At 44.0% G+C, this 72,089-nt stretch overlaps 1 protein-coding gene and 1 long non-coding RNA gene across 2 annotated transcripts; both read right to left on the bottom strand.

Moving 5' to 3' along the window:
- Positions 1-23,287: 23,287 nt before the first annotated feature.
- LOC131481453 (uncharacterized) lies at positions 23,288-37,437 on the bottom strand. Its single transcript, XR_009246347.1, has 4 exons — positions 37,362-37,437; positions 32,394-32,485; positions 23,828-24,045; positions 23,288-23,435 (listed from the first exon to the last, which is right to left on the bottom strand). It is a non-coding gene; the product is annotated as an uncharacterized LOC131481453 (long non-coding RNA).
- Positions 37,438-40,785: 3,348 nt separating this feature from the next.
- HS3ST1 (heparan sulfate-glucosamine 3-sulfotransferase 1) lies at positions 40,786-71,246 on the bottom strand. Its single transcript, XM_004579211.4, has 2 exons — positions 71,135-71,246; positions 40,786-42,315 (listed from the first exon to the last, which is right to left on the bottom strand). The coding sequence occupies exon 2, from the start codon at positions 42,206-42,208 to the stop codon at positions 41,273-41,275; it is 936 nt and encodes a 311-aa protein (XP_004579268.2). The 5' UTR covers positions 42,209-42,315; positions 71,135-71,246; the 3' UTR covers positions 40,786-41,272.
- Positions 71,247-72,089: the final 843 nt, after the last annotated feature.

Genomic DNA, 72,089 nt, shown 5'->3' with positions numbered 1-72,089 from the left:
AGCCTTTAAGCATGTTATTTTCCTCACTATGTATGGTCCATGCAGTAATTTGCAAAGTAGCTAGATGTTAAAAATGATTCTTTGGGTGGTCATTTGGTCTAGTGGCTAAGGTGCCTCCATCAGCAGGACACTGGAGCCAGCAGTATCAGCGCCCAGAACTGGCACGTGACTCTGCTGGAGCCAGCTTCCTGCTGATGCAGACCCTGGGGAACAGAGATGAAGTCCCACAGCCCATGTGGAAAAACTCGGTTGAGCTTCCTAATCCTGACCTCAGTCCTGACCTAGTCTGGTCATTATTGGCATTTGGGGAGTGCATTGGTCAAGGTGTGTTCTCTCTCTCTGTTTCTCTCTTTCCAGCCCTTTTGTCTAAAGGTTGTTCACATTCCAAAAGAGGAGGCTTCTCTGAGATGAGGCTGGGCTGATATGACCTCCAAGAGGACAGGACTAAGCCTGACACGTGTCCTGCATGTTACTGGGCAAAGAGCATGACCAGCCCCAGAAGAAGAGACGTGCCCTCATGTCTGAGTTTGTTTCTTTTCTATGCTCCTTGTGTTGCCGGCTCAGAAGCCAATGCAACGTGGTTTACAACAAACCAAGGCAGGAAGTACTTTGATGATAATGATGACAATGATGACGATAATGATTTCCATTTCATTTCACAGATGAAGAAGCAAGTCTGAGGGACCTGGAGCTCAAAGAGACTAAAAAAATCTGCCCAAGTTTTCAGTCAGTGACAATCACAGAACCTGGACTGGAGCTCACAAATGTGAATGTGGACTCTTGGTAAAATCTCATGTCCTGTCTTATGAAAGTGAGTCAGACCAATGAAGGAATGACCTACAAAGACATATCCCAGACACAGCAAGGACCTTTCGTTTAGTGTCTGGGCTCCGGCCCCTGTTCAGGGCTGCTTGCCAGCCTGAGAAAAGATGGCAATGCAGCAGGAGAAGAAGGACGAGGCATGTGCACTGCCATTTGTTTCTCTAATAGTCCTGTGACACCCATATTTAATTTTCTCGCTGAGGATATTTCCCATTGTGTCAGCAGAGCCAAGGAAATTGCTCATTGCAGAGCAGGGCCATATTTATGCTTCTATTAGGGAAAGAGCAGAATGATGTTCTGCACTGATAGAGTTAGTGCCCTTCGCCAAGAGCAGACAGCGTTTGATGTTTATTATTCACATCCTTATCCATTCTCCTCCCAGGCCCCATGCACAGCCCGCAGCCTGTGCTGTCCCTGCCCTGACCAAGATGAAGGGGACAGAGGACTGTCCCATAGCCTCTTGTGTGTCATTGAGAAGGACACTGTCCTTCGCTGTGGTCTTGTGCCTTCTCTGGTCAAACAACAATAGCGGCATTACAGGATAAAGGCTTGTGTGGACTAAACAAATGGGTTTCCAGGAAAAAAAAAATTTGTTCTATTACCATAGTATCTTGTAGATTTAGCTGATTTTGTTGTTGGAATTGTTAAACAGTGATGTAATTGAAAAGGCATGGACTTGGAGCCAATTCTTCCCAAGACAAGCCTTGGTCATGCTACCTACCAGGCGTGTGACATTGTTGTCTCTCTGTGGGTTTTCATTTGCTGCATGGAAGTCATCCTGATGCCAGTTCTTGCCTTGGGAGCCCTCTGCTTTCTGCTGAGAGAAACATTGGCCCTTATATCTGCAGGCTCCTTCAGGCGTCAATATACTGGGGTCCAATGGAGAGTCAGTCAGATTCTGGGCCTGTTCTCAGCCACGGGCCATTGAGTACAAGATTCAGTATCACTTATTGTGTTTGAAACACTCTTTCTAGCAACTCCTTCCACAAACACTGCAGACTGGCTTTGTCCCCACTATGCGAGTGACAAAGTGTTTGCTGTTTGAATTGGCCAATGCGTCTCAGTCACAGAGGCAGAACAACCTGTAAAACACTACCTGCCTTCATAAAGATCAGATTTTGAAGGAAATAGGAAGTCTAAAACAAGTCAACCATTATCTACTTCTTACCGGGACCACCACACCATTTACAACTGGCTCCCAAAAAGACTTTCATACAGCAATTTGAGACTAAAGAAATTTCAGGTTTGCTTAGCAGAAATTTGCTCACCATTAACACTAACTAAAGAAGGATGGTCCTACTCATGGGAACTAGTATGTGCAGTTCATGCACAATATCCACATGGAACACCTCGATCCACCTGCTACTCCAGCCCATGGCTTATGTGGAGAGCCACACTCATCCACATGATGTGACAACTCTCAATTTAAATTTATATAACCCTCTGCTCTGGCTTGAGATGATTCCTCAAGTTCAGGTGTTAAAACTTCCATCCCAAATATAATAGACTTGAAAGGTGGGATTTTTTAAAGGTAAATTGTTCATAAAAACTTGTCCTTATGAATGGATTAACTTCAATTACAACAGGGATTGATTCTTTGGGCTCATGTTCTGACTGTTTCTTTGAAGCAGGCTTTCTCACCTGACACCCTCTGCCATTGGATGATGCAGCCAAAAGACACTTGGATTTAGAATTTCCAAAAAGGCTAGGGAATGGTAATAAATAAAGCGCATTCTTTATATAATTTCTAGTCTCCTCTTGTTAGGAATCACAAACAAGATTAGCACAAAACCACTATCAGGAGGGAGTGTTACTGCAGCAGGGCTCTAAAGAAAAGAAGAGGCAAAGGGACTCCCTAAATCCTATGAGAGTCCTACAGTGGCTGGGATCAGAATGTTGACTGAAATACGAATGGCAATAGCCACTGTGATGAAATTTCAGACAGAAAGGAAGAGCAGGATATTGGAAACCATGGTCATGAACACCTTTTTATACAGAAGCAAAGAATTTGTTGGAATCACGTCATCTTCTGAAGATTTTGTAGAAGGCTGAACTTAAGGAGATATATTAGAATTGCACGAAGAAGAAATTTTTTAAAGATGTGTTTATTAGTTTGTTTATTTTTATTGAAAGATTTACAGAAAGAAAGAGAGACACAAGAACATCTTCCATCGGCTGTCTCACTCCCAAAATGGTCAAAATGGCTATAGTGGCTGGAGCTGCAGCTAAGCCGAAGCCAGGAGCCAGGAACTTCCAGTCCTCCCATGCAAGTGCAAGGTCCCAAGAGCTAAGGCCGTCCTCCGCTGCTTTCTAAGGCCACAGACAGGGAGCTGATGGGAAGTAGAGCAGCCAGGACATGAACCACTGTGCGTGTGGGAACCGGTGTTTGATGGTAAGGATTCACCCGTTGAGTCACAATGCCAGCCCTGGAAGAAGAAATCTAAGCTACAGAATGGTACATGTGCCAAATGGCCTATTGGGGTTATGTAGAATAAAATATTACAGGAAAGAAAACATTTAAAGTGTATCTTTCTGTACTTGAATTTCCAGGCTGTTATTTTCCCAGATTTTTCTGTGCTCTGATCCTCATGGAGTTCTCACATTGAGATGCTTCTTACTAGCTGCACAGAACAGATGAAAGCCCCCTGTGGACATTCTACCAACGGGCTTCAAGCTCCAAATTCTTCTCATGAAGGTGGTTCGTATTTATCAGAATATTCTCGTCTTGTTTCTGAGAATGTGCCACTGTTTTTATTGGGTTTCTGTCTTTTTGGTTAACAATGGTCAGGGAATGAAGTCTGTGTGTTGTGCCCCCAACACCACCAGCGAAGCTGTGCAGTTTGAACTACATGCTTGTATGCAACACAGTGATTTTTAGGCATGTATGTTGTGTTTTAACCTAAGTAATGTGTAACATATTTAGTTTTGGTCCATTCAGACAAGCAAGTTTTATGTCAGAATTGACTCTGAGTGTTCTGTCTGCCAATAAGCGTGGAATTCACTGCTTAGTTGATCTAAGCTGCCATCCGCTTAAAGTGATGGTGAAATTAAAACCCAGTTAAGTGTGCTACCTAAGTGCTGTTGCTGAGGGGGTATTTAAGAATTGGAAGAAACCACAACCTTCATGCTGAAAAGATTCACTGGAGCCAGGACCAAACTTTCACAAAGCATTTGAAGAGTTCCAACCAACATTGCCAGAGCTTACAGCTCTTCAGAGGGATTCAACATGCGATACGGTTCACTGCTTCTGTTTGAAAGCTTCTAACATGTCAGAGAAAGGAGACCAGGTTGTCTACATTAATCTTTTCCTTTAAAGAGCCACACTTTGAATCAGATAGTCTAGGTTGCTCAGGCTACATTCTTGAGTGAAGCAGAGTACTATCTGCCTCACTCTACTTCAGATTCAACAGGGAGCACAGAAGAGGAGTCGTTTCCTGGGATGGGAAGCAAGGCCAGTTAAAAGGCAGTGATGCTGAGGTTGGAGGGAGCAGGAGGGCAGAATGAGTTACTGTAAGCCAGGCATGGGGAGACAGACGCAGGAAGTTAAGCAGAAACACGTAATAGGTAGGACATGTGATTTTATTTCCTTAAACTGGAGTAGGGGTACAATGGCACGTAGAATGAGGCTTTGTAAATGCTCAGTAGAAGTCCGTGATAGAGGAAGATGATGTGTGTGAAGCTGGATTCAGGAGGAGGTGGGACTTCTTTCCTGAATTCCCTCTTAGGAAGTGGGGAGGTTGAGACAGTACCTTCCCTCTGCCTGTGCTCACATGCCCCACCCCGAATAGGCAGCATCCTTTGCAACTAAAAGGCTTGTCGCTGCGTGTCAAGTGTAATTTTATTATTCAGACTTCCTGGCTAGCCAAATATGACAGGTGCACACTGAACTGCTGGCCTCAGACCCTCATACCAGCTCCTATCAGTCTTCTTTTTCTTACACCACAGTGGACTTTGAGATGAGGCCACAAGAACTGCAGAGGAGCTGCCTGAGTGCCAACTCCAAGCATGTTCGGTGCCTCAACCTGGGGGACCATTCCCCTTTCTTTTCTTCTGGCATATGCCACTCCTCCATCTGTGAATATTCTGCTGCAGTCAAGCTGGAATGTCATTGAAATCCTTGCTTTAGGTGAAGGCGAGGTAGGACAGAACTTTGGAGCTATGGAAAAGGGTTTGAATCTCAGTTACCCTGCTCTGACGCTGGTGTTCTGTTAACACACACATCAACTATGTGATGCATAAATCATTATTCCTTAACAGAGGTGAAATCTGTGCAAAGCATGCTTGGCCATACTAAAATGAAAAATTCACAATGATTTGGTGTGATCGTACTACACTACAGCTCCCACTATCTTCATTTTTTAGATATTCATTGATTTTTATTTGAAAGGCAGATTTACAGAGAGAGAGAGAGAGAGAGAGAGACAGAGTGATCTTTCATCCACTGGTTCACTCCCTAAATGGCCACAACGGCTGAAGCTGAGCCGAACCAAAGTCAGGAGCCTAGAGATTCTTCTAGGTCTCCCACATGAATTCAGGGACTCAAGGACTTGAGCCACCCTCTGTTTCCATAATAACCCATAAATAGGCAGCTGGATAGGAAGGGGAGCAGCTAGGACACAAACTCACATGCACAGGGGATGCCAGCACTTGCAGGCAGAGGATTAGCCCATCAAGTCATCTTGCCTGACCCAATCAACTACTGTTAGCTTCAAAGTTTTCATTATCCCATTAAATCTCCATAAATCATTGTACATACCTCTCTCCCTGAATGCTAGTAAACTAGAGTGTGCTTCTTTCTATTTCTGTAGATCTGCTTGCCTTACATATTTCATGTAAAAAAATCACATAACTTAAGATCTATTATTTCTGGCTTGTGTTCACATAGCATAACGTCTTAGATCCATCCAAGTGATAACATGTATCAGTACTTCATTACTTTTTATGACCGAATAAGACTGTTCTACAGATTAAGTATATTTGCTTCATCCATTCAGCTGTTGATAGACATTTCAGATGTTTCCATTTTTGATTATTATGAATGCAGCTGCTCTGGATACATAATTTTCTGCACAAAGATATGTATTTAATTTCCTTATGATATATGCCTGTGAGTTGAATGCTAACCGTAGTTCTGATTTTTTAATAAATATTTATATCTATTTGGATTGCATATAAATACTATATAGCATATAGATTAAAATGTCCTTGATGTAATATATATATGGGAGACTATAAGAAAGACAGTTGAAGACATCTTGAAGTATGCTTCATTCACGTAAATAAATGCCAAGCACAAAATAAGTACATGTGGTGGATGTAAGTTACCTGAAATATGACGCTGACAGAGACCTTCTTGGGAAATGGCACTTAGGTAAGTAGCTTCAATAAACACAATCCCTCATGTACAAAGTGGATTATCATACCTGTGTATCAGTCAATTTTTTTTTTACTACGGTGAAATTTCGAAAGCAGATCAGCCCTGTTAAGAAAAGGTTTGTTTGGGCTCAAAAGTCCATAAACTCAAAGTTCAGCAGGATAGGGTGCTTTGGTTTGGCTAATGCTGATGCCTTCCTCACTGGCAGAGTCTCAGCAAAGCTCAGCAAATTACACGGCAAAGGACAGGGAAATGAGCGATTCTTTCTCTTCTTTAAAGACATATTTGAGACGTGAGAAAGGAAGGAAGGGGGGGAGCTTTTTCTTTAAAAAAATAAACAAATAATGTGAGGAGGGAGAGGGCAGGTTCTGACATCTCCTTATTCAGTCCCCTGGGCCAGGGCCAAGCCAAAGACCTTGAGTTCCATCTGCGTCTCGCAGACGGGTGGCAGGGACACAAACATTAGAGCTGTCATCTTCTGCCTTCTCAGGAGCATCAGCAGGGAGCTGGCTCAAAAGCATAGAATAGCCACGCAGCTGTCTCAGATGGTGACAGAATCCACTATGAGTACAGTACCTATACCTCCTTTTACTTAGAAGGTCACCAGGGTTCAGTTATGCGAGAGCCACCTTGATGACACCACTTAAGCTTAGTCAACCCTTAAGCCCCATCACTACACGCTAAACTCAGCGTTAGTTAGTTTTCTGTACAAGAATCTCTAAGGCAAGGCACTTATGAAAAAATAAACAAACAAATAAGGCTTGCTAATTTGGCTCATGGTTTGGAGCCTCACTGTCCAAGATGAGATAGGCTGCACTGTTGGTTGAGTCTGGAGGACAGTAGTGGCAGAGTGTGTACTGCAGAACAATCACCTGGTGAGGACAGTGAGCAACTGGGTATGACTGGGGGTGTGGTAAACAACCTTCTAAGCAGACTCTTCTGCCAGTATGCTACCTGTGGTCTATGGGCCTCCCACAAGACCCATGGTTGGATCAAGAGTCTGTCTTGATAGTACCATCAATCCAAGACATAAGGATTTCATCATCTGCATGAGTTCCATAGCCATATCCTAATCAAACCACCCTCTTAAGTGATGCTTACTGGAGGTTACACTTTTGCATAGCAATCTACCTCTCAGCATGTTCTAAGATTGAAATGAAGCAAGTGTGGAAACTAGATGCTCTCTAATCTCCTCAGCTTGTACATGAGGGTGGAATTCCTAAACAGCATTGACCTAAATTTCCAGTATAATTTTATGACCTCAAAAATCCCGAAGTGCATCTGCCATCTCGATATTATTTCCCAGAGATTTTTCACTCAGCATCCCATCTTCCAAGGAACTTCAAACCTCCCGAACCTCAAATGCCCTGCTCAGCATGTATAACCTTGGGAATCCCAGCATGCTTCCAGAGAAGAGCTCTGAGGCTTCTGCTGTGGACTCTTCCATTCAGAACATCCAGTTTGCAAGTGGTGCTGCTACTGTAACTCCCCTGCAGCGCCCATTCTCATCCACCATGGCCCAGTCCAGAGGAGCAGGACATTCAGTCGAGTAAACAGACCTTTGAAGATCAGCACATTTTTAGTCAGAGTCAGGTAGATTCAGGTAGACTCACCCTGGCACTTGGAAAGTGCTTATGAGAAGTGGTTCTCATTCTGTGTCCTGAATTGGGTTGAAGAAGGCCTGACAGCTATCTAGGCTCCTGCACACATGCTGTGCTGCGCTCAGTGCCATGGCTTTGGTCTAACAACCAGGGAGAGGACTTGGAAGGCCACAATGCCCTTTCTTGTGAATCTGTAGAGATTCTCACAGCAGTGCTGGGAATTATGTCATATTTTCTTCCTCTGACAGACTGGATGAGTGAACCTAGTTCCTTACTGAAAGAACTAGTGACTCACAATTCCAGATGCTACTAGCTAATTTGTACCCCATCTCTCTTCCATACATTGAATTCCTATCCCTAAGGACCTAAGAACATGATTCCTGGAGATAGTGTCCATGCAATACTTAGAATGAGATCACTAGGGCAGGCACTAATGCACTCAGCTTATTTGTAAGAAGAGAATATTTGCAGACTCATAACCCCACAAAAGAAGATGCAGGCTGAAATTGGAATGATGTTCTCATAAGCCTTGGAACACCATTGATTTTCAACAAACAGCTTGATTGAAAAGAGGCGAGCAACAGATTTTTCTCATAAAGCCTTGTAAAGGAGCCAACTCTGAAGATAGGAGTGGACTCCTGAGCTTGATCCTGGACCTGTGACTTCTAGACTTGGGAGTGAATATCTTGATCTTTTTGAAGTCACCCAGCACAGCACTTTGTGTCTTGAATCATCTGCTCATCATCTACCAACAAGCAGACTGAAAGGAAGACCCACATACTAATGCACACCAATATACACACACCAATGCACACACCAATGCACACACCAATACACACACCAACACACACACCAATACACACCACAATACACACCAGTACACCAGTGCACACCCCAATGCACACACTAATACACACACCGATACACACACCAATACACACATAATTGTACACACCAATGCATACACCAACATATACGCCAATGCACACACCAATGCACACACCAATACACACACCAATACACACACCAATACACCAATGCACACACCATTGCACATACCAACATATACACCAATGCACACACCAATGCACACACCGATACACACACCAATACACACACAATTGTACACACCAATGCACACACCAACATATACACCAATGCACACACCAACATATACACCAATGCACACACCAATGCACACACCGATACACACACCAATACACACACCAATGCACACACCAACATATACACCAATGCACACGCTAACACACACACCAATACACCAATGCACACACCAATGCACACACCAATGCACACAACCGCACATATCTAAGCTACTATGAAATTTCAGAAATTCAAGAAAATCATATATAATTCTCAAAGTATTATTTCCAGGACATCACACAGCACTCTTTCAGATTTATTCATAGCTCTAACCATTTTTATAATGCATTGTTCAGTCCAGCTTCTCTACCTCCCTTCCAACTTCCTGCTTTCTGGCCTAGGAATGCAGTAAAGGATGGCTCAAGGGCTTGGAAAGCTGCACTCAGATGAGAGACCTGGAAGAATCTCCTGGCTTCAGATCAGTTCAGCTCTGGCTGTTGCAATAATGTGGGAAATGAGCCAACAGATGGGAAGATCTTTGTCTCTCTCTCTCTCTCTGTAAATCTGCCTTTCCAATAAAAAAAATCTTAAAAAAGAGAGTACAGGAAAGCCAAGTATTGTATTTGTGACTTAAAAATGATACCTTCTTTACAACAAAACCCTATTAATTTAAAAATCATTAATACTACTTGCATGTTTCAGTGGCAAAAATTACCTCCAGAAACAAACTTGAATTTCCAAGAACACTGGTCCATGCAGTCAAAGGCAAGGCCTTCGTTGTCCAGCTTACCCTTAGGTTGTACTGGGGTTCAGGACAGTGCAATGGGGTATGTGATGGTGTCTAAGACATTACAAAAATAAAAATCATTTTTCAAGTGTTCTAGAACACAGGAAAAACATGCTTTAAAATCTACCAGATGTATATTTAATTGCTTAATGAGCCAAATTTGCCAATTCAGGAGAAACCAGACACCTAGAAAATGTAATTTTCTTATTCCTGGGAAGGAAATTATTGTCTCAGTTATTCCTGCTATGTTCTTTTCTATACACTTTCTCAGGAATTGTTACTCAGAGAACAGTGGTAGATGAGTGATTTAAGTGCTGCCCCCTTTAAGTTCTCTTCGCACAAGGCCTTCAAAATATTGGGGAAAAAATCTGCTTCAGGCCTCTCCACTATATGGAAATAAGGCTTATAACCCTAGATTTACCTTTAATGCATTTGTCCTATTTGGTGGATTACCACACATCATAATAGATAGTTGGATAGATAGATAGATAAGGTAATTAAATCAGATAGCAAACACTGTGTTAATCGCCTGCCCTAATGGTTTACTAAGACTGTCTTAGGATGCAGGGTGGCCTTGGTTCATGCCCCTATTTACAAACTTCTCATTTGCTGCATGGCCTAGGTATGACTTACAGACATTCCAACAAGTTTAGTGTGTCTTCCTGCTGTTTGCACTGCTCACAAGCCAAATTCTTTCCACCAGCGAAAAACCTGCTTCAAGGCAAACAATGTCAGGAGTGGTAGGCATTTGGAAGATCACACCGACAATGGGGCAGACTTGGTATTGGGTAGAAGAGGTGCCTGGATTCATGTTGCTAAGAGTCATTAGGACAGGATCCATACATCTTCACAACTGGTTTGTCAGGGCGCCATGAGACAAACTACTTTGAGCTGAATGGCTCAAATAAGAAATGCAGTTGTTCACAGTTCAGGGGAACACAAACCTAATGCTAAGGTGTCAGTAAGATGAGTTCCTGCTAAGATGATGATGTAGGTATCTGTTCCAATCGGCTTCTCAGCTGTGCTGGCTGCCTTCTCTCTGTGTTCCTCCATGTGGACTTCTGTGTATGTTCCTCTGTCTAAATGACCTTTTTTGATATGACATCAGTTATAATAGATTAAGGTCTCAATAACCTCATTCTTTTTTGATTAACTCTCAAGCAACCTTACTTCTGAGTAAGTTCACATGTTGAGGTTAAATGTTAAGACTTTAACACACAAATTTGGGGAGAGGAAGTACAATTCAACCCCTAACAGTTGGTAATTTCAGCTCTAACTGCAAATCTTTTTCCAAGCTGCTCTAGGTGGCTGAGAAAAGTCAGGTGTGAAGATGGGTATGAAGGGCAGAAAACAGACTTCTGGGTCAGATGCCTATTGGATAAACTCTCTGCTCTGAACTGTGTGCTATGAGAACCCTGTTCATGTCAAGGAAATGTCTCTTCAAGCCTTCATCCTGATTTCTGAAATAGATCCATCATTCCCACCCCCAGTATCCCTCAAAACATGAGATGTATTCATTGAAATTCAGTCGATTTTAGAAACAAAACATGCAAAAAGGTGTTTCCTTTTTCTATTGCACTATTTATAAAAATGTTTCACTGTAGACTTAGCATAGCATTAGAGCAGTTAAATAGAAAAGGAAAAAAATATTATCCTTCAGCTTCCTTTCCTGCATGTGCTATGCTCCTGTGCTGATGGTCGGCAATGAGGAAAGATCAGTCAAATAAACCATTCAGTTACAGATTCATTTCCATGTTAGGAAAAGATGATCAATATGTTACTAGATAGGTGTGTTCATTGGTTAATGAATTTCCTAACTTGGTTAAATTCTGTTACCTGTTCAATGAGGTTTTATTTTATTAGTATTCATTTAGCACAGATTTCCATTTAGCAAACTACACTTGAGGAATAGAGTTGTAGTGCCCACTATAAACATTTATTTTCAAAAAAAAATTCACTCTCCAAAGAAAGGTGAATGCTCTACTTCTTAGAGCAGTGTCCAATAAAAAATATCCAACTTAGAACCAGAAACCATGAATAAGCAGTGTCAGCAAACAAATCAAATCACGGTGGTGATTTCCATAGCAATGAAAGAATTAACACCAGATGAGGGCTCCAAGAATGAAATTTGTAAATAAGCAACTCCATTGTACTGTTGGTTCTGAATACTTAAGTACCAGCCATCAGTGTTGTATTTATGTTGATAAATTACTAGAGATTTGATTAATTAAAATGAATTAGCTCATATACTCTTCATAGCATCCCGATGGTGTTGGAGCTCATGTTTGCAAACAAGAAGCACTGATTGCAAATGAAATAGCTTTCTGAAACCACAGAGAAGTTGGGAGAATCCTGAATCCTGAAGCCTTCCACTTAGCAGTAGGAGCTGTGTTAGTCAGTTGTTGTTAAAATGAGATTTACAATTTGTAAAGAAATAAAAAAGGTGTATTAGTTCACAGGTTTGGAGGAAATTTCAAGTCCATTCTACCTAACAGTACCATTGACTCTAGTGAAAACTTTGTGGCAAATGATAGAAGCTGGGCAGGAAAGATTATATGACAAGCCAAGAAGTGTGAATATTGCAGAGATGACCCCCTTTTAAGGAAATACCTGCTAAGGGCACACCTCCAAAAGGCTTAAGGATTTCCCTAGGAATTCATGCTGAAAGTCCAAATACCTCCCAATAGATCACCCAAGTGACAAAACTTTTAACAGAGAAGTCTGTGGTGAGCCAGGAGCTGGGGCTATGGAGACCATGGTGGAAGCCTAGCACAAGAGCCCAGGGCTGAAACTCACTGGATGGAGTGTCACAAGTGATTATAAACGAAGAACTGAGCACCAAATGCAAACAGTAAAATTAATCTGTAAGCCAGTGGGTGACACAGCTTAGAAACCAGCCCTAAAGAGAGGAAACTTCTAGCCAGAATACCAATGACCAAGAGCAAAAGAAGAGATAAAGGTAGAATGAATATTACTGATGATTCCTCTGCAAAGAAACAAAAGAAAGCTTTTGCCAGCCTCAGAGTTAATTGAGAAAGACATTAAGAAAATGGGGTACAAAGAATTTTAAAAACTCGTTGTAAAGCTTCTTAATGACAATGAGAAGCAGATATAGGAGTCCAAGCAAATTAAGGAATATGTTATACAGAAAATAGCAGCAATTGATGAAGTGAAAACTGATACATTAGAGATTAAGAGCACAATGGATTGGATTAAAAATTCATTCAAAAATCTCAATAACAGAGCAAGCAGGGCAGAAGAAAGAATCTCAGAATTGGAAGATATTTCCTTCAACAATGGAAAAACAAACAAAATGTTGGAATAGGAAGTGAATCAAGCAAGAAAAGTATTCAAGAATTGAAGGACACTGATAAATGGCTGCATATAAGCGTTATGGGAGCTCCAGAAAGCACAAAGAGAGAAGGTGGACTTAAAAATGTATGAAATAAAATAATAAAGGAAAACTTCCCTAATTTGGAGAAAGCATTGGGAAGCAAAATATAGAAGGGACACAGAACTCCCAAAAGGGTTGACCAAAAGCAATCTTTACCAGGACACATGGTAATCAAGCTCTCTTCAGTAGAACACAAGGAAAAGATCCTTAAATATGCAAGTGAAAAAAACAATTGACATATAGAAGAACTCCAAAGAGACTCACAGCAGAGCTCTCAGAGGGAACTCTACAGGCCACAAGATAATGGAGTAAAATACTTCAAATTCTAAAAGAAAAAAATTCAGCCCAGAATAACTTATCAAGCAAAGCTTTCCTTTGTCTTTGAAAATAAAATAAAATTGGTATACATTTTTTTAAAAAAGCTCAAAGAATTCACCTCTTGCAGAGCTACCCTACAAATTATATCTAAAGATGGTCTATGGACAGGGAAAAGAAATAGCACCTACCAAAACCAAAGGCAAACATGGAGAACATCCCAATAACACAATAAAAGACGACTAAATCAAATAATGAACAACTTATTGCTAAAATGACAGAACCAAATTACTACCAATCAATATGAACCATGAATGTACATGGCTTAAACTCATCAATTAAGCATCATAGAATAGCAGACTAGATAGATCCTCCCACCCCCAAAAAACCTATTTATCAGTTCTGTATACAAGACATATCTCAACAACAAAGACATGTATAAACTGAAAATGAAAAGATGGAAAAAGATACTCTAGGCTAATGGAAAGGAAAAAAAAGGAAAAACAAGCTTGTGCAGCCATTTTTATACCTTCAAAATATTATAATATCATATTATAATAATATAGACCTTGACATGAGAAAAAAATAAGGAAGGACACTACATAATGGTCACAGGATCCTTTTAGCAAGAAGAGTTCACCTTACTAGTTTCTTATGTTGTTTTCTTTTTCATCTCTAATTTTATTGGTCTTTTTCTCCTGCTTTTCTTTGTTAGTCTGGTAAATTTGCTTTTTTCATCTTTAAAAATGGCTTTTTCTTATCGCAATTTATAGATTTTTTGTTTTAATTCCATTTATTTTTTTCTGTCATTTTTATTATTTTTTGCTTTCTATTCTTTTTTCTTTTTAATAAGCCTTTGAGATGTATGATTAAATCATTTATTTGAAGTATTTCTATTTTTGTAGTACCTGATATTATAAGTCTACCTCTCAATACTGTTTCTTCTATATCTCAGGGGTTTTGATAGTTTTAGTTTTAATTTCATTTCTTTAGAAAGGTATTTTTTCTTATTAATTTTTTCTCTGACACATAGGTATAAAGTAGCATCATTTTCTTCAAAAAAGGTTTTTGATTTTCTCATCTCTTCAACAACACATTGGTCACTCATTAGCCTATTGTTTACTTCATGTTGTTATAAGTTTACTAATATTATTCCTGTGGTTGATTTTGTTTTACGGTTTTTATTTAAGGGTATGTATAGTAACTGTAATAGAGACTATCATATCCAGATGTGAAGATACAATGCAGTATGCATCTCTACTTCCAAACTGAAGATGGACCCCCAGTGATTCTGCTAAACATATCTTGCCGACAGGATGCTGAACTGTGGCATTGTCCATACCTACAATGTCAGGATGCCCTTAAGTAGCCGATTGATAGATTTATGACTGTTTAAAAAGGGTTACACTGCTGCAATAATATATGGGAAATTGAGGGAGGATGGGGAGTGGTTCTAGGGTGGGGGAAAGGAAGATCCCAAAGCCTATGGAAATGGGACATAAAATAATTTTAAGCAGACCAATATTTTATTTTACTTGCCAAAAAAGATGCCCTGGAATCTCTCTGTTAATGTGCCTGGGAAAATAACAGAAGATGTTCTAGTTATGTGGGCCCCTGGACTCCTGCAGGAGGCCCAGGTGAAGCTCCTGGGTGCTGACTTCAGCCTGTCCCACCCTTGCTATTGTAGCTGTCTGGGGCCTAAACTAGTGTAACTTTCTGTCTCTGTAACTCTGCCATTCAAATAAATACATACATTTTAAAAAGACAAATGACCTGGAGACCAAAGTTAAAATAATTTCTTTTAGAAATGAAATATTCACAGAAATGAAATATTCAACAAAAGCCAATTTTAAGAAAGCAATTCAGCAAGAGTCATTTCTCTTAAGAGGACAGAATAATTCTTACAGGATCTGCAGCAACAGAAGCGGTCCTGCTGCATGTATTTCGTAATGCAGGAAATAACTGAACAACAATTTCATGGGACTTTATAGGTGTTCTAACATATTTCTAAAAAAAAAAAAATTAAAGACTAGTTAAGCCAAGAATATAAATACACCTCAAGGAGTATTTTCCATAGCCCCAAAATTTGACTTCTTAAAAATAAGTGCATTCAGTAGAGAAAATTTTAATCTTTTTAGTTGAAACAAGAACAAAACACAAATCACAGCTATCCCAGCACTTACTAATGGTGTCAACGCTAAGTGGGGCTGGCAGTTCCCACTGGCTATCCTGACACTGGCCTGGAACGAAGTGGTGAACATTCTACTAGACTTTGGAAACTCTGAAAGGTTTTAAGGACTTAAAATTTGGAGCAAAACTCGGAGTTCTTAAAGTATCTGATTTATTAGCACACACTATGAATGCCATTTATTTGGGTACTTCAACACGCCAACAAGGTGAGATTTTAAATCATGTTTCATTTAATTCTCATAAGAATGGTAAATAACCTTTTTCTTAGTGGTATCAGTCCAATGACACTCATTGAGGGTAAGGGAAACTACCTAAAGCAACCCAAATCATTAACAGCAAATCCAAATTCTTACCCATTTCACTGTCAAGATTATTATATTCTGAGCATGGCACCCTGCCTCTAACATCCAATTGGCTCTCAAACCCAGATTATAGACGGTTAGAGCCTCAATACATCACACACACACACACACACACACACACACACACACCCCAGATTCACACAATGACTAGAAATAGTTGAGAGCAGAGAATTTTTTCTTAATGAGAAATTACAGAAAAAGAGACTCTCTTGTTATTATTTTTAATTCTGGAAAAAGCCGCTTCTGACCCAGGGAGTGACTGTAACTAAGGCAAGTTGCAACTGGATAATGGAGGTTATGAAAAATTTTTGAGATGAAATAATTAAGCTAGGAAACCAAAATGTCTTCTCCTGAGCCTCAGGAACACGTGGGGGAATGTCAAAGCCAGTTCAAACTTTCCAGGGGAATTTCCCAGGTCTACTCATCAGGAATCCCACAGCAGACAGAGGAAGGGTTCACAAGGCCAGCACAGTAAGTAAAGACGTTTCATTTACTTTTGCGCAACAGATTTATTGCCAACCAATTCAAATAAATCAAAAGATGCATACAAGTCTAGTGAGCTGTATTATTTATGTGCTGTTAGGCGCCAACTGAAGTTTTTGCTCCATAAATGTTAACCCAGTCTTCCAAGTGACTCAGGCTTCAGTAATGGGTGGTCTTAACTTTTTCATAAAATTCAGCAAAGGATCATGACAGACAGTGTGCTTGGGGTGTTACAGCAGATAAATGCTGGAACCCCGTTGCATCCACATTCGTAAACTGTGCCTTTCCAAGAGGGTGAGCCTGAAGAAGCAGGCTGATTCCTGTGACATCACAAAACATAGCTGAAAGGACAAGTGGTGCTTTGCTGGAGTGAAGACGAGTCAGGATGTCACTATTGTCTGACTTCCAGTCAAAGAAAAAGGGAAATGCTAAAATACTTGGGTGAATGAAATGGGAAGCCATTTCAAGGAAGTGTCACAAAACAATTTTAGCCACTCAGTAGTGCCGGAAGTTACGTAGTTTTATGAGTAAGCAGGTGGGGAACTTAGAATCCAGCTGATGTTGTGTGGGGGTGTGCCTCAATTTTGCTACTCTCTCCATCTTTGAACTTAAACACCCCAAACTTCTGCTGCTGCGGGCATTGGTTTGAGTCATTGGAGAACGAGTACCATAATGGGATTGAACATGTAAGATATTTACTGAGCAATGTATTAGTCCATTTGTGTTGTCATAACAAAATATCTTGGGCAAAGTAGCCTAAATAATAGCATTATTGGCTCACCTTTCTACAGTTTAGGAAGTACAAGATCAAGGCCCTAGACAATTCAAATGCCTGTGAGAACTTTCAGTTTTCTACCCAGCACTGTACCCTCATGTGATGGGGACACATCCTTCGCCACCTTCCTATCTATGTCTGTCTCTTCCTTATAAGGCCACTGATTTATATAGGATCGAGGCCTTGCCATTATGACCTGATTTAACCTTAATTGCCTCCTTATCTACTTGATTTCCATTGTTATAAATTGCTACTTCAAGCTGTGAACTTTATAAAAAGAAAAAGTTATTTGGATCATGATTCTGGAGGTCCAGAAGTCCAGGGACATGGCTGTAGGAAGTGCTTGGCATCATGTCAGGGACTTTCTCCTGTACCATAAGGTGACAGGTGGCATAGCATGGCAAGGCTGAGCATGTGTGCTTCCTGGGGTTTCTCTGACTCTTCTTCTTGGGAAACCATTAGGCCATCACAGAAATCCCAGCCTCCTGGCCTCTGTTAATCCTAGTTAACTGGAAATGCCAAATTAGCATGGGAAATTAGGAATAAGGGGAACACATTCAAGGCATAACATTCCTAAAGACTATCCAGTGTACACGACATGTAATTACACCAAACCATCTCATGAGATACCTGCATCTCATGTGAAAGTTGTAGTCTTCGCCTCTCTGCATTTTTCAGCTTCTTATTAATGCACATAGGAGGCAGTGGACAATGGCCTAAGTGCTGGGTTTCTACCACCCAAGTGGGAGGTCCAGATGGAGTCCTGGCCCCTGCATTTGGTCTGTCACATCCCCAGGTGCTGCAGGCATTTGAGAAATAAGACAGAAGAGAGAAGATCTCTCTCTCTCTCTCTCTCATTCAAAAAAGTAAATCAACAATAAAATGAACAATAGAACATTCACAAATACTTGCAAATTAAGCAGCATGTTGTTGAATGATTAATGGGTCACTACAGGAGTTGAAAATAGATGATACAAAACATGGAATTATCAAAACCTGTGGAACATAGCAAAAGCAGTATCAAGAGGGAAGTTCATAGCATTAAATGCTTAAATTAATAAAAAGAGAACATTCTCAAGTTAAAATCTAATGTTGCCACTTGAAGACTTGGATAAACAAGAACAAATCAAATCCCAAATCCATAGGAGGCAGGAAGCAATTAGAATCGGAGCAGAAATAAATGAAATTAAGCTTAAAAATCAATATAATACAAAAGAACAACAAAACAAAAGTAGGCTTTTTGAGATTAAACAAAATAGATGAACCTCGAGACAGACTAAAAACAAGAGCTCAAATAAATAAGGATGGAACAGTGACACCATTAAAACACAAAGGATCATAAGAATCTCCAAGGAAGAACCACGTGCAAATAAACTGAAACGATGGTAAAGATTTTTTTTTCTTTTTCATATTGTTCACGTAACTGAAAGGGATTCATCCCCACGTAGGCCTGCCACCAGGCTGGGGAGGGGCACGCAGGGAGGAACGTGAGCGTGACAGATGTTTCAGCTTTTCTTCTTGTTTCTGCTGTGTCCACAGTGGAGGCAGAGGAGCCGCTCCTTGCTGCCAAATTACACCTGCTCCTTGGGATGAGGGTCTACAACTAGAGATTTAAAGATTTGTGGTTACTTTTAAACCTTTTTACTGTAATGTAATTTTAAAATATGCCATCTCAAAAATGGAGAAGAGACAAAGAAAGGGAGAAGAAAGAAGAGTAGGAGGGAGAGAAGCATTAAATGGAGGGAGGAAGGGAATGTCATTCTGGTCTTAGAATTGTAGCTCCAAGCCACATTGAATCTGTTAGCAACTAATTAAAATCTTACATTAAAAATTTTTTAAAAAACAAAGGTTGTGTCTTGAGACATGATCACTCAGAAGGCAAGGACTTTAACAGTTGAATTTGAGTAAAGAAGGTGCTGCATAATTCAACCCACAGCAGGAAAGGACCAGGAGAAAGTAGAGGAAGCTATAAAAGAAGAGATGGCTTAAGTAGAAAGAGCCTTTGATTGTTGCATAATTCTAACAAGTGTTCGACCAGGCTGCTGGGTATTCTTGAGCCAAACTCATTCCCGGTCCTCCTGGTGCAGTGAGTCCCAGGGCTGGAGGAAGCCCAGGGAATGTGTGCTTTCAGCAATGGTGGTGATGGACTCAGGACCAAAGGCCAATCATGTTTCCTCCAGTGGAGGTCCAAGAAACACATTTTCCTAGCTGTTCTCATGCCTAGAAAAGAAGATGATCACAACAGTGCATAGCTCCAAGTGCTTTTGGCAGGATTAAGTGAGTTAAATCAAACTGCGTGGCTCAGAGCCTGGCACATGGTGAGTGCCAGGCACTTAATATATGTTAGCTCTTATTAAAATGTACTTCTCATTCATCCTGGTCTTTGAGCGACAAATGAAAAGAGCTCTCATTACATATTCATTCCAGGTTGCACTTGCTGATTGCCAACATCCATACTTCAATTAAATATACCATTGGTTTTATTGCTTTGTAAAAAACTTCCGAAGATAATCAGTGGGTGTGCTAAAGCAGGTTATTGCTCCATAAAAGGGAGAAAGAGCTCAATTTTCCTGACTTCAAGTTAGTGACTGTAATACACAACTGTGCTTGTGTGTTATTTATTTGTCTGCAGTTCACTTGAGGTAGTTCAGAATTTAAAAAGTCTCACAATGAAATGAAAAATTGCAAGCCTCCTGGCCCCAACACCATGTGCTGCTGGGCTTTCTCAAAGAAGTGATCCTGCACTTCCCTTCGCAGCTGCAGTCACTACATGTACGTATACACAGAGCCTGCTTTGTAAGGCTGCCTCTGCCTTACACTACTGCGCTCAGGCCATTTCTGTCTGCCTCACCAGATTCTGTCATCATGGCTCCACCCTTTCCTCCAGGACACTGAGCCTGCGTACTGTAGTCTTGTCCCCAGCCAAAGGGGTCTTTCAGCATCCAGCAGAACGTGGAAAAGCAGAGATGAGACGTCACAGCAGTGGTCTCCTTGGCACCAGGTGGATCCCAGCTGAAGTCGCTACTCCTCTCAAAAGCCAGTGAAGTCTGATGACTTCCTCTCCTATCTTGTTCTTTACATGAACCCAGGTTTGACCTTGCCTTGGGACTCTCCTATTGCCCATCCATGCCCTTCTAGTAAGCTCCAGGAATCAACATCTCAAATGACAACAGTTTCAACTTGCTTTCTATTCTACACTGTGACCTTGCTGCCAAAGACCCTTTCAAAATAACGAAAAAATTCCTCTATAGAAATTGGAGTCGTACAGAAGGAGTCTCGATCGCTAGTCCAAACCAGAGCTCCAAGTGTCCATGCAGCACAACATCTAGAAAACCGAAAAAAAAAAAATCTTTCAAGTTTGAGGACTTCGTGACAAAGATTTTTCAGAAGCGTTTTGTGAGAAATGAAACTAAAAGGCATGAAAACATGTTTTCTCTAAATAGCTTGCTGAAACCAATAGTCATTTGTATACCTCCTACTCAAAAAGCTTTCCTTTTTTTAAGTTTTTAAAATTTATGTTACAAAGACAGATTTACAGAAAAAAAAAGGATACAAAGATCTTCCAGCCACCCATTCACTCCTCAAATGACTGCAAAGGCCGGAGCTGAGCCAATATGAAACCAAGAGCCAAGAGCTTTTCCAGGCCTTACACATGGGTGCAGGGTCCTAAGGCCATAGGCCATCCTCCACTGCTATCTCAGGCCATTAGCACAGAGGGATCTGCTCATCTAGCTCAGCAGTAGAACAGCTGGAACACAAACTAGCTGCCATATGGAAAATGGCCCTTGAAGGACAGTCAGTTGAGCCATGCACTACAGCTACCCCACGCCCACATGTTGTGTCCTTGCTGTGTGTTAGGACAATCCATGTCCTTTGTGACTTCTACATGATGCTAGATCATCACAGTAAATGTGTGGAAAGAAGTCTTAATAAAGCAGGAGTGATTTTTAGTTGTCTTCTCTCGGTTTGGCTCATTCTCCCTAAAAATGCATCTTTACTGCTTTATCATATTTTACTTTTAACTAATCAACAAAGAAACTGGAAATGAAAGACAAAGACACGGGAAAGCAGGAAGCAGAAGAGGGAGGGAGGAACTCAGCTGTCTATACCACAAACTCACCCAGTTAACCGTTTTCTAAATGATGCATTTTCCTCTTAGTGTACCAAATATTTTATAATAGGATTTTATATATAATATATGTTATATATAATTATATACAATATATAATAACATATAACACATATAATGCACAACATAATATATAACATATATTATATAATAAATATAATATCTGTCAGGCTATATATATAATATATACAATATATATAATATATATGCATATACAAGCATATGAGGACATGGTTAAAGTTATTTCAGTTGCTTTCAATATCACTTTAAAAGTATCACTATTATAATACCCCTTCTTGAAATCTTTTCATAAATATTTCATTTAAGCATTGTTATTTCTATAAAAGAGAGTTCTTGAGGTAGAAATTAACAATGAAAGATATTATTCATTGTTAACAACCTTGAAACATATTGTTCTATTGCTTCTTGGAATATCTTTAATATGTAAACTTGAAGTTTTTGTATGAACATGTTCTCATGGATGGATCATTATGTAAAAACCATATAAACATATATATTTAAAATATATATTTAACAATTTGCCAAGTGGAAGTCATTCGCTGTTATGTTTATAATATTCTTGGATTGTATGATAAATGTCTCAATTTTGTTTAGAAATTATTTTAGGTTTTGATAATACAGTACATATTTTTCTAACAAAATAGGCCTTGATGAGTCTTTGCTCCTTGACGCACTCTGCCAGTGCATTTTCGGATTTTCAAGGATTTCTTTTTGTGAAAGTCACCATTACAGAGGGCAAGACAGAAGGTCGTCCGTCCTTTGGTTCACTCCCTTCATTTCTGCAATGACTATGAATGAACTAGGCTGGAGGCAGCAACACGAAGCTTCATCAAGTTCCTTCAATGTGGGCACACTCCAGCACCTGGGCCATCTTCTACTGCCTTCCCAGACCACAAAAAGGAAGCTGGAGGGGAAATGGAGCAGCCAGGATACCAACCAAAAGCCCTATGGGATCCTGGCACAAGCAAAATGAGGACTTCAGTGACTGGACTGCTACGCTGGACTCGACTCTACATTTCTAAAAGCTGACCATATTACCTCTGAAGAGAACCAAGAATCTCATGGGCGTTGAGGGGACATTTTCAGTTATCACACCATATCTCATCCAAGTTTCATCTCTGCTTTCTGGGTGCTGTTTGTGATCTTGGTTTAGGCTGAATGCATTGCTCAAAAGATTATTGACCCAAAGCCGCCAATTATGAAATATAACCCACTCTACCAGATACTATGGGATACGGCAGATGCTTGCAAAATATCCAAGAAAGAGCTAACTTATATCTGTAAGGTCCCCAAAAGTACCAATAAAAATGAGCCTACATTTTGCAAGCTATATTGTCTAGAGACAGTGCAGGAAAGTGGAAGATTTTGTCCTTGAAAGTTTCCAAAGTCTCTGAGAACCTGTCGCTGAATTTCCTTTCTTCTAACACCCAGGACCTTGGAGAAAAGACTCAGCCCTTGGGAATATTCTTCCTGATGCTCTGCACTTGATCAGTGCTTAGAGAAGGAGATGATCACTGTCACTGAGCAGTTGTGCGACTCCAAAGAAGCAGCTCCAGTCTCTCGGAACTTGGTGTTTAACCCGCTGAATGAGGTACTAGATGAGATGAAATGGGAGAGCTCTCGGGGCTGCAGCGTTTGCACATCAGCACCCTGTAGTAGAGAGTAGAGGATGAAGACTGAGAACGAATTCAGCAACTCTACTGACTCCTACAAGCGTCAGCTACGGAGCAATGGGCATGGAGACAAAGCACATTCCACATCTTTGTCAGGCTTTGTCCTGTGCACAGACATTTCAGGGGAGTGCCCAAAGCAGAATGGAACCAAAGAGACAGAAAACACAGGAGTTAGCAGAGGGCAGAAGCCCAGCCACCTGCCCTGCCCAGGCATCTCGCATTTGTCATCCTCCAACACCCCATGCCCACCTGTGGCTGGGTACTTGCTCGTCTCTGCAGATCTCTACATCTCTGATCCCTTCTCATCTTTCAGGTTTCCATCCAGCTTGTCCATCACTGTCACTAAGAACCTCCTCCATCATCATCACTGTTCCTTGGGTTACAGTCCTCTGACAGTGGTTGCCCCTACAGTGTGTCAAAAACAATGCACCCTGGCAATATATCCTCCAGGAACACGGCAGAGAATACAAACATGCATGGGGGATGGCTGAGGGTCAGAAAGAATCAAAAGAAACTATTTCTTCACTGACACTAGAATTACCCAGGTGTGGTAATTCTAGACAGTAGACCTACTTTTAATTGTTTTCATTCCTGTTTTCAAACTCGGTATAAACAATGTGCCCCTTGTGCTATGCCCTCAGGACAGACTGTTCCTAGTTTCCTGTCATTGGAACTTCCAGGATGCAGAAGAGAATCCTCTGCCCGATGTGGGGAAAATATTTGAGGAAGTCAGAAAATTTCCATATACCGCATTTACTATTACCTGTTCCTTCAACATATATGTTGGAAGTACCTACTGTGAGCCATTGCGGTGTGACTGTAGTGTGGTTGGCTGTTGCAGGCTGATGGTCCAGCATTACTGCTGGATGGGAATGAGGATCCAAACCCTGACAGCCAAGGCCTGCTTGCCCCGTAGGTAAGATGTAGGTGGCTGGTGGATGCCAAGGAGGCTTCGGTCAGGACAGCTTGAACCTGAGAGATGATGTGTCTGTTGGACTCTGAAAGACAGAGTTCCCTGATGGGGAACATGGAGGAAAGGATGTTCTGAGTAAGGCAGAAAGGCACGGAAAGATTTGGATCATTTGAAACCCAGGGTAGTGTTTCTGGAACTTTGGTGTTTTGAAATGTATCCAAGCACATACGACAGCAGAGAAAAAACACAAAGGACAAGGTTGGTTGAGGCATGCCACAAGACCCAAATTACATTCAAGACAAAACAAAAACAAACAAATAAGAAAGAAAGGTAGAAGAGTACCTTCCAACAACGGGCATTCATCAAGGTGGGCAAGAGGGGCATGATGCCACTGGTCTCACAATTTCAGCAAACTTCCCCGCTGACTGTGAAGATCAGAGCCATCATGACCGACTTTCTGCAGAAATGTCAGCCATGCATCTGCTTTCTGTGTCATTATAACCGTCTTTATTTATGCCATTTTTTTGTGCCTGAAAAACCCATTCGTGTTTATTAATGACTAGATAGCACATCTCGACTGCGACATTTAAAATCATTAAGTTGTTTGAATTAGGAGAGTTTCAGGGAAACAAAACCCTTCCCCATGTGCAACCCTTTCAATGCTACCAGTTCTTGCCACTGTGGAACAGGAGCTTAGGCTCTTTCAAACTCGGAACCATTCATCCTAGGAAGAAGAACCAACTATGAAGTTTTTCAAGCCTAAGTTTTTGTGGTTGTTGTTTTTAAGCTATTAATATGTCAAACCCTTCAGTGAGGAAAATCCATTCTCTCGGCTGTAGTGCTAATAAAAGACATAATAACAGGTGATTACATGCATATTAACATGATGCATGATAAAGCAGAGAGGCCAGTGCAGCGCAAAGGGAAAACAGAGCCACTACTGCGTGATGGGAGGAGGGAGGCCTGGGCTTCTCTTGTTAGCATTCAGGGAACAGAGTGTACTACAGATCTATGCTTTGCTTACAGTTAAAATTATTTACATTTGGCCCAAAGTGTTGGTATCATTGGCTGTTCCTTTCTTGATTCCAGGGTCTCACTCAACCTGTTCATCAGCTCTGCCAGTTCTTTTCTGTTCCCAAAATGACTAAATCATTTTCTACTCTGTCATTGCCCAGTGGATTATGTTAGTTGGGTGAAGCTTTGGTTGTCCTTTACTGGCAACACCCATAAATCTCCAAGGGCTTATAAACACCAATGTGGTTTAGCTCACATGATTGCAGAGTGACCTGATGGCTTCAGCATAGTGGTCACAAAATTTACTCCAGTTACCTTTGTGGCTTGGGAGTAAAGAGACTAGGATGTGTAGCTGATCCTGCCCTCATACACGGCCACCTTTTCACTGGGCCCTGGAGAAGTCCTGCTGCACACCGAATTCCATGGTCTCAGTTCGTTGTGCTACCCACTTCTCTGTCTTCTCTTCTGCATTCAAGTCTCAAAAAACTAATTTCTAAATACCCCCTCCACTTTGACTATGACAAGGTACAATTTGCATAACACTATGAAGCAATCTCCTACTACCAGCTCCTTGCCAATTCCCTTCTCTTGGACGAAGAAAAGGTTGACTTGCCAACATAGCTGCTCCTATCACAGAAATGAACGGCTATGTGCCAGGTAGATGAGAAAACATGTTTGTGTTCCAGGTTCATCCTGAACTCCTCTATCTATGACACCAGGATGCAGGATGTGATTTTTTTTTTCAAGAAACGAGATTTGTAAATTGTTTCTATGAACAAAGGAATTGGTGGCTGCCAAGAGGTGCCCATGTAAAAAAACATACATCATGTTTACTGCTTCTAAGGGATTATTGTCTGGCTCCAATCCAGGACAGTTTAAAAAATGTAAAGTGCTAATTGCAGCAACAGCATTCTGTTATTTACTCAAAATCATGAACAGAGAGAGAGAACAAAAGAGAAAGAGAGAGAGAAAGCAGACAGTCCAAAGGGAGTAGGGGAGAGTGGAAAGCTAAAACTTTCATCTTTTTCTTACCTACAAGAATATTTCTTTCCAGGAACTTAAAGAACATCTATTTCCATGACTTTTCTCAGAAAAGGAATTGTGGGGTTCAAGGGATGTAGGTCATTGTCAAAATGCAGAAAGCTTGCCAAAAAATCAAGTAGAAGTTACTGTAGGACTTTCCAGAGCCAGGGTTGTGCTGTCTAGACAAACAACAGCTTGAGGAGAGCCAGAGCACCCCCATTCCTGTGAATAAAGGCACTCAGTGTCTGTGCAGGGATAGCAGCGCTCGTTTGAGACCCTGGCCACTGGCCAAGGAAGCTGGACTCTGGATGCAATTTTGAAAAACACAGTGAATGGGAGGAGGCTTGCTCTAGGAGACACTGGAATCTCCACTGAGCCGCTTGTAGATACCCTTCCCAAGAAACAACTGAAAAATCCCTTGAGGAGAGTAATCAGCTTCAAGTACACAACTGGTGGCCAAGGATAAGACATGACCGGTGTGAGGAAAAGGCCAATTAAATGTCTCATCTGATTGCTTATTCCTATCCTCAGCATCTTCTTACTCTTCATTATTCTTTTGTAAACTCAAGTGATTTATTTCTCAGGTATCTGCTGCCCGGTGATTTAGAAATCCTAACCACCTACTTTAAATGGAATGCATGGTGATGCCCAGAACATAAGAGAACTCTTATGTAACTGAAGCCTTTGCCAATCCGTCACTATTTCTTCGCGTCACTAATAAGGAAGTTTCTGCTGATTTGCACAGATACAACTCCATATACAAAGAGCAAGGAGCTGGTAAAAGCAACTTAAATTGAAACCTGATTATGTCCCTGTCCCTTGGTGTGCATTTGAGAGAATCACTTAAAGTCTCTGAGTATCTCCACGATAAGAGTAAAGCATGGATCGCACACAACAGGGAAGATGAAATACAAGGCGTAGTTCATCATCCACCTTCTCTACATTGGAAATCTCCACTATTTTATTTTATTTTGTTTTTTTCCAAGATTCACTGATTTATCTAAAAGTGAGAATTAGAGAGAGAGAGACAGACAGACAGAGAGAGAGCTCTGCCACCCACTGAATCACTGATTCACTCGCCATATGGTCATAACAGCCAGAAGCCAGGGGCCTCTTTCAGGTTTCCCATATGGGTGGCAGGGCCCCGAGCACTGTGGTGATCTGCTGCTGGTTTTCCCAAGCCTTGGAGCACTTGGGACTCACACTGGCACCCACAAAGGGTGTTGGCATTGTAGACAGAGCCTTTACCATGGTGTCAGCCCTACCTGGTGATAACTCTAGTCATCAGACAAAACAACATCAGCCCAGAACCCTGGGACCCTGCACCCGTGTAGAAGACCTGGAAGAGGCTCCTTGCTCCTGGCTTTGAATTGGCTCAGCTCCAGCCATTACAGCCACTTGGGGATTGAATCAGTGGACGGAAGATCTTCCTCTCTGTCTCTCCTTCTATCTGTTTATCTGACTTTCCAATAAAGAAGAAATGAATATTTAAAAAATCATTCCTTTATTAATTCTTTCACTACCTGATGATAACTCTGTCTTCCAGAATCTGTAGGATGTAAAATGCAAAGCCCTTGCTCTGGTGGGGTTGGGATCTTGGCTTGGGGAGATCAATACTAAAGCCACAGCAGGATTAGAGCTTCATGTCGGAATGGCTGCTGCCATTTGTGTATGGTTATAGTCCTTACCCTGGAAATCATGCCTGGGACAGAGAAGGTGCTCAGCAGTAACATAGATGATTATACTAATCACATGAATTATATTGGTGATGTAAGTATTAAAATAAGGGAGAACAATCAAGACATTGTTAAATCTTTGAAGAAACATAAGATATAATAAAGAATGGAAAGGCAGCATGGAACCCTTGGTCAGGGTGGTGGCATTTGAGCAGAAAGCTATGTGGGTCAGCAATCACAAGAAGTGTGTGTCAGTCATGTAATCTCATGCATCATTCTTATATTTTGCCATGTGTTGGATCATAGGGATAACTCAGTGCAGAGATACCACTCTCACAGTCACTCACCTTCAGTGGTAAGACGCACTGGCAGCCAACCTGCTTGTTCCTGGCCACAGATAAAGGCTGCAGAGCAGGCTGAGCATCAAGCTCAGCATGATGCCTTGTCTATGTTATCAAGGAAGGACTCTTCTGCACCATGGACCCCTCCGATACACATTAAAGAACAATGATCCAATCACTCATTCATTTCCCTTCGTGGATCAAATCATTACTGGATATGATGTGCATTTCCTCCCCCCAGATAATCAAGGCCTGAAACATTGATGCCAGGAAGGAATGTTGTTTGGCGCCTCTGGGTTGTCCCACGCATGTACAGTCATTAAAGGTTTTTCAGTGAGGCCATGCCATCATTCCCAGATAACTCCCCTTCTGAAAGACAGATCTTGTCCTTGTCAAAAAGTTCGCCCCAATCACGGGCCACCAGTTACCATGCCACTTGACCTAACCTTTATGAGCTAATATTATCTGATCTTGCTAGACATAACTTCAGGAGTACACAGTGGTACTTCATCATTGAATGAAGGGTGTCCATGTTAACTGGGCCCAGGAATGTGGAGGCAAAACTAAATCAGATGAAGAAGTGGTTGAGACCTGCACAGTCTCCTGCTGCTTCACTGCCTCCTTTTTGTACCTGTAGCCTCACTGGGAGGCCCTCTGATCAGCTGAGAGAGGAAGAAGAGAAGTCTGGGTTAATACAGAGTTCTCGCTAAAGCTCTTTCTGGTCTAACCCTACATGACAGGGGTGAAGGTCAAGCTGCCTGGAGGGCAGATCTGCATGCAGTTTTCCTGGTCGCATACTTGTATTTGGAAGGAAAATGTTGACATGCAGTTGCTTAGGGATTAGCAGATTTTAACCAAGGGTTTGACTATCTGGTCTGAGACTTCAAAGACAATGCAGGCTGTATCTGTATTACTGTCCCCTTTAATGGGCTGTGGGAATCCTCCAGGACAAGTACTGCATTTGAAGTTACTTATCATTCACCAGGGTTTGGAGGTACAGACAGAGAGGCCTAGGGAGGAAAAAAATCTGGACGGAAGCCAATCTTGGCTTATTGGCCCATCTCCCAAACTGCACGAGGGTTGAGAATCAGAAGGCAGCCTTGGGCTAGAACTTGATTTGTTCGAAGCAATAAATTCCATCTTCAGCATCTCTAGTTTAGCAGTAGCTTCTCTCCTTTCCAGAGGTCCCCGAGTATGGTTAAGGAGTTTCCTGGAAAGGAGTCCATGGATCTTTCTTTTCTGTCATATCCTAAATCATACGGTCTTCAAAGATCTGGGGGCTGTATATTGCAGTACATCAGGGTTGTGCACTAGAGCTCCATGGGGGCCTTTATAAGGCACCCCCCACTGGATTCACATCCTCATCATTAAAACCTGTGATGATTATGTTCTTTTTGCCCTAGGGTCTTTGTAGACATGATTAAGGTAAGAGTCTTAACATTAGATTGTTCTGGGTTGTCTGGATGGGCTCTTGTATTCACACAGAGCATGCAGAGATCAGAGTCTGAAAGGCAACGAAATGCTATGGGAGCTCTGGTCAGGGAATGCAGACCAGAAAGACCATGCATAAAAGCGTCTACAGAGCTTCATAAAAAGCTTCTAGTTTAGCATGTTAAGACTGATTCTGGACTTTCAAATTCCAGAACTGTAAAAACAAGTTTTTATCCTGTAAGGCTCTAAGTTTATAATAATGCCTTCCATCGCCAACAGGAAACTAATACAGGCTTTTTGATGGATCTTCTGAGTTCAAGAAGACTGACTCATAGGCAAACAATCTACACAAGGCAGACCCTCCTGTCGCTTAGTATCACATAATGAGTCAAAGGTAGCCTGTAGTTTTGGGGTGAGGATTGTTCATTTTTTCATAACACAGTGACACCTCTGAACTCAAAAGCCTAGCCAGTCTAGCCTCTAGTTTTTACATACCCAATTATTTTACATATAACGCAGGCGTCTTAGACACTATCTTCTTTGCCTGGGAAACCTCGCAAGAAAACTATTAAGAAAGGACCTTGTAATACCAATATTGAAGAGATAATGCTAGCTTTGGGAACACTCAGACCCAAAGACTCCTCACCATACCACAAGCCAAATCCCAGAGAAACACAAGCCCCTTTCAATTTCCTCTCCCACCTCGTCGCCTTGAAAGTACCATTGCCCCTAAAGTCCTAGGCCTCTGGATAATCTCGTGTGGTTAGGATGTCTTCTCTGGGTAACTTTCCTACAGCTCAGGTGGACTTGCTGTGTGTTCTTCCAAGGGTCATCTTTTTGGTCCACTTTCTAGTCTTGTCAATCCATCAATCACTACACTTGTATGTTACTCTTAGGGAAGTGCCTTAATGAAGTAAAAGTATCACTTGTGGTACTGACATTATTTATGGGCATTTATTCAAGTCCACTTCTGACCCGGATCCACTGCTGACCCAGCTCCTTACAATGGCCCAGGATAAACAGCAAAGTGGCTGCTCAAGTGTTTGGGAGCCTGCCACACACATGGGGAAACCTGGGCGAAGCTCTTAGTTCCTGACTTTGGCCTGGCCCGGTGCTGGCTACTGTAACCATCTGGGGAATGAACTAACTCATTGAAGATCTCTATCTCTCCCTTTTTCTCTCTGTAAATCTACCAAAAATAAATATACAACTGCCTTAAAAGGAGTTTAAAAAATAAGTGATTGAACTACTATTAAAGGAAGGGGGTTGCACTAAACATTGAGTTGATTACCCATGACCAGTTACATAATCAGACCTGAAGATTCAGTGGGTCACTGGTGGCTGATGATCTAGTCAACTGAGCCTTTTGCACAAAGCCTGCATGAAAGCCAAGAGGGACGGGCTTTATAGCTCTTGAGTTGGAGAACATGTGACGGTGCAGCCCCCCTGACCCCTGGAAGGAACATGGAAACTTACACACTTCTCCATACCTTCTGATATGCTTGTTGTTTAGTTGCCTTTTCCTGATTTTCAGCCATTTATAAGAAACCAGTCATCAGTGAGGAAGCTGCTGTTCTGAGAACTGTGAGTTGCTTGATCAGAACATCAAACCAGAATAGGAGACTGGAGAAACCCTGTATCCATGGCCAGTGGGTGAGAAGTATAGGTGGCAACCTGGACAGGGAACTGATGTCCTGTGGGACTTAACCTTGACCCGTGACTCACAGGTCGAGAGTGCTCACTCTTGAGAGGGTCAGAATGGAGTTACATCATGGGAGAGTCTGTGGCCATCTACCAAAACTGGAGAATTGCTTGGCGTGGTCACTTTTTGATGACCAGACAGGAAGTAGCAGTGTGTTGGAGTTGGAGTGGGGAAAGGGAGACAATTGAATGAGATTATAGAATTTTATCATTAATTTTTATATACACAACACACCACATTAAAAAAATAAACACAGTTTGAAAAAATTCTCAGGACAATATTGGTTGCTTGGTTTTTTGTACTCGGGATGGAGAGTAAGGATGAACATTTTGTCCCTCTAGTGACTAGATAGGTTACCTTTGAAATACCCCCCTTTTGTAATGTCTAGAGACTTTCTCATAGTTATCATATTAAGGCAATCTCAGGTGTTTCTGAAAAAAAATAAATAAAAACTTGCTACTACCAACCTAAGACTCTTACTGGATTTACCTGGCTAACTATTTGAAAAACTCCAAGAGTATTACAATCTCTGATAAAGGAACAAAGACAGATACAGCATGTGTTTCTTATTCTATGAGTATATCACATTTGTTTGTGATGTGGGCTTATCCAAATATTATGTTTACAGGAGCAATGAAATTGAGTTTCTTTGTCCTTGATGGTATTGATGGCGGTACAGTGATGGCAAGATATCCATTGGTAATGGTGCCATTCTAGGACCTCTGAAAGAGTCCAAAAAGCTTTTGGCAGGGGCTGTGACTCTGTGGATTACCCACTGTGTGCATGGCTGTGCTCACCATGCTCACAACAGTTCTTTCAATAAAATCCATCTGCTTTTACCACCTCAAGAAACTGACCTGTTGAAACAGCTACCCAAATATGCTTACTAATACAGAAATTTCAATTAATGATGTCTGTATTCAAGATCTGGCTTTCTTATTGAAAACGTGATCAGTTGAGAAAAAATGTAAATTACAATTCAATTGAATATTTGAAGTGCAAATCAAAAGTAGATACAACCTTTAATTCTGTGGAAAATGTGAATTGCTACTAAAAATACTAAATACTTCCAAATTAGACATAGTGGAAATAGAATCTACCATGCATTCTCTTTTCAATGTTGTGTACAGATTTAAACGTTCAGTGTTAAATGTCTCAAGCAGTGTTGTTTAGTGTTTGACAAATTGTCTAAGTGGCCTTGTAGGTATCCCAGGGCTTGTCCTTTGCTAAAATTCAGAGCTTTCTAAGCTGAGTCCAACTCACCATGTGTTCCTAGTTTGTCTTTCTTCCCATGGTTTTATTGAGTTACAGCAAAGTGCAGAGGAAGCAATACAGCATACAGGATTGTGATCCACCTAGGGGACAAATGGATTTACACATAGTCACTTAGTCACCATCACAAAATCCACAGATTGGATTGGAAAAGTCACAATGGTTGATATTATAAAGGCTTACTATGATGATAGCTAATAATTAGTAAAATGGACTCAAATATATAAAAGAAAGTTATCTGCCTAGTCTCCCTTTTATGTGTAACTGAAAATGCATGAGGCAAGTGTTCTAACTCACTATAAGAGGGTAGCCCGTGACTGTGGCCCCCCTCTGCAGTGCACTAGGGAACCACGCTTATTTCTCCCCTTATTTCTTCCACACTCTGTCAGGATTGGCCTTGTTGAAACAATAGAACGTGGAAATAGTTTCACTCTGCACAACAAAATTTATCCCTAGATTTCTGGGAAATTTCAGCTTTCCTATCAAAACTGTCATCAGTAACCCTTCATTTTCCATGCAAAGCAGACACAGGACCCCAAGAGACCTTTCAACAGCTGTAGCAATTGTCCTGACTTTGATTCCAAACATGGGATTTGAAAAGCCATCTTGCTTGCCCAGCAGTTTGGTCTTTAGGCGCATTCTGACTGCAACTGGGTAAGATCTTCCCAACTGTGCCAAACTTGTAACATGGTGAAAGATAAAACACTGCTTCTTAAAACCACTAGGTAGCCTCTTATACAAAGTCAGCGGAACACCAGGCCTGCTCAAATTTTATTATTGCTCCTCCTACACACACACGCGCACACACACACACACACACACACACACATTACTTAATGAGGAGTATAACTTGCATCACATCAACAACTCCCAATTTATAGGTCTGTTTTATGCCAAGAAATGTGGGAGCAACTTGTTTCCACAGAAATAAACAAAACTTCACTTGGGAAGCAAGTGACTAAACAACAGATACGGGAATTCAATGATTGCAGATTAGAAAAATATGGAATGATGTAAATCAAAATGTTGAAAAACATTACCTCTGAATAATTTTATATCATACCTTACTTGGTTATTATACAGTGGAGCCATATTTGTTTCATCACAAAGGTCATGCATTTTTTTTTTTCCAAGAGAAGATATATAAAGTAAATGTAAGCCAAGTTGAACGAGCCAGAAAAGCCTGAAGTCTTGCTACCTAAGTCTTGGTACTTAAGTCTATTACATAAGAACTTACCATCAACTTGGCAGTTTAAACCAACATGTATCTGTTATCTCCATTTCCATGGTGCAGGGTCGGAGTATGCCCCAGCGCCACTCTCATTTCCCCAGGCAGTGTCAGAATTTCTCATTCAGAGCTTGGGGGTTTTTTCCAATCTCACAAATTGCTGGGGAAAAATTAGTCTTTTTCAACTTCAGGACTGAAGTCTCTGCTTTTTTGCTGGATATTGACGGGGGCTGTTCTTAGCTACTGCTGGGCATTGTGATCCTTTGGTGTGCTATGGCCCCCATCGTAGGAGCCTCTCGCATAGAAGGTGGCCTATCCACAACCAGGAGGGCTGGCTCGCTTGCGCGCTCTCTCTCATACACACTCTCACTCTCTCTTCCTCTCTCTTCTCTCTCTCTCTCTCTCTCTTGCTTCAGGTGAATGCATCACAATTTTATATAACATAAGGTTATATATTATCACCATAAAATCTAAACAAAAATAATATTGTATTTACAAATTCTGTCACATACAAGAAGGGAGTGTGTAAAGTGTGTATGTATAAAGGGTTAGGAATCTTAGCGGTTCTCTATATATGTACATCTATATGTACCTATATGTCTCTCTATGCGCATCTATATGTACCTATATGTCTCTCTATGCGCATCTATATGTACCTATATGTCTATATATGCACATCTATATGTACCTATATGTATATATAGATATGCTTTATGTGAAAGATAAAGTGACAGAGAAATTATATATATTTACAGAACATAAGAGGAGTGAGAGAGATAATTTTTCCACCTGCTGGTACAAGAGCTGAGGTTATCCAGGCAAAATCAGGATCCTGGAATTCCTTCTGGGTCCCTCCTGTGGGTGAGAGGGATACCAGAAATTGATGCCATTATTGCTACCTTCTACGATGCACTGACAAGAAATTGGAAGTGTAGTGAAGGAGCCGGGATTGCCCAGCATTCTGATATGGGACGCGGGCATCCCAGGGTGTGGGTGAATCTGCTGCACTCTGTTGCTTACACTCTTTTTGGTTGATGTTTATTTTAGGCTCCTTATTTCTGTTTTTACCTTCAATGTGTTTGAGCTTCCTCCCTAAGCAGACATATTGAAGAAAGCATTCCCCTTGGCATTCAAAGGCAGAGTAGCCTGGAAGCTAAGCATGCCAAAGATAAAGGCTGACAGGTTAGTGTGAAGATTCAATGGCAAAATAGGTTTAATTTTACTTTCAGTAAATATTCAGATATCATTTCTTCATCCTATTTACACATGGCATTAGCTGTAAAGGCTGGTTAGAAGTCAAATAGAGTTGGGGTGTGTGTGTGTATTAGAAGTGTGTTAATTGAACTAAGATCTCGTATATTTGTACATTTTCAGATATCCAAATTCTAATCTTAGAAAACCTATGTTATCAGTTATACATAAATGTATCAGCGATTCAAAGCAGCTTGGGAAATTGCCCAGCATCACATGTCTGTGAGAAGAACTGACCTGATCCTCCAAACACAGGACCAGAGCTCTTTTCATGAAGCCAGTAAGAAAAGCTGGTTTTAGACACCTTTTTGTGATTCAATGTCTTACAACAAAAAGCCATGACATAAAATTGGTGGAATTCAGTTTAGGTAACCAAAATATGAGCTTCAATCACCAATGTCGAAATATAAAGTGTTGTCTTGAAAAAGACTAAATTGTCATTGTCTTGATTCTCAAGAAAGAATGTATAGCCAGATAATTCATTGAGCTAATAAATATTTGCAATTCCCATGTCAAGTGTTTATTTACTGGGTTACGATGGTGATCAAACATGTCGAGGATGTTTGTGAGGATTATATAAAGCATATTGTAACTTGCCCAAAAGCCTGCAGGTGCTCCAAAGAGCAAGGCCAGATGACGAGGCTGGGATGTGGCACGGAAAGTTTTCAGATCAGACTGACAAGTAATTCTATCTACGACAATTCAGCTTTGTGTGACGTGCTGAAGGTTGCAAGGAGCCATCCATGTACTGACTCTAACTGGAAAACTTACCAAAAAGAAAAAAAGAGATACTATATCCTGTAATGTAACTAACATGGAACAATACACTCATGTTTGTAGGAAATAGAAAGCTTTCATGAAGGTGAAACTTAAGTTTGATGTTATTGATGCATTAGTGATATGTCGATAATCTGATAAGACAAAACAGGATCTATTGCTTGGGAACACTCTTTATACTGTTATAGTTAACATTTTCATATGACAGCCAATAAAATAGATGCATTTCCTACTGTTTCTCAGTTCGAAGAAATAAGACAGGCATGGGGGTTATTATTTAGCATTGCAAGGCCTAGGGCCCAGCGCAGTGACTTGGCGGCTAAAGTCCTTGCTTTGCATGCATTGGGATCCCATATGGGCACTGGTTCTAATCCCAGTGGCCCCACTTCCCATCCAGCTCCCTGCTTGTGGCCTGGGAAAGCAGTCAAGGACAGCCCAAGGCCTTGGGACCCTGCACCCATGTGGGAGACCTGGGGGAGGTTCCTGGCTACTTGCTTTGGATTGGTACAGCTCTTGGGGAGAAAATCATCGGGCAGGAATCTTCCTCTCTGTCTCTCCTCCTCTCTGTATATCTGATTTTACAATAAAAATTAAAATAAATCTTTACAAAAAATAAAAGATTAGAAGGCCTTGATGCAAAGCCTGAGGGAAGATGCCTGTGTTTATGGCTAAGCCATTTATGAGGCGAGGAATTTCAGAAGAAATGGGTAAGCCAAGAGACATAAGGATAAGGTAGAAGAAGAAACAAGCAAGAGTGAGGTTTTAGAAGTGCAGCCTCGGCCTGCTATCTGGAGCGGTTCTGAACATGCGCTGTACAAGAGGTTGTTCTTCCAGAGACGAGGGGGAATTATCCATTACCTGTAGTCTCACCCCATGTCAGTCAGTTGCTAGCTACCTGTTGCCTCCGGGAAAGCAGGGGAGCGGGATGGGTCTACTTCCCGGGCATCTCCAGATGAGGCAGCTCCTGCTAACAGAAGGGACTGCTCCAGAAAACAGGAAAGGCTGAGCCCTTACAGCAGCAGCATCACTGCCTTGAAAAAGGGCGTCTGGATGGAGGCGTCACGGCAACAGTTGTAGTCATGTGTTGGACAGTGGATGAGAAGCAAAGGCAGCCATGCCTGCTGACTGATCAAAGCCAGTCATATTCAACCGTGCACACCATAAATGTTCTGAACCACTAAGCCACATACTCACTCAGTTATAGTTTTTACCTACTGTATGCCATTAATCCCCAACCCCTAACAGAGCAAAATAAGTGTCAATTCACATCCATCAAGAAAGACAATAAGGTTCTGGATATTTGAAGCTCAAGTCACATGGATCATTACTGGTAGAGCCAGGGTTCAGACTTCAGTCTCCTGCCTCTAGCTTCTCTTTATTTCTGTTGCCCAAATGGCAATTCAAGCAAAGTGGAGTAAATGTTTTGACATCAGAATAGGCTGAATCACCAAAACTCTGGCCTACATCAAACTATTGTAGTCAGCCAAGCGTGTCAGAGGGTGTGTATCCCTCGGCCCTTGTTCCCTTCCTGGTTTTCTATTTGGAGAATGTTGTTCTGGTCTTTAAAGTCCCGAAAGCACCTGGGCCACAAATACATATCTTTTCTGTCCCCGTGACATGAGCTCCCAGCACTGTCTTGCTTGAAGTTGATCTTAACTGCCCTCTATATCCAACCCCACACGGCTGTGCTTATAATGACTTACCGGTTCTGCCTGCTGGACACTCCTGCTTTGCCTGTTCTTCTAGCTTGCCTTTGAATGGCATAAAAGCAACAGAATAAAGGCACTGGAGACAAAATTCCAGCTGTAACAAGTAATGGCTCAGTCCCCTACCCAAACCCTTTCAGCTCTGTGAGATTGCTCTTCTATAAAACTAGTATCCGTTTTCCTTCTTAGAATTATTACATGGGTTAGAAGCAACATATTTAAAATAGCACAATCATAGCAGGTGTACAATGAGTTATTTCTATATGCCAAATAGCCTAGCAGGAGTGTCTGCAAAGCTTTAAGGATCTCAATCTCAAAGCGCTACCAACCAGATCATAAGTGTCTGAATGTCAGGGTTGCTTGTAGTTTTTGCACCACTTGTTGTACTCAACTAGACAAGCCACTTGCTGGTCTCTCCCCTCCTTTTTCCCTACCCATGGTCAGGGCTTGATTCCTCAAGCATTCTTTGCTTAGATTGTCTCTGACAATACTGCCTTCCATAGTCTAATTCACTGCCAATGACTATGGAAGCTTTCTGCAAAAAACAGGATCCGTGTGGTTTATGTCAAGTGACCTGGGTCGCATTCTTTCCCACAATGTGATTATTGGAAAATTTTTCATCTCTTGCTACTTCTGAAGCATGGGAGGTGACTTTTTCTAACAATCACCTTTTTGACACTTTAATGCCAACACATCCCATTGTTGGGTGATAACGCCCAGAGAGTGAATATGTTGCTTTACTACACTGAAAAAAAAATGTCTTCCTCCTAAAAAGCATGACTTGAACATAAGAGTATTTAGTGTTAATGCCCTAGTCTCCATCAGGAGGCTAGCTGATTCTTCGCAGGGCTATGGCAGATATCTGTCAAACCATGAGACACACTTCCCTGCATGTCGATAGGCAGTCCAACCACTTTTTTGCTTTCTTGGTCTGCCTTTGCATATTAAATCTCAAAATAGTTATTGACTACTGATCATTGCGCTATTTTTATATTCTGGGTAAGTATTACCATGCTGAGCATAGAATATCAGCTGTAGAGAAAAAATACAATTTTAGCACATGATGGTGACTTCTGACTCCACCCCTGCAAGCCTCAGACACACTGGGCATTGGCCTGTTCTTCCCTATATGTTCCTGTAGCTCAGTAGCCATCTCTGCGGATGGAAGGAGCAAGGCACCCTGTGCTCAGAGGTATGTAATTATGTTTTCCAAGGTTAGTCAGTTTTGGAGCTGTTTGGAGCTGTACACTAATAAGCAAATCACGTTAACAGGATTTCAGCAGCATCTGATTCTACGAGCAAGTGTGCAGGGACTGCCTGGGTCAACTCTTCTCCAAGTCCCTTAACTGAGACTTGCTTTGGGAAAGGCTTGCCTTTCTGGGAGTATCCCTTGTGAAATGCAGCAGTCTACTCCTGGGTCTGGGTAGGTTGGACAGAAGCCTCATTTGCTCCAGCTGGCACCTGTCTCTTTGTTAATATGATTGACATAAGACATGCTCATGAGGTCCCAGGCTATCTGTATAACCACTTCTGAATGTCACAGTGTTCAGATATCTGAATACCCACACTGGGACAAATACAATGGCTTATAGTTGCCCATCCTTGATGATCTGTGGTTGTACAAAATAATTATTTGACATTAAACTTTTTGCCCATAATACATCTGCATGAACACTCCCTTCGCCAAGATTCTATACCCTTGAATTAACAATTACTGAGTTTATACCCATCCACCTCTTACTGCCACTCTGTGACTCTGAGTGGTTCAATCATGGGCTAATGCTGGCCCTGACTTCTCCCCTTCCTGCTCATCGCCCTTTATTCTAATGACCCACACCACCTCCCACAGGCATTCATAGGCAAAGAGACTCCATGAAACCCATATTCTCATCAGAATTTCTGTCTAGTCAAATTAGACTAGTCAAATTAGGCAGCCTTGGAAACATGATTTTGCTTTGCTGGTCCTCTTGTTTCTTCAGCTGTTCAATGACTTAGATCAAGACCCTGCGATGAGTGGCAGAGGGGAGCATGCTGCGTGCTGCGAGGCAGCGTGTCTGTGTGGACTCTGCTATAAACGTTTCTGCTATGCTTTCTGGGACACAGTGGTTTGATGACAACCCCTCCAAGCCCTGCAGAAGAGACAGTACTCTGCTGTCCATCTGTGGCCGGCGGTGGGACATGGGTCATGCGAAGGTAGGGCTAGGCTGAAGCTTCTGAGGCACACCCAGGATGACTCATTTCCCTGATAACACTGCTGACAAAAATGTCAGCTTCTGCTTATCTTCCCCTGGCTCAGTCTCAAAGTCAGGGAAATAAAGGTCAAGTCAACTGTGTTTGAGTCTGAACTTTTCCTTTTGAGCAGAAAATAAACAACTAATCTTTGGTTTGGCTATAAGGGGATGCCAAGACCTGGCTCCTAGCAGTTGTGACCTTGGGCAAAGTCCTAAGTTCTCCATCCAGATTTCCTTCTCTTGAAACTTACCCTAATAATTTCTCCAGCTGGGGCTCTTCAGGGAAATTTCAATGCAAGTTTAATGTGTAGGAGACAATCAATAACGTGCATTTCCCGTCTTTGAAGTGTAAAATACATTAGGAACCAAGTTTATTTTGCCTCTTGTATTTTCTCTTTAACTTTCATCAGGGAGAAAAAAAAAAAAACTAATCTATTGAATTTGTCCATGGCTGACAAAATGGAGAATGCATGAGAAAACAGAGCCAAAGAAGCTTATATGATCACCTTCAGCAACCCGGCTATTTCAGGGTCAAAGTGAAACTGAGATGGGGCCTCTTGCTTCTGGGTGCAGAGACAGGAGTTCCATCCCTGCTACCCTCGACTCTGCCCTTTTCACGTTTTAATTCCAACCTTGCACGGTTTACATTTGCTTTAACATCTGAGAATCCAGAAGTGGAGGTGATGTTGAAATAGGCATACATTTATATCCTAGTGCAAAGGGAGTATCTGTCGATAAATTCGCGTTGATCTTCCCGGAAATAAACAGACTTCCAGACTAAGCAGGGGCTACCACTTTAGTCAGTTTTTCATAGCAGCTACAAGATGGAAACACACACAGATTTGGCAATCTCTGTTTTCTATACTATGTGGCTTGCTGGAGGCACAGCACCAAGGATACACAATCCCCTGTTGAAGCGGTATTGCCCATTGCTGATCTCAGAAGAATCTGCAAATACTCCTGGGGGCAAAGATGAATTTCAGGGAATCTCTTGCAGGGTAACGAGGCTTGCCTATCCTTAACACTGCTTGTTTACGGTGAGTTTATCTGGGATTAAAATCCACAGGCAGGTGGGTACTGGCTGGTGTCAGGAATGGGTAACAGTCCAACCTCTGTAAATCATACGGAAACTCAGCAAGGACAAATCTTATAAAGCAGGCAAAAAAAAAATAACTCTGATGACCACAGTGAGCCATTAATAATTAAAAAGAGCAAGCAGCAGATGGGGAGAGTCAATGCTAAGAGCCACAAAAAAGGAGGTTTTTTTTAAGCAACAAATGAATATAGATTCTGCAATGAGTGCAACACAGACGGCTATTTTGAGTTGGGGGTGAGTTAATTATATTTTAAAAAAGACAGCATCTCCAGAAAAATCTGTTTTCTTTCTTTCTTTCTTTCTTTTTTTTTTTTTTTTGCAGTGAAATAGTTTAGTTCCTTCATATAGGGACATATTACACAATGTTAACAACCATGAAAAACAATACAAAATGCCCTCCATTTAACAAGTAGAAAAATATAACTAGCATATATGGCATTTGTGAATCTAATACTGTACAGAAGTCATTTATGGATTTTACAAATAAATTATAGCTTAAATGCCCTTTGAAAACTCTCCCCTCCCCTAGATGTATACCCAAATTCACAACAGGAAATGTCCAGGGCCTAACTTATTCCCAATCAGTGCCAGTCAAATGTTCTGCCCACGAGCTCAAAGAATTTCTTGTTGGGCTCATGGAAATATTCGTGCAATTTACTGAGGAGCTTGGGATCCACCTGTGGATGCGCCCGGCCTTTGGACTCGTGTAAGCAGCGGTCACGGCCACCGTCCCGCAGGCAGTAAAAGCCCTTGGTTTTGTTAAAATAGAAGTTTGAGGCATTGATCTGTGGCGACAGCTGCAGGAACCGCTCGACCTTCTGGATCTCGGGGAAGGGGTCCCTGATGAGGCGGTCGCCATCGACGATGTGGATGTGGTGCAGCGGGAAGAAGCGCAGCCAGTTCTGCATGTGCACGTGATACAGGCTGCGGTTGAGCGCCTTGTAGTCCAGGTTGAGCCGGCCATCCCGCACCAGGAACTCTTCAATGGACGGGTAGGGTTTGCGCTTCTGCAAATGGTTGTAGAACACTTGGGTGTAGTCGGACAGCACGCGCTCCGATGGGTCCCGCAGGATGAGCAGCAGCCGGATGGACGGGTTCATGCTGTGGACCCTCTCAGGCACTTTGGGCGACGTGAAGTAGGCGGGCGTCTTCTCCACGGTGAGCTGATGGGGGGAGGAGAAGGGCATCTGGCTCAGGTACCAGCCCAGACCATTGCTGTAATGCTCCTCCCAGTCGAAGAAGTGCACCTCATTCTCCGCAGCCGCCACGTCAGGGTGCAGGCTGAGCATCTCCAGGAGCGCACGCGTGCCACCCTTACGCACCCCAATGATGATGGTCTGCGGCAGCTGCCGTGCAGAGCCGTTGGGAGGAGCGCCGTCCTCTGCATCACTCTGGATGGTGCCCACATTCCGCACCAGCTCCTGCTGGCCCCGCACGGCTCCGGGGGCAGCAGGGCGGGAAGGTATCAGCTGGGGTTGGACCACCAGCAGCACCGCGCCCAGAAGCAGCCTGGCCATGCTGGACACCACGGTGGCTTCACTGGGCCTCGCGCCACTGGGTCATGAAGCACACAGCAAGGGTGGCCTCCGATCAGTGGGACATGCGCACCGCAGACCGCCGATCACTAGGGAACAAAGGGGGAGATATTAACCTAACCCAATATTAACACAGGAGTAATCCAACACAGTTGAGGGGTTCAGCACTGTGTTCAGGGCTCTGAGCCATGATTGGTTTCTTTTTCATATATAGCAGGAGATGGGAAACACTTTCTGTAAAGGGCTAGAGAGTAAATATTTTGGGCTTCAGGGAACATGTGGTCTCTATGGCAACTTCAATTCCAGCTATGCTGCCTTAGATCTAAAGCAGATACACAATACACAAAGGATGGGTGTGGTTACCTTCCAGGTAGCTCGATGTAGAGCCACTGAGATGCAAATTTCACGTGATTTTCGTTTGCCAGTAAATATGCTCCTTTTTCGTGGGCTACTCTTTACTTCCCAGCTGTATACACACACACAGAGCCGGGTTTTCCCATCAGTCATAGTTTGCCAACCGATGCTAAAGCAAAAAAAAAAAAAAAAAAAAAAAAAATTCTCAGGCCCTTGACCTCAGTAGGCATTCGTGGGATATCCACTCACCTAGGCCAAATCCTGGTGACAGACAAGCAGGCCTTGTGTCTTCCCTCCTTGCTCTGCCTACCTGCAGGCTCCTAATCTCAGAAGCCGACAAACCTACACTGAAGAGTAAATGATCAGTCCTGATTCTTCACTCGGCAGCCATGGCCTCATAGTGGGGGAAGGTGCTTCCTAGCAGCTTGATTTGAACTTGGCCAATCACAGGTAGACAGGTATGACACTACCCCTGTCCCAGCTGATGTCAAGAGGTCTTGTATACTCTCTTCTTGTCCCTGGTTTCTGGTGGTGGCGGGAACATCAACAGTGAGGGATACATGTGGCTGCCCCACAATCCTCCACCTGCAACACCACCTGCCTTGTTCACAAACGAGCATGTGCCAGTGTTTCTGAGTTTTGTGTTGGTTTGCACTGTGACATGAATTTGGCAAAGGTTCTTTGATGTTGACCACAGGTATCAGAGTGGTACACGGTATGATTGCTTTGGGGAGGAGTAAATTCTCTTCCCTCTGCGTGGAACAAATGAGGAAATGCTTGAAGCAGAACTAAAAGGGAAAAGCATGTGCGGTGACTAAAAAGAGCAGAAAGTCTTCTTGTGCCCAAAGCTCTCGCAGCGGCTTAGTTAATTGTCATTGCCATCTGCCATTCACAGAATATAGCAGAAAGCAGCAGAGCTGTCATCACCACTTTAGAGATGAGAGCCTGTCTAATCCACTTCAAAATTCAGAGTTCTAAATAGAGGGAGCCTTTTCCACAAACTGCCTCCCTTCTCCCACATTTCTCTTAATCTTTGACTTGTATCACATCTGGGTAACAAAACCTTCAAGGACACGGGCACAACTGGCTTAAATGCTAAGCAGTTTCCATTGAAGTACAAGTTGTGGCCCAAGCTCTCAGACATGATACACAAGAAGAGAGGAGATGGGAGGCTCAACTTGAAGACATCCCTGACTCAATACATGAAGCCAAGAGTTCAGGAAGGCTCAACTTGAAAACTGTGGGGTTTATAAGCTATCCCGCCCACCCCCAGGACCTGTCATCTTTTTAGCAGACTTAAAGTCATTTCATTATTTTAGAATGTATATAGGAGATATTAACCATAAAATACATGGTTCCCTTTTTTATTCATAATTTTTACTTATTGATCTTAAAAAAAAAAGGAGATTCATTTGGCCCATGTTATATACTTAAGTGACATTCATATTTAAGAGAAATGGGATGCCCTCTTGGAATGCACAGACCAAAATGCCTGAATTTCAATCCAGTATTCCCCCGTCACATCAGTGTTATCCTAAAGCAGATCCTGGAGAGCAGTGATGGGTTCCTGTTATCCACGTAGTCTTGTGGGGAGACTTCTGCATAAGCTCAGTCCCGCTTCTCTTCTCCTTGGCAAGGAGTTCAAAGAAGAGATGAAGATTTAAAGGGCAGTGGAGAAGTAAGATTTATTTCCCCATAAAGCAAGAGTACACACTTGGGAAGGCGTGCAGTGAGCGCAGAACAGAGCTGACTGTGGTTTCCACTATATGACTAAACCAGTGGCTCTCTCCCCTGCATTTACTGTGCAACCTGTTTTGAAAATGTATACTAAGAACTGCAAATACTGAAGAAGAGACCTGAGAGACCAGTGATGTAAATCCTAAGGGGAAAGAAAATATTTAGGGAGTCATGGCCAAGTAGAGGCTGAAGGTTGGTTGTACTGACTGGATGAGCCCAATTTAATGGCCCGTTAACTTTAGTCAACTGAAAGTTTCAGTATGTTTCAGTCAAACTTCATTTGCTTTTCAATGACCCACGTGGGCTAACACAATGGGCCGGTTGTGTGATCACCATTGTTTACAATTTCAGGGCGTGTATGTCTGTGCCCATTGTATGTGTGTGTAGGGAGTGATGGATATAAAGGAAGGCGTGGAGTGACTGCCCCTAATAGGGTTGTGCTCTAAGGCAGTCATCAACATCCTCCCCACCGCCCCGCCCCATCTCACATCTCACACATCACTTGGGAACCAAGAGATCAGAAGTGTTCCACATTTAAGTGACAAAAACCCCCTGTGCCTGTCTGTTAAAGCTATTTCCACCCTGACACGAAGTGTCCTGGTTAGCCCCGTGAGCATCTGAGACTGTTTCCTCAACAGGAGCTACTAGCACACAGCAAAAAAGACACTAAATTTGGTGTGCCCTCGAGAAAAAAGAAAAACGGGGCGGTTTTAAGTCACTTAAATGCTCCTTCTTTCCATTTTGATACTTTCTAAAAATATTTCCTTAGTTTCCTTAGTTCCTCCTTCATTCCAAAAATACTTGAACTCTACGAGAAACTTAAAGTTTTCTACACATGGATATCACACATACAAGAAGTATATTACAAAGTTCATGGGAAAAAAAAGCTCATGTTAGGAAATGTTTGTTGCCTATCAATGAAAAAACTATGCATGGATTCCAAAAAACTTTTCCATCAAAAAATGTTAAAATATTTGGTTTCATTTTCCACCAGCTTATTGAGTTCATGGGAAATGGTATGTATTAATATGCATAGAAACACAAGTATAGTTATACACAGGTGTATGTGTGGGTGTGGGTTTATATAAACAGTGACTATTTGGAGCCAACTTCTTTCTATGCTATTTTGGGACATTTTAAAGGAATGTATTTAGAAGACTCCCAGGCCCACCCAGGTGACCCTGTAAGATACTCATCTGGCTCATGGTGATCTCTTTTTTTTTTTTTTTCAAGGGTCAGCGAGACAGTCATCTGCTGTTTTACTTCTCAAGGGCCTGGAGTAGCCAGGACTGAGCCAAGCTGAAGCAGAGTCCAGGCTTCCCTTGTGGGTGGCAGACACTCAACTGCTTTAAAAATATATTTATTTTGTTATTTGAAAGGCAGGGGGAAGGAGAAAGAGAGAGAGAGAGCTCTTCCATGCACTAGTTCACTAATCAAACAATGGTTGGAGCTGCATCAGTTCAAAGCTGGAAGCCAGAGCTTCTCTCTAGGTCCTCTATGTGAGTGGCAGGGGCCCAAGGGCTTGGCTGTCTTCCACTGCTCTCCCAGGTGCATGAGCAGGGTGCTGGATCAGGTATGAATCAAAGTAACACCCATGTGGGATGCCAGCACTATAGTGGTGGCTTAATGCACTATGCCATAACACCGGTCGCACAGACCCAACTGCTTGAGCCATATTTGCTGCCTCCCTGGGCCCACATTAGCAGGAAGCTAGACTCAAGAGCAAATTCAGGGTGGGCACTCAGGCATTCTGATACAGCACACAAGAATTTCAACCAACACCAACCCTGCAGCTTAATCTTAGTGACGGAGTCACAACCAATAGCACAGAAGGAACCATTTGCTCTCCATATTCCAGTCTACAGTTCAGGAAAGTCCAATAGAATCTGCCTAAAATCACAGAAAAAAATCCTGGCTACCTAAACCTGAGACTTTAATTTCTGTTAGCCACTTGTACTGCTTGGCTGCTCTTTTTGCTACCTCTCAGGCTATGTAAAATAAAACAGGACAGTTGTTGTTGGGGTTCTGAGGAAGAAAAGGCCAGCAAAGTCCACCCAGGAGCGACAGCTTGCACGCCACCCATATGCAGCCACTGGTTCTCGGAGTACTGACAGCCCAGCATCAATCTCCTCTGTTCCTTCTGTCTAGTCAAGGCATAAGTCCTGCCCAAGCTTTGACCTCACAGTGCCTTTATCTTTGAGTCTCAGTATGCACATCAGTAAGATGCTAAGTACATTGTGACCAATGTTGTGGCTCAACAGGCTAATGCTACACCTTCAAGTGCCAGCATCCCACATGAGCAGTCGCTCATATCCTAGCTGTTCCACTTCCCATCCAGCTCCCTGCCTGTGCCCTGGGAAAGCAGCAGAGGGTGATCCAAGTTCTTGGGAGCCTGCATGCCCATGTGGGAGACCTGGAAGTCACTTCTGGGTTCGGATTGGCTCAGCTATGGCCATTTGGAGAGTTGAATAGCAGATGGAAAATAATTCTCACTGTCTTTCCTTTACTCTAAATTCACCTTTCTAATAAGAGTAATTAATTAACAAATTAATTAGTTAATTAAAAGATATTAAGCCCATCACTTGCTGTAAATGTCTACTTTGAGACTGAAGGAAAATCATCTGTATCAGGATTGCCCAACAGAACTATCATTTGAGTCACCCACACAACTTTTTTCTTGAAGCCACGTTAAAAAAATATAAACCTTACATAAATCAAAATGTGATCACACTAACATAAAATCAGGACATAAATTCAACCAGACACTTTGCTCTTTTTTGCATCCAGTCATAGACTCCGTGTGTACACATTTTCCCTTATGATGCATCCCAAGGTGTGTCTAGTGGTTGAGGACAGAGAACACTGAGTGTTTTTAATCCAAATCTCCCACTCACAGATTAAGAAGTTCCTAAGCATGAAAGGGAGTGAGGAAGCAAGTTTTAACTTGCAGTTATCACGAATAAATTATTCCTTTTGATGATAAATTCATTATTTTCCATCAAGAAACAAACCAGTTAATACTGAGTGTCTGGAACCTTCTGCTAGTTTGAGGCCTTTAGCCATCACAGACATGGACATGGAATGGCCATGGCACCTTCAGTCAAGGCCATTTGTCTTGGCGGAAGAGCAACCACAGCTCCCTTCTGCTATACTTGCTTCTGAATGTGTGAGCAACTCTATCCACGTGACTCCTTGAAATGCTCACTGCTGGCCCTCAACTGAACTAATAAAAGAAGCCTCTGAGAAATGAAGGGGTTTGTCTAGAAAGTGAAAGGCAGAGATTAGACTCTGATCCTTGTAGAGCAAGCAAAGCCAGGCTCCTTACCGTCTCTTTCACTCCTGGTAATGCCTGAAGTTGGTGGATCCATTGACTTGGTTCGTAACCATCATTCGGGTGTCTGATTCTTAGTTACTTAGCTACTTGGTATGATTCCTTGGCCTTTGTAAAGCATGCATGCCTGGTAGCAGGTTTTTGATAATGGACAAAATTTCTTTGATGGCCCAAACTTGCTGGAATGGGGAAAATGAAACCCGTTTTTCCTTGGGCCAATGGGTCAATAGGTTCCAAAGGGAACCCCACCACCCGTCTACTTCCCTTTATCCGGGAGACAGTTTTCCAGGAACTGAAGTGATAAATCAAATCTTGAGATTTTATAATCATACGAGGCTTCTGTGGGGAACCCAAGGAGAAGTCCACATGATTTTCCAGATAAAGTTTTTTCCTCCCTTTCCTGAACCTCGGCCCCTCATTTGCTCATTTTCACCTCACTCAGCTTTCTCTCCTATTGAGCTCGCCAAGTAAATCCAAGTGGTGGGCCTGCCATGTGGGTTCCCTTTCCCAAGGATGCTACCCCTCAGGCTTCTGGAGGCTGCTTCCCCATTAGCAGGGCATCCTCCCACCCCTTGCCGTCATTTCCCTTCACACCTTCCCATTTGATACTTCTCGTGTCCTGTCCAAAATCTTACTGACTTCTTTACTTCAGCCAAAAATATGCATCTTTGAGCTGCCTTGTCTTGTATCCCACCTGCTTATGCCACTTGCTCAGTCCTTTCTGATGAAAAAAGGCCTGTCAAATGCCTTGAGGCAAATAGCTGGAAGTTATTGAAAATGGATTCTAATGTAGCATAAAGAGAAAGTTAACAGTCTGGCTATACAAAGACCTCATCAAAAGGTAGGGACTCTCCTACTCTTCCACTCTCTTTCACCCCTGGAGAGTCCAGCAGAAACAGATGTGGAAAGGGGGGCTCGACGTCTGCTGGCGATTGGGCAATATCACCCGAGAGTCTAAAAATATTTTAATTAAAAATGAGAGAAAGTTATGAAATAACACTTCAAAAATATTTTAATTTTCTCCTTAAGTCTCCTCATTACATAATTTACATCATGACCCAGATTTCCAGTGTAATTAGCTGTAATATATGCTCTCAGTCTTACCACTGGAACCTATCCTTGGATAAACTGAGATAACTGGAACTTTTCACATATAAGCATGCACCTCACAGTCCCTTCACAAGAGATGGGGACTTTGCTTGACAGGTAGGAATCTCTCCCACAGCAACAGTGAGACACTATCCTGGCAGGAAAGTCCTGAGGGAAACACTCAGCCACACATAGTTGGTGGGATATCATAAAAGGGATGGAGAAAAAAAGATCTCTTGCTGAATGTCCACTGGGTGCCAGCCAGGAAATATTTGTATATTAATTATTTTTTCTAACATTCGCAACAATGGCAGGAGGCTGTTCTCCTTTTATTTGCTATTTCTTAAGCAAGGAAAAGGTGGTGAATAGCCATGGAAAAACAAAGACTCCTCTGGCCTGTGGTACCAGCCTCCCACATAAACACCGGTTCATGTCCCGGCTGCTCCACCTCCAATGCAGCTCTCTGCTTGTGTCCTGGGAAAGCAGCAGAGGGTGACCCAGGTCCTCGGCTCTTGCTCACATGGGAGACCCAGGAGAAGCTGTTGGCTCCAGCTTCAGATCAGCTCTAGCTTTAGCTACGGCAGCCATCTAAGGACTGAACCAGTGGAAGGAAGATCTCATCCTCTGTCTCTCCTTCTTTCTGTAACTTGGCCTCTAAGATAAAAATAAAGCTTAAAAAAAAACCCATGGCCAACATATGGCATGTGCCTGGCACACAGTACATTCATAGTAAGTGTCAGTGGCCTCCCTTTTTCCCTAGCACAAAAATGAAAACACACTACTAAGGCTAAATGACCCCTTCAAGGTCATAGAACCAGGATTATTCACACTTAAATTCCATGAAATATCTTCAAAACTCTCACTATGGTTTGTTTTTTCTCTCCAACTTTGAATGCCAGTGTGTTCTTGTTCATAGCAGGGACTCCATTTCGGACAAGGGGAGTGAGGTAGCATCCTACAGTGTGGCTCCAGATAGAGGAAACTATGAGTTATGGTACTGCTTCGCAAGACCTGCTTCTCTTGTAAGCAGCTCGTGACGTTGAGTGATTTAATTTTCTGGAATTAACTGAAACCTGACATAAGACAGCTTGTACAGCAGAACTGCCCCTTTTTTATCCAACCAAACTTCTGGGCAATTAAAAGTGTAAGACTACTCACTTTCAGAAGTCAAAACGTTTCCCTTTTATCTTTGCACAGCTTTTTAAGAGTGTGTTGCATTGGTATCTAATTTCCATTCTTGGCAGGTCATCTCAGAAAGGAAGAAATAGAAAACATATTTAGCTTGCGCCTGTCAGTCTACCAAAGGACAGTGATGTTTCAAGACCTCCATAAATATTTATTTGCCTCAAATTGCCTATACATGACAGTCTTCAACAAATGTTGGCATTGATTTTTGTTTGGATTTGTTTATGGTAATTGCCATGAGGTGGGATGGAGTGGAAAGAGTTCAGATGGAAAGAGTTCAGGATGGAAAAGGTCAAAGTTCAGTCCACATCATGCTAAAATGCATTTCCGTGGACCACCTTCATCCTCTGGGGAAAGGAAGATGTGTGATTGGCCCAATACTCTCTTTGTAAGAAACGTAGAACTCCTTAAATGCTTCTCATCCAGATACCCCACGCTGCCTTGAGTCCGGAGCAATCCTAGGGGTTTCATGGGACTGAAGGGAAGAGAAGCCTTGGCAACCCCAGAAAAGCAGCACATTCTGATCATCAGGCCAGGGATGTGAACCCAGAGACTGGCATCTCCAAACTGTCTCGGAACCTCTGAGTGCGCTACAACAAATGCAGCTTGTCCCAAAGGGCAGCATTATACCAGTTCACACAGCAGCATTGTCACCTGAGGAAGAATGCAGGGACCAAGGATCTGTAAAAGGAATTCAGATGGGAGGTGAACACAGCTTGTGGTCCTAGGAGTTGTGGCTGAAAGTACGGATGGTGGTCTAGAAGTCTTGGGGAGGCCTAAGATTCACATTCCTAACAAGTGCTCTGGGTAGCTGGCCTTCCCACCCATGTTCTCACAGAATGGGCCCGGAACCCAAAACGCAAGCATGTGGGTGTACAACCAGTGTCCTCTGACTCCTTGTACTCTAGGCTCCAAACCGACACCGGGGAATCTGGGCTGTAGCTGTGTTGGCACAGGGGAGAGTCTGATCACACTAACTCCTTGCAGTGTTCTGTGCATTTTTTGTAGTTATTATTTCTTTCACGTAATTTGTTGTTAACCTCAGGATTAAAAATAGTTGTCACAGATTATTCTAGCCACACAGATGGTATTTTGGAGGGGAGGTACTGGAATGAACAGGACTTAGAGCAAAAAAGCTGGGCTCAAAAATCTCAGCTCTACGTCTTTAAGTCTCTGAGACATCCCTGAGGCTGGGGTCCTGAGAGCATGCGTCCTGACCATATGTATGTATTGTGAGGATTAAATGAAATAGCATAGGGAGAGACATCAGGATATAGCCTGGCTTGTAGCAAGCCTGAAAATCATCAGAGCTATTTTTGTCCAACAACCCCCCCGCCAACCCACCCTGCCTAAAACTGCTGTGTGGCATAAATGAGATGCAAGGATGATAATTAGTCAAACACTTTTGTTCACGATCCAAGTACTGCAGTGACTCAACCAGAGAGAGGCTCAAGGCAGGAAGCACCGTGACACATAGCAACAACTCAGCTGCCTGCAGAAGGGCAGCGGCTGGGCCTTTCATAAATGCCTCTGAAGGAAGGATGAGCTGCCAGGGGCGTGCAGGGGCTGGGCCCCTGAAAGGAGGGGAGGAGGGGATGGCTTTTTCTCCATGTTTCCTTCGTGTTGCTGGGTACAGATTCATGCAGCGGTGACCTAAATAAATCGTTCATTAGAAGCAAAAAGGCATTGGCACAGGCGATGCATGGCAGAGCTCTGTGACAGAGAGCAGCCAGGGCCTCTTAGGATTCCATACAGCTGAGTGGAAATGGGGCCCTGCCAAGCAGCCAGGAGCAGCAGCATTGCTACTACAGCCACTGTGGTGCTGCGTGTGGCTTCAGTCCCTGCTCCAGGCGTGCTTCCAGCCTTTAGAAGGGGCTCTCAGCTGCAGGAGCCTCCCTGGCTGGGATGCATAGACATGCATCACCGCACAGTCGGCAGGCACTGCCAAGCCTCTGCATTTCCCTGTAAGGATCAGGAAAGGCACAGAGGCAAAAGGGACCCCTGCTGTTTCCTTGTTCTGCTTTCCTTCCTTTGCAGAGAAGGAAACTACATTAAGCAAAGTATAGAAACCCATAGAGGTGCTAAACAGTAGGAAACCAAGGTCTCCTGATTCCCATCAAACATACTGGAATCTGTGCTTCTTTGTGTCATGGCAAGAGAAATTTAGACAGTTTTTTTTTTAGCAAAAAATGCTCTTAAATTTTGGCAAACCAAGGTACATTCCTACCCAGATGGGATGGGCATTAGGTGGAGGAAGAATGGGCTATATTTATTGAGCCAGTTTACTATGGACTGAATGTTTGCATCTTCCAAACATTCACATGATCTTTGGTTCCAGCTCTTGATGCAATAGTGTAGGAAGATAGGGGGTTGAAGAGATGGGTAGGGGAGGTTGTAGAAATGGGAGACTAAACCCATGGAAGCACCATCCTCAGAGGGGAAGACAAACTAGAATGTTCTCTTACCCTTTCTGTCTCCTCCATGTGATGACACAGAAGGCAACCATCCAAATGTCAGGAAGAGAGGGCCCCCAAGAACCAAGGCCCAAACCCAGACTTCCAGCATCACCCAGTGGGTGGTACTGGGTTATAACAGTGTGAGCTAAGTAATACATTGCCCTTGGAGAAAGCAATAAAGGAAAGGAGTTGGCTGAGATTCTTCTGCTGTGTAAGGTTTTCCAAGGGCAGCACACAATGCACCCCGTTCTCGGGCATCTGACAGAGGGACATTGGCAAGCAATGGAGCACATGGTCGGCTTCAAGGGGCCGCTACTGGGAACTCCAGCAGATGTCGCTGGAGACCAGGATGGTCTGACCAGATGTTTCAAGATTCAATTGTAGATACCTAAGTGTAAGTCTCTGGTGTTTGCAGACGTAATCGATGAATATTAATAACAAAGCAAGGTGAAGGTCAAGAAAAAGAACAGATTACAGGGTGAGTCTGCCAAGAGGGAAGTACTCAAAGATTTACAAGGCAATAATGACAAGAGTACACTGGGTTTCTGGGGATGCTTAAATGGTTCAAGCAGTGAGTACCTCGGGATATGGCAGATACTCATAGAAGGAGCTGATCACCAACTTCAGAGCGGATATAGATGCAGCCAAAGCCACAACCAGGAGAAAGGTCAGAGAGAAAGGCACTGGCAGAGGGTAAGGACACTGCCACGATAAGCCAGGCTCTGCGCAATCTGGAAGGAGTCTTGGAGTTTACTCAACAGCAAGGGCCACAGGGACCTTCCTTTCATGGGGAGTCTGCAGGAGAGGTCATGGCTGGTGAGCGGAAGGAGCACCTCTGTCAGCACCGAGGCTTGGTGAGAGTCCAAGCTGGTGCCAACACAAGGCTGCAGGGACCCTTGCTTGAGAGTCTGCACCCTGCTGACGAAGTCAGGAACACAGCAGAGGCACCAAATGCTGGGGACACATCAGTACAGAATCCAGAGCTTGAATCTCAGCAGTTCCATTGCACAGTGTAAGGGTGCTGCTTTGGGAAAAGCTGATCAAAAAACTAAGGAACTCGGGCTGTGTCTCCTTTTGAATAGGTACATTCTTGGTTCATCATGATGATTTGAACACAAATAGTTCAAGCAGCATATAGTACCGGCACTCCGCAGTTTATGATGAGCCACATCCTAACAAGCGATCGTCAATTGGAATTACTGTCAGGTCAAGCAGCAAAGTGGTTTTGACTCCACTTGTCTGCATCCTCTATTGGAATCCTGTGTCCAAGTCTTTCCACCTCCAACTGTAGCTCCCTGATCATGCGCCTCTTGGGAGACAGGAAGTGATTGCTGAAATACTTGGGTCATTGCTCCTTTCCCGAGAGACCCAGAATGAGTTCTCAGCTTCCGGCATCTACCTGTCCCAGCTCTGGCTATTGTGGGGATGCCAGCAGTGAACTAGAAGACAGAAGTTCTGTCCATGCCTTTCTCTCTGTGTTTCTCTGTCTTTCCAACATATACACTAAGATACACAAAAATTACGGAAATTGACATCTCTTAAGAAGCAAATATTATATATTGAAAACACACTGAGTCAACCTAACCTACTGAACACCCAAGCACCACAACACAGCACCATGCAGCCTGGGTATTTTTGCTAGTGGCCATGGGACATCCAGGAGCTCTGGTGGCTGCAGCCATCTCTAACATTGCAAGAGAGTGCTGGACTAGAAAAAGATCCAAGTTCAAGCATTAAAGCATGGTGTCTAGTGAAGGCTTATTGCTGAAGCCTCATTGCAAAATTGAGAAATTGTGAGTCGAATCATTCTAAATCAGGGGCCACTTGCATTGCCAGAATTATAAAACACAGCGACAGCAGAGGGGCCTGACACCCACAAGGAGCTCAGGGAGAACATGCACAGGTGTGTGCCACAGCAGGGCAGAGCTTCATGTCGCCAGTACAGTTTCCTTTTCTGAATAAAAGTAGTGTTTTATGTGTTGACACTGAAGAAAACTATATAGCATGCTTCTTTGCTTTATAATATTGCTCCCTCTCCACCACACACACACCCCACTGCTACTTCCACGTGTCCTTTATCCTCCCCAAAAAAGAGAAATTTAGAGAAACGCAACTGAAGCTGAATATTCCCTTTCTCTGACATTTCAAACCTATCACACAAATTAGCCTCTCATTTGCCTCTGATTCAATGTTTAACTTCTCTATAATAAATTTATTTTCAACAGGAGAAACCTGTTTTATTATCTCCCTAATGCTGAAATATTAAATGCCAGGTATGCTATCCTGAGGCATGATCCATGACTCCTGGATACAACTTTCTCTGAGATCTCCTGTTAGTTCTCATTAGAATTTCAGTATCTTCCATTTAAAAACAATGGCCCATGTCAAACTTGATCAACCTTGGCATGGTCATCATTCCTTTGTTCCTTTTTGAATACTGGTGCAAGTGATTTGTATTTTATGCTTTTACATATTGTTTATGATTACCTAAATCTAAAAGACCCACCCCAGCTGCTGGCATCAGGAAATGTGAGCCAAAAAAATTACTGCTCATATAAACTATTCAGCCTTAATTATTCTCAAACAGCAGTGGAAAATGGACTAAGAACTGAGTATGTGTGCATTCCCAAAATTAATAATTTGCATTCTGATCGCCATTGTCATATTACTGCAAGCAGAGCCCACATAGGTGATCAGAACCTAAGAGTGAGTCTCTCATGAGTGGTTACTGCCCTTGTCAGAAGCCAAGAGCTTGCTCTGTCTCATACTTCTGTGTGACAATGCTACGTGTGTAACTGTTGAGTCACAACCTATTCTGGCTAGCAACTGGTCACCGACTCCCAGCCTCCAGAATCATCAGGAATGTGTTACTCATGAGATGCTCAATTTAGGATGCTTTATTGAAAGAGTCCAAGTTGATTAGGAGAAATGTTATGGAAAGTTTCTCAATGGCAATACGATGTGCCAGCAAAAGCCCATCTACCATGGACTTGGGATGCGTATGATAGGAAGTCACTTTGTTTCTCCCACTCTGAGTCTTTTAGGTGGGTAAGGGTGGTTTCATCACAGGGCAGTGGCCTGCTGCAGCGAGGCATGTAAGTTTGAGAGTGAGCACAACACAGAGCAGAATAGGACCAACAGCTGCCAAGGGGGTCCAAGTTCCTAGGTCACACCATATACGGCATTCTCCCTCTCCCCAAGGAAATGCAGAACCAGTGGCTGAAGCGCATCAGCATGTGAGAGAACTCTGTCACCTCAGAGTATCCACCTCTCAAAGGTAAGACCTAACAAAAAATATTGCATTCCAGACACCAGGGAAGCAGGCTCTATGTCAAATCTGACACACAGCCTGTCCCTTCCTGCATGACACGTAGGCCCAAGTGGACAGGAACCTTGCAGGAAGAAGGAAAAAATCCCCAAGCCAACTGTCATAATTACATTAGGATTATACATAATTATACTATGACTAGCAAGGCAAAGAAATACATAGATAATGGGAAATTGGATCTATGGGGATACTTAAGTAGTGCCTGGGAAATAGAATTAAAAGATAAGTTCATTTTGGTGCAAACATCTTTTAAAATTCCTGCAGAATGTTTTCATAATAACATTTTCCAATAACTTTTCAAAGTCTCCCTGTACATACGTGCCACATAAGGACCCTTTTGGTTAATGCGTTATGAGCTAAGCACCAAAACAGAACTGCAGTTAGAAATGTGTTGGCTTGCATTTTAAAAATAAAGGAAAATAATCGTTGTAGAAATGAGTGAGCGTCTTTAATGGCTATATAACTTCCTCCAGTTTTTACTGAACAAGAAGGAAACATAAAGCTTTGAAGGAATGAAGGATGGAAGAGTAGAGTCTGGCTGACAGACATTACTGGGCTGCCCAGGCATTGCAGCCTCCTTTGGATTCAACCAGACCCTAGCAGGGTTTGCTCAGGAAGTACCCAGGAGCAGTTCGTCTGAAGAGCAGACTGCTGCACAAGAGGTGTGTGTACACACGCATGTGTGCCTTTGTGTGGCTTTGACTGTTCCGAGGCTGGGTGAGGCCTTCAGGACTCCTGGCTACACACACAACCTTTTCAAGGCCATCGGCGAATTAATGAGGCCAGCACACAGCTCAAGGTCCTACAATCTTTCAACTCCCATGATGCTCCTAGGAGGATGAGTTTTCCAGAAGCAGCTGACACATAAAACTGGTTGCCCATGCCTTGATCAACACGTTGCACAAACTTTAACAACCACACTTGCTTCCCCAACAAGCTGGTTGGAAGGTGCAGGACTGGCATTGTCTTTCACATTGCAATCAAAACTTAACCTGCATATTCATTACTCTTCAACATGCCTTTGAAGGTGAGTAGGAATGGCCAAAGAAACACGATTCAAGATAAGTGAGGCTTTAAGACCTATGTTGATATTTCTGTATTTTTTTTTTTGTTTCATAACTTTTCTTCAAGTGGATCAGTGTGGAGAGAGACTTTTAATGCTGTGAGTCACTAAATTAGATTCTAAAATGTCTTTCTAGAAGAGTAATCTCTTTCTTTTGGCCTCTCTCTGTAAAATCAGCAAATCAGACACTGCCCAAGGGTAGAGATCACTTGCTCAGGACACAGCCAGGCCTCCTGCATGTAGGCTCTGCTCAACACTGTCTAGGAGCATGGGAAGGAGGTGGTGCTCTCCTCAAGGAGTTCCCTATGGAGGGGAAGAGGTGGTTACGAAAACAAACATTTCTAATCTGGTAAGACCAAAGAGACTATGGAACAGACACAAATTCACCAACTTCAAAGGGCTAGGAAGAACAAATTTGGAACGCATATTATTTTAAGGAGCTCTGAGATACTCCCAAGAATTTGCTGAGGAAGAAACAAAAGCTATACGTTTCTAAATGAAGTATAGGTTCAAGGAGATAAATAAGGAAGTACAGAAATTATTGGAGTGGTGTAGAAATCTCAAAGAAACTGAGACTAAATTATCTAGGAGTTAAATTCTGCTATAGTTATTTGTTCTTGGAAAAAATTACATTCCTTCCTGCACCTCAGTTTTTCCAACTGAAAAAAGGAACCTCTTGGGTAGCCTAAGATTGAATGAGATATTATTACAGGGCTGGCACAGTGCCATTGCAGGCTAATTCTCTGTCTGCAGCATTTGCAGCCCATTTGAGTGCCAGTTTGTGTTCCAGCTAGTCTACATCTGAGCCAGAGCCTTTCCCAGGATCTGGGAAGGCAGCAAAGTATGGCTCAAATCCTTGGACACCTGCATTCATGTGGGATATATGGAAGAAGCTCCTGGATCCTGGCTGCTGAATGGCTCAGCTCCAGCCATTGTAGCTATTTGGAGAATGAACCAGCAGATAAAAGTTTTCGCTCCTTCTCTCGCTCATTCTCTCTGCTTATCTCTATAAATGTGCCTTCCAAATAAAAATACATGGATCTTTAGAAAAGAACTGAATGAGATAATGTTTCAAAATAAAATGTTAGCTTCCCCTGACGCAAGGTAGACGCTCAACAAACAGGAGCTCAATTATATGGGTCCAGTCAAATGAGCTTGGAGACAAAAATGAAATAGCAATAATAATCATTGGGGATTTATCATAATTAGACTTGCATGCTTAAATAATTGTCATATAGTGTTAGTAGTAAAGGCCCCAGCACTTATGGCTTGAATCTTGAATAATATAAGCAATGTGTTGCCCTTGTGGTGGGAGAATGACAAGGACTTCCGGCACCAGTTCTGCTCAGCCCCACTCTGTCCACTGCTCTTGATGTCAGATATGAATCTAAAAACACAGGTGGCAGTTCCTAAACCTAATAGGAATTCACCAGGGAAGCACTATTGCATCAGGAAAATGGATGGGCAGAAAGTACATGCAGAGCATGTCCTTGGGACTCACCCTCAGCTGCATTGGTGCCCAGGCAGGTCTGAGGAAGAAGTGCTCAAAGTGCCCGTGTGTCCCAGAGATAAGGGCAGTCTACTACAACGAGATCTCCATCCTCCAACCATGCACCTCAGAAATTGGTTGTTTATGGTCACTAGACTGCCATGTGTGCTGCAATGTACAAGGTTTTAATCAATGTGGGTCCTGCCAAATTGTTTGTTGTGCTTTGAAGTCCTGCTTGGGGTCACTGGAGGGAGGTTGATGACCAGGTGACAAGAGGATATGATACCAGGAGTTGAGAGTTAGGTTGAAGTTGTTGGTTTACTGGTTCATATCCCAGTTGCTCCACATCCAATCCAGTTCCCTATTAAAGCACCTGAAAATGCAGCAGAAGATGATCAAGGACTTGGGCCCTGAAAGTCAGGTAGGAGACCTAGACGAGGTTTATGGCTTCTGCCTGGCACAGCCCTGGCAGTTATGGACATTTGGGCGGTGTATCAATGGGTAGAAAATCAATCTCTCTCTCTCTCTCTTTCTCTCTCTGTCCCTACCTACTTCCCTACCTCCCTCAGTCCAATAACTCTGCCTTTCTTAATAGATATTTAACAAACAAAGATTTGGGGTGGGGTGATATTAATCTCCCAAGAACGGCCCACTGACGGGTGCCTGCAGGAGATTCTGCAAAGGGACCCTGGGAACCCTTCAGGAGACCTGATCTAGGCCCAAATAGAGTCACCCAGCACTGGAAATAAAATTGGCATGCGCAACGAAAAGAACTGCAGCATTCCAAGAATGAAAACTAAGAGGAAAGCACAAAATTTCTTCACTGAAAGCACAAAATTTTTGCTGAACTATAGCTCTGCAGAGAAAGATGACAAAGAACAGCAGCATAAAGAATGCAATGTGGCTCTAGTGCTTTTAAAGGACAGTGATTATGAGATAATTAGTCTTTAGCAGAGAGCCACAGAGCAATATTTAAGTAAGGAAAGGTAGCAGGTGATGATAGCCTTAAATACAGGCATCGCTTAACTCAGCAGGGCCCAGGGGCCTCTGAGATGGGAACCCTACCAAACACCCACACCAGCAGCAGCTCCACCTGCCAGAGCACAGCAAGGAAGTCCCTGGGAAGAGGCTCATGCAGATGAGAACCCAGAAGCACAGAGCACAGGTGCAGGGACCTTCCTCAGGAACCATCTCTCCGGACATGCTAACTCCTTTGGGAGGGAACAAATGACAGCCGGCTACTTAAAACAAAACATCAGCTTCCTCCCCGGCACTGCTGTTTCTGTTTATGATAATGGCACTTTCACTTCCCAGGACCAGAGGTCACCTCACCTCACTGGCACTCTCATCACTTCCTGTTTCCTTCAAGGATCCCAAAGTAATACTCAGACCAGGCCTGCAGGGATGGAGATCACCCCCGACAATGGATTGTCCACTCTCCGGCAGCTCCATCCTCAAGGACATAGGTGATGCAGTAGCATCTCCCTTGCACCATTAGCAGTGTTTCAACAGCTCCGGAGAGGTAGGCAGTGCCTTGCTCAGGACTCGTTTAGTTCAACCAAGATAAACATCTGCATCTTGATGTCTCTTAACTTTTGGCTGTCTGTCCCAGGCAGGCTCACTGCAGAATTCTCCTTGCTCAAGTCTCTTAGATCCAGAAAGACAGAGCTACACCCGTGATGAGCAGCACAAGTCACCAGGCTCCCAGGCAGGATACTCCTTACAGCCAGGTGACACACACCTGTCCACACTTTCACTTGGTCATTCAGGATAATAAGTAGGGAAGAAAGCGCTGCCCTAGCATGTGCCAGGAGAAGGAGACTGTTGTGTTGGTCACAGGTGTGATGACGTACCATTGGAGCAACGTGTAGAATTGAGGAAAGGACATAGTCTGACTCAGATGGGAATGGGAAGAGTGGGGAGGGTGCAGGCAAACAGCATATGCAAAGGGTGAGAATGTCCTTGATTTATCAGGATGGCAGGATGGGAGGGGTGGGGACTAGTGGACAGCCTGTGTGCAGATTTTTGGGTGTGTGTAAGAATGATTCCCACCTCATGGAGGCTGGAGCAATCAGAATGTGAGCGCCATGCACTGAAACTTGAAGTTCATCAGAACTGTTACAACAAAACCAAAGCAATAAGAGAAGATAAGGCTTTCAAGCACCAGCACATGTCTTAATTCAAGGCACAACCATTAAAACAAACATGAAATGCACAGCATTAGGCTTTTGCATTTTTTTTCTTATCCATTCAATCATTATTTCTTGGTTGTCGACTCTCGGCCAGACATTGGTCAGAATCAATGCAAGTTTGAGGACTAGAAACCAAGTTCTCTTCTTCCTACAACTTCTCCTACAGGGACAGATTCAACCCCAAATAAGGGAGTGTGTGAAAAGTACATAATTAAACGTCATCAAAGAAGATGTGCGGCATGGAGAGGTTATTAACTCGCCCTGAGGGGATCCTTCAGTGAGACACTAGTTGAGCTATGGCTGAATCCCAACTGGACCCTGAGCATGAGTCCTGCATCTGAAAATGAATGGGATAAATGGGGGCTTCTGTGGAGCATGCGCATCAGGGATAGGGCAGGGAGCCACTTAGCTTGGGGCTTTGCAAAGACAGCTCAGGTTGGTGGGAGAGATTAATAGGCAAACATGGCAGATGGCAAACAGGTGCAAAAGTGATGGAGCCAGAGAGGGGGCAAAAGGGGAAAACGGCATACAAGACTCATTATTTCAGCTGAAGATAGCAATGAAAGAGGTGATGAGGCTGACCAGGCTCTATTGCCACGGCAGTATACAAACAGAAGAAAATTACCTGCTCAGAGGCAAGGACTACCATATTTGATTAGTTTTCTCTTTCATTGTTTCAAATACCTTTGTGCCTTAGTTTCCTGTTCTTTCTTTAAAAGCTGTGGTCTTGCACCTTATTTTTTTGCTAATACAAAAAATAAGAGAGGATGTGTCCACCCCTCTGCACATGAAGCATGCAGTAGTAGCTAAGAGACAAGAGGAAGGCAGCACCCCAACAGCCCACCTCACAGGGAGGGACCAGGGCAGGAGGGCTACCACCCGGACATGCCCCTGCAGCAGAGCTGAAGATGGACCTGGAATTTAAAACCAGAGACAGGAGAAGCCCCACAGTGTGCAGAATGATCTGGGGGGACAGAATATGGTACCTCCATCAGATGGCATCGCGTGCCCTTGGCTTCAGGTTCTCTCCTGTGACTTTCGGTTGCACAACACAGGAAAAACTCTGCTCCGTGGTTCCTACTTTGTCCCTCCTTCCTCCACTCAAGAATGTGGGCATTGGCCAGGGACCTGAGGGCTTCAGAGACAAGGAACTCGGCTGGCAGTTCCCTGGCTGATAGCCTGGGCTCACCTAAGACTTCTTAGTATTGGAATGGATCAAGACCCCCAAGCCTTCGCATCCCTTTGTCTGCCTGCAAGGGTTTTCCTGTACTTTCCTGTTTCCTCTTGTGTCTTTGCCTCTTTTTCTTCCCTCTCTACCAATCCTTTCTTGTCTCTCTACCAACCTTTATCTCCAGGACTTGCTATTTTCCCCCAAGGGGCCCTTCCCAATCCTCTTGTCCTGCTATTTCTATCCTATTGACCCAGAAACTGAGTAATGATGCTTGCTTAAATTCTATAAATAAAGGCTAAAGAAATCAAGAGTGAAAGACCAAGTGCTCATGCATGAAGGTGATGTAGGAGGTTTAATCAATGGATGGAACATTGCCCATCTAAGGGCCCTCCTAGGTTTCTTCTGTTATTCATAGATCTCTTTTGTAAAGAGGACTATGTACCAGGAACCACGGAAAGCAGTTCATGAACAGTGTAACTACTGTGCTCTAGTCTTCACTGTATCCATTTGGCAGGTGTGGAGACTGAGGGGCAGGCATTGGCAGCAACTGAAAAATAGTCAGGTGGACTTCAAGTGCATCTCTCCAACAGGGCACGCCTTGGTGTTATCCATGAGGTGGCCCTCTCTTCCTTCCAGTCCACAGTATATGGAAAGACACTACTGGTAAGTGGTATGGGTTAAATGAAGAGCTATTAATATTTTTTGCAACCGAAACTGGTATTTCAGCATGAGAAATATTTCACCATTGAAGAAAGCATAAAATTTTGCTTTGGAAGCTACATATGCAACCAGATTTTTGTTTATTTAGTTCCCCACTATGTTATTACCTGGTATGGAAATATATTTCTGAAGCCACCCTTGGAACAACATGTTCCAGTAGTGCTGGGGGAGATTTTAGACTCAATTTATGTCCTGAGATCATTTCCTTGGGGGCAGGAGAGAGCGAGTCTACAAGGGCCACGAACTGTTTTATTTCCTTTGGATTCATGCTTTGCAGCAACAATTTCAAGGGTGAGTGTGCCAAGCACATAGTCTGTTCCACGTACTCAGCAGAGGCCTTGTCTGAGTCTAGCCTTTGAATTCCAGCCATGAAGGCAAGAACCCCGAGGAATATGTGGATTTAATAAGGTGCTGCCTTAGGAGATCCAGTACAGCGTTGCTGGCCACCCAGAGTTGAAATGCCTCCTTTCTGAAGGGCTGGGACCAACCTAGCTCATGCTTTGGACACGGAAGGGAATCACAGTTATTAAACCCACAGGCAGATGTGCTTCAGTCTACATAATTTTATTCCTCTAAGCAAACAAGCAAGCTCACCTTCCTTTGATTGCTCTGCGGCTTAGCTCACAGGGAAGACAACTACCCTTTTCTTTCATCTTGAACACTACCCCTCACAGCCAAAGAATTTCACCATTGAGATTACAGTCTCATTTCTCTAACTTTCCAAGCTACTAGAACTTTCTGAAAAATGCAAGTTGTCTTCAAAGAGCTCATGGAGATATGAAGGATAGAAAAGTTATGCACAATTTGCAAATTACCATTGCACTAAAAGAAATTTCTCTTTCAATTCCACTTGTCCACAAACTTCCTGAAGCTCCCTCACTATCTCTCCAAACTGACACCAGAACAGGACGTTTGATCAAACACGGACGCCCGGGGAAATTTCAATTTCAGACAATCAATGTGGAATGTCTTAGCATTCAGGATCTAGGTCAGACCTGAAGCATTACTTGTTGCTTATCAGAAATTCAAGTCGAATTGGATGTCCTGCACTTTTCTTTACTAAATCCAGCCACTGTGCACAAGGATGCCTTCTGTTGAGCATGGAGCCAGGCCCTTGGCATTCCTTCTCTCTTTCTCAGAGCACTGAGAAACTGAAACCTAGGAAAAAGAGTGGTCTGTTTTACAGGTAGACATGAGACCTAGGAAAAAGAGTGGTCTGTTTTACAGGTAGACATGAGACCTAGGAAAAAGAGTGGTCTGTTTTACAGGTAGACATGAGAATAAGAACCAAGAAATAAAGTAGATTAAAATAGAGATGACTCCAAAAGCCAGGCACCTTCTGTCACAAGAACAATCCCAAGCCACTCTCCCAGAAATCCCAAGCACAACCTTTGCCATGCCTTCGTAGCTGGGGGCCAGGATGAGAATCTTCAACAAGCAAAGGTTGAGCAAAGGTGAGCATCTCTCCAGAGTAGGCTCCCGGCTGAAGCCAGTGCCGCTGGGGCATCTCTGTTCTGAGCAGAGGGAGGCGAGCTTGCCTTTTCATTTCAGCTACATCTGCGATCACCTGTCTCCCACAGAATTCTAACTGCTGATACAGGACTTTGATTTACTCTCCCAAACTAAAGAGGGAAGGCATTTACATAAAACAACCTACTGCAGGGTGTATGTGGGCCTAATCTGCAGGAATTCTAGGGGAAATTCAATACAACATAAAATGCTGAAATGGAAGTTTCTTGACGGATAAAAGGAGATGTGAACATTTTAAATCCAATTGAATCGCCTCACTCACAGAAAATGTGGTCTCCTCAGTTCTCTGGGGATTTAACACATCTCTACCGTGAGCCATCTGCTCACTGCAGGTAGAACATGCTGGCTTTGGGTCCAGCATCTGCCACCTCCGTTCAGGGGAGCTAAGCAGTGTCCCTTTCCATAGGGACCTTTGTTCCCTTAACTACAGGTGGAGGCTGCTAAGAGCTCCCTGGCTGTCCTTGCAGGCCTGCTTAGGCTAAATGAGACAAGGGCTATTACCACGCTGCATCAAGGCAAGCACCTGTCTTGAACCACACTCTTTCCATGCTGCAATGATTTTGCACGGCTGGTGTCTATTCAGCAAAGGGCTGCTGCCACGGTCTCAGGTGTTCAGCCAGACTGACCCCACTGCAAACCCCGGAACACAGTTCTCCACAGGGCCTGAGGATTGTACAAATCTTGACTGCATTTGTTGTATTATGCTATTTTTCTCTTATGCTGATATCTTTTTAAAAATGCTTCTTCTCCCCCATGAAGTTTTCCCGAATTCCCCCAGACAGAAATGGTGTCTGTTTCTTTTCTGAGCAGCTACTTGGAAGCAGACATACTGTTCTAGAAACTGGAGCAAACATACTCCTCCGGATCCCTGCTCTCCACCAGGGTGGAATCTGGCTGGTGGAGCAGGCATAGTAAGCCAGGAACAAGGCACAGTTGATCAAGCAACAAGACGATTCCTGATAAACACCAGCGGCACACCATTAGCCAAGAAATTCAGTTTGGAGAGAAAGAGGAAGATGAATTGGGGATAATCTTGAAATGGTCTACTGAAGTGGAGGGGCAGCGGCCTGAGCGCCACTCACCTGCCACGTCCAACATAAGATGTCGTTAATTATTCTATAAATCTTTCCAGGACAAGCACTCTGACTCCCGGCACACGGGTCCGGCCAGCAAGGCTGATGCTGTTTTGCAAGAGGGCGTGTCAGAGTCTCGACATGTACAAGTGAGCTTCGCACTTGGAAAACATTTATAAGACACTCTGATTTCATAATACAAAGGGGGATTTTGAATAGCACAAGTACAGTGCCAAATGAAGAAAGCAAAGCTTCTGAAGATGGCATGGAAGTGTAAAGAAATCTGAAAAGCAGAGATGAAAACTGCTCCTGATGTGAAGGAGCGCTGACCAGGGCTGGCACTGCAGTGCGGCACATCCAACTGTTCTCTGCGGTACTGGCACCCGTGCACAGAGCAGCGGGTGCGTCCAGGCCCCGGGACTTCCAACTCAGCTTTCTGCTATTGTATCTCGGGATACAGCAGGTAACTTCTCAAACATTTGGGCCTTGCTAGTCACATGAGCAGTCATGGATCTCCCAGCTCCCGGTTTCCATCTAGCCCAGCTCTCACTACTGCCATTTGTCAGTAGGTGGGAAGAGAACTAGCAAAGGGAGAGAGCTCACTCTCTCCCTCTCCCCTTCTTCTCCCTCTCCCTTTGAAAACAAATTTTAAAATAGACATTTTGGAGAAAAGACTGTCCACATGAATAGACATAACTTTTTTACACTCAATTGTTTTAGTTACCTAAGATTTTGTGACCATGATTTATGTCTTCCATGTTTGCCTGTAATTTCCATTTGAACTGTGCCCAGGTGTATTTCAAGACTTCAGTAATGCCTGGGTACCCAATGGAAACAAGCAGAGTGAGACTATAGGCTGCTCTCAGGGACTATCCCACAAGTGCAACTCCCAGGACACAATCAAGAATCTAAACTCCCAGGGGAAGAAATCTTTCATGTCAGAGAGTGAAACTTGACTTGGATTAGGCGAGCCAGGGGCTGGGTTGCAAGTTCTTGGCTATCTGCCTGAATTACTTGGCAAGATCCAAGACATCCCATGCTGCTTCTCCCAGGTTTGTGTATTTTTATCCTTAATTCAACCCAGCCTAACTAGGAGAGACTCCACTTATCTAGTTTGCTTTTTGTGCCGTCTCCAGTAGCAGATAAGCATGGGGCAAGGTTTGCTGCTGTGCAGTCGGCAAGCAGAACAATACTTGGTATGTTGGCATGCTAAAGGAGTGGTTGCTCAGTGGGACAAGGACACGAGGCATCTCAAATTATGGTCAAACGCATGTTATGACTGTGGCCCGTATCTGGAATACTGTCTACGAGGAGCCTTGCACACAAGTGTGTACACACACACACATTTCCCTCGACATCCTGGATGGCTGAGTCCTCCAAACAGCATACACCAGCCAAATGTTCCTGCGGAGGCCATCAAATATTCCTGCTGAGGCCATCAGCTAGAGGCCATCAACTGTGGGGCAGAGAGGAGGCTGATCTGCACAAGCATCTTGCTGAACTCCCTTGATTTTATCTGGAAATACTCAATTAACTGCAGGGGCTTGACAGTGGATTCCCCATAAAACTGTGATCTCACAGTCCATCTTGAAAACAAGAGAAAGCCCATCTGGCAGGCAAACAGCTCCAGGCTAGGTACGAGCTGGGTGTAGCTTCTGCATCTCCCAGGCCCACTCCACACAGCCTGCAGGGCCTCTGGCTGCCAAAAGCATTTGAGTTGGCGACCCCTGCTGGAAATCTACCAAAAAGCATGCAATACAGAGGGAAAAAAAAAATTAAAGATGCCCACTGGGATCTATTTCTGTTATGTTCAGGCGACTCCTTGGAAGAATAATGTATTCATTTTTCTGGACCTCTCGTGGTAGCACGTAACTATTGACAAACTGCAGCCCAGTAAATATTATTCTAACAGCCTGCAAAAGCAATGGGCTTAACTCCCTGTGGGCACAGGAAGCTGTGAGTGCTCTCTGCCGAGGCCGCCCTGGAAGATGAATAGCCACGGCTGGTGTGTGTCAGCTGACTGCAGCTCGGCTAACTGGAGAGCAATGGAATCCAGTGACCGACCACTGGAGCTTCCAGGACTCGGTAAGAAGTAAGACGCTAGGACACCAGGACTGGAAGTCAGAGGAAAGCAAGGGAACCTCATGGCACGACAGTGCCATGCGAAGGGTCATGCTGGGATCGCACCTTGGGACTCTGGCGCTGCGGGGGCATCACTTGACCCATGAGCTAAGCTACAAAATAAGCACTCAGTGTCCTTATGCCTTTCAGTCATCCTTGGGACTCCCAGCCCAAGGTCAGATGTCTCAACTGGGCCTGGAAACAGGAAAGACCCTTACCCCACCCAAACTGTCCCTGAAGAGAAGAGGGTGCTGGCCCTAAGAACCATGTGTGCTTTCTGGGCACCTTCTAACCACTTTGGTGTTTCAGTGCGGACGGAGGACAAGGGCATAACAGGCAGGGTGTTTCAGTGCGGACGGAGGATGAGGGCATAACAGGCAGGGTGTTTCAGTGCGGACGGAGGACGAGGGCATAACAGGCAGGGTGTTTCAGTGCGGACGGAGGACGAGGGCATAACAGGCAGGGTGGTAGAGTAGAGTGAAGACAGACTTGGACTCCAATCCTCCAGTTTTGTGCCCTTAGGAAATCAATTATGCTCTCTGATCTGCAGATTGAAATTCTTGATGATAGAAATGATGCCATGTGCTCTGCCGGGTGCAATCATTCGTTCACTCCTGCTCTTTGCCAAGCACATTTATCAAACTACGGTGCAAGGCACTGAGCGATCGTAACAGCACTGGGAAGGCAACTGAGAGCCATCACTTTGGGCTGATGACCACCACAGACAGGACACTCAGGTCACCTGACAACACCCGTCCTGTGTGGCCCTTCGAGATCTTTGACTTCATTCCTCTTGGTTTGGTTAGAGTAACATCAGGGCCTTCCCTCTACAGATTTTCTCAAGAAATATAACATCCATGACATGAAGAAAGAAAAGGAAATGAACATTGCAGGTCAACTCAGGTGTTGAAAACAAGTTTCTCTTCCTACGGAGCAGTGAGGCCAGCTGCTGGGTGACATTTCCATGGAGTGGCTGTACAGAAAGGAGGGTTGGATATGGGACACCTCCTTCCTGTAACCTTTGCCTTTGGGAATCACTCAGACACCTGCAAACTACAACACAACTGAACACTACAGTGGATACCAAATAAACGCAAGAGGGGCAAATAGCTGTTCAATGCCATGAATGTGTAATAGTTGCCAAAAGGCATCTCCCCTGCATTAGCTCACTTTCACATAATAAATACTACAATCATCAGTATTTTGCAGAGGAAGGTTCTCAGGCTGAGACAGGGAAAGTGCTTTGCCTGAGGTCATGGGGCCAGAGGCTAGCTTCACATTCAGCTCACCTGCCTCTGGCCCTCCCCTGAAGCATACACCTGGGTCTTGAAGCTGGCCTGAGGGCGGGCCAGAGCCTCCCAGGGTTTTGCCAGCAGCAGCTGGAAAGTTCCTACTGCCTGTCGTCACTGCTGGAAAGTTACTCCATCTCCCAGGGAGGAACAGCTGGGAAGTTGTGACTTTGCAGCCAAGGCTGTTCCTTCCATAGCCCTGACCATGGCTTAGACTTAAATGCAGGCTTGTCCAGACCCCTGCTGGCCAATCTCCAGGCTCTCCAGGCTCTGTTTCCTCACAGCACCTATAATTAGCCTGTCTGTCCCCAAGACTCCAGCCCCCCTAGGGGCAACACACACAGTCACCTGGGCTGTGAGTGCCATTCACGCAGCTGCCAGATTCTGAAAGTGGCCACTTCCACCAGCCAGTCCATTCCCTAGCCCCCTTCTAGTCACCATCAAATTTTAATTCAAGATGAGAAAAGGTTCTACTACTGCCTTCACTTCAATCAGCTCCTGGGAATTTTTCAGTGAGCTTTTTCTGGCAACCAAAGTACAAGTCCCAACTACAATGTGAAGTGCACATAAACCCGATCCTTAAGAAGTTACTTCAGAATTCACTGTGCCAGCCCCTGTTTAGGCTGGGGGCTTCTTCAGAAGGGGGCCAGTAGCCCAGCAGGAGGAAAGAACTCTGGGCTTTTACAGACACCCATTTGCAAGGCCAAGGCACCGCTTTCTCACTAACTTGCCCCAAACCAAATCTTTCCTCTTAAAGTGACAGTCCACGCAGACCTGAAGGGGCTCCCTGGACCTCTAGCTTAGTTGTGGTTTAACAGCCTGCCTAAGGTACAGGATCTTCACCCATTGCTGCTGGCAGAAACAGCCACTTCCAGTGAAGTGCTTAGTCATGAAATTGTCCATCGCTGTCAAACTCAATTGAAAGTGTTGATGAGCTAACTGGAAACCAGGACGGCTCCTTCAGAAGCCCAGCTTTCCTTGCCGGGTCTCTGGAGAAAGCTTTATGTAACACAATGGTCCATTTCATATATCTTATTTCTGTAAACCTACGCGATGAGGGAATAAGAGGGCTCTGGGAGCTGCAAGTTCAAGGTGTGGGGTCATGCAAGGATTCTGTGTGGAGGAAGCGGCCATCTCCTGAAATTCTACTAGATCAGGCTTTCTCAGGCTGCACCCCACGTTACCAGAAGAAAAAAAAAACATATTTCCAATGCCAATGGATGCATTTTGAAGAGGCAGGAGATTCAAGCCAGCTTTCTCCCTCTCTCTTTTTTAATTGTAAAGATAAAATTCCTGGAATTAACCCTTGGTTGGTAATGACAACATCAGGTGAAATTTGGCTACAAAGCGGCAGCAGGAGTGGGGATGAAGGATCATGGGAGCATGCGAGTAGCAGCCAGAGCATGGAGCTAAGCCCGTAGCCCAAGCGTATGCGTCCTAGTCTTAGGGACCACGTCCCTGGTGCTGGCGCGGTGGAGCCAGAGCCAGAGCAGGAGGAGGCAGAGCTATTCCTCTAGCAGCTCTGGCTGCCAGGACAGGAAGGCGAGTGCATCCTTCCCTCTGACCCCTGGGCCACTCCTGTGCCGGCTGCCCGCTGCAGGAGAAGACTTCTGGGATTGCAGCCCAGAGACAGTGGATTCGGAGCTGCCTCCCCAATCTCCTATCCTCAAGGCATCTCTGTGCAAGTCATGGCTAAAAATAGCCCAGGAGAAAGCCGGGGAAGCGGAGGAGGGAGACTCCGTGCGAGGGGAGGCTAGGACACTCAGGTTCTGCCAAGTAGGGGGCGGAGAGGGAGGGAGGTAACCCCTAGCCCAAGAGAGGGTCCCAGGTGTGGGAGGAAGCGGGGTGTGTTTCCCCAACTGACAGGTCAAAGAGAGCCCTACAAGGCTTGCAAGTGCTGGCGGGCCTGGGCACTGGCACCTGGCGTTGGCCCCGTGGCTGCACGGCACTGCGCTCCAGGTGCAGCTCTCAGGGTTGAAGCCAGAAGGGGGAGCAACACATGGTCCAACGCGCAGTGGGGAGAGCGAGCGCATCTGGGGTGGCCCCGCTCCCTGAAAAACTAGTCCTGAGCCGGGGTACACGGTCTCGTGGAGCGTTCAGCCCTGCCACCCCTCACCCCTCCGCCATTAGACGCCTGTACCTTTGATGCCCAAAATAGAAACCGAGCAGGAAAAAAAGGCAAAAAAGTAACAAGCAACATGGGGAGTCCCGCGTTCCAGAGGTTGCCACAAGGGTAACTTCCTGTTCGCAACGTTGCCTCCAGCTCCTAGGAAGATGCTCCTCTCATGGACTCTGGCCGAAAGCAAAGGCGACTCAGAGCAAGGCTTCCCCTCTGCGAGCTGCTCTGCCCAGCGCCTGGAGCCCAGGGCGTCAGCGCCCAGCTCCTGGCTGCAGGTGCGAGCCGGCTCGCCGAGCGCGGCGCTCTGGTTGCTCCGCACAGTCCCAAGAAGCTGCGGGTGTGGAGCGTACAGCAGTTCCGAACCTCCGGACTGCTACCAGGAGAATTCTAACCATTAAATAGTCAGAAACCCCTATTCCTGCCCTTACAGATTTGTCCCTTGGGACTTACAAAGCTGTATCGCTAAGGCAAGAGGTGAGCAGGATGGAGGAAACCTGGATCTCTTCTGCCTTGCCTGTACCACATTCACTCCACCTGCTCCAGCCTCTGCTTATCTTGGTCCCTGCATGGCCCGAGTCCAGGCGCGGGAGCAGGCACTCTGGTGGCTCCACGGAGCAAGTTCCCCGCCAGGTTGCTCCCGTCCCGCAAGCGCCTCACTCACCTGAGCCTCGCCGCCTTCCAGCCCGTCGGGCACCCGGAATAGGCTCCCGGGCCGGGCCATGGGCAGCACCGCCACGAGCACTCAAGGCAGGGGCAGTGAGTGTGCGGGCACCCCGACACAGGCCGGCGGAGAAGGGACGCAGGTACCCACGGAGACCCGGCGGTGGCGACAGCTCGTGCTGCCAGCGCGCCCAAGACCTGGCAGGCGGGCGTTTTGGTGCTCAATCCTGTGGAGGGGAGGAGCAGGAGGAGGAGCAGGAGGAGGGAACGGAGGACGCCGGGCCCTGAGGGAGAGCGCATAGGGCAGAGGAGGATCGCGAGCGCCCACTGCTGCCCGGTCCGCTCCGCTGCTGCCAGAATCCCGCAAGCAGGTGGCCGGACGCGGCACAGCGCGTGCAAGCTACCGGCTTCCAGCGCGTGTCCCTGAGGACTCGGTCTCCACCCACTCGATGCATTGGCTCCTGGGATTTCCGTGCAAGAGGAGGGGCCGGCGTGGCCGGAGGGTGGAGCGGAGCTGGACGACACCTCCGTGGCAGCCAACCTGGGTCAGATGCTGCCTAGTCCCTCCTGCTCGCTGGTCCTGCGGGCGCACCTATTTCCCACTGCGCCAGCTCATGCATCCCGCAGGACCTGAGCGCCTCCCATGTGCGTCAGCGCGGCCAGCTTCCTTCCCGGCAGGTGATCCATCTTAGGCACCAGGGCTCGGGGTGCCTCCTGGGAAGCCAGTCGGAGGAGTTGTCAGCGGGCCTCTGAAATTCGCACTGTGACTGAGTCTGGGTGCGGGTTCCGTGCTAGTTCCGGGATGCCCGCGTGGGCTAGGCTTCCGAGTGGTCCTTGCTTTCCCGTAAAGGAATTTCACCTGGCTCTTGCTACTGCCCCAGAACTCCAAATGCCAGTCCCTGAAACTTGGCAGGGTGAACCCGGACGGGGGCCTGGGAGACAGGGGTGGGGGTGTG

Source organism: Ochotona princeps, chromosome 11 (genome assembly GCF_030435755.1).
Source record: "Ochotona princeps isolate mOchPri1 chromosome 11, mOchPri1.hap1, whole genome shotgun sequence".
Classification (NCBI taxonomy): Eukaryota; Metazoa; Chordata; class Mammalia; order Lagomorpha; family Ochotonidae; genus Ochotona; species Ochotona princeps.
This window is presented reverse-complemented; position numbering and strand designations above follow the sequence as displayed.

Excerpts from the sequence above, each read along its gene's own strand:
- HS3ST1 (XM_004579211.4), bottom strand. The coding sequence starts at position 42,208 with ATGGCCAGGCTGCTTCTGGGCGCGGTGCTGCTGGTGGTCCAACCCCAG.